The sequence below is a fragment of the Eleutherodactylus coqui genome, chromosome 13 (assembly GCF_035609145.1).
Source record: "Eleutherodactylus coqui strain aEleCoq1 chromosome 13, aEleCoq1.hap1, whole genome shotgun sequence".
NCBI classification, from domain to species: Eukaryota; Metazoa; Chordata; class Amphibia; order Anura; family Eleutherodactylidae; genus Eleutherodactylus; species Eleutherodactylus coqui.
The window spans coordinates 112679911-112751999 of NC_089849.1; the positions used below are offsets into that span (position 1 = coordinate 112679911).

Here is a 72089-nt window from a genome sequence, read left to right on the forward strand (position 1 = left end):
TTTACAGGAAAGTTATAAAATCAGTGAAACAGCATGAGTGCGTTACTGTGGAGACCAGACACACACAATAAACAGCCCACTGTGACCGGCTATACCGACCGGTAGGCCTGAAATCCATCACTTTGCAAAAGCATTATATGCTGTTGAAAGCTCTTTATTCGGAGGCAGCCGCGTGTTGAAGTCTTAAGAAGCATTAACCATTTCAGAGCCATGCCTACAATACTAATATCTTCATAACAAGCTCATATGTGTGTGCATGACAGAGAGATAGCTAAATTAAGTAGATGATAAGTAGATAAATATTGAATTGATGGATGAATGAATGGATGGATAGATAGATAGATAGATAGATAGATAGATAGATATGAGATAGATGGATAGATAGATAGAAAGATAGATGATAGATACGTAGATAGATAGCAAGACAGATAGCTAGATTTTAGATAGGTACTTATATAGATATTAAATACATACATACTGTTTAAGAGACAGATGATAGATATAAGATAAATAAATAGATAGATAGATAGAATGATATATATGAGATGGATAGATATGACATAGATAGATATGTAATATATATTAGATAGATAGATAAATAGATAGATATTGCATATATACTGTATGAGAGATAGATAGCAAGACAGATTGATAGATTTTAGATAGATACTGATATAGATATTAAGTAGATACATAATGTATAAGAGATAGGTAGCTAGACAAATAGCTGGATGATAGATAAATATAGATAGTTAGATATGAGATAGATAGATAACTAGATAGAAGTGAGATAAATATATATGAGATAGATATGCAATATATATGAGATAGATATGCAATATATATTAGATTGATAGATATTACATACATACTGTGTGAGAGATAGATAGCAAGACAAATACCTAGATGATTGATAGATAGATAGATAGATAGATAGATAGATAGATAGATAGATAGATAGATAGATAAATAGATAGACATGAGATAGATATGCAATATTTATTAGATATTACATACATAATTTCTGGGAGATAGATAGCAATATAGATAGATAATAGATACGTAGATAGATAGCTAGACTTTGGATAACTAGATAAATACTGTATGAGAGCTTGATAGCAATAAACTTAGATAGATAGATATAAAATAGGTTTGAAATAGATAGATAGAAATGAAATAGATAAATAGACGGATAGATAGATGATAGATACATAGATAGATAGCAAAACAGATAGCAAGGCTATAGATAACTAGATCTATATATATATTTGATAGATAGACAGATAGATGGATAGATGGATGGATAGATAGATAGATATGTAATATATATTAGATAGATAGATATTGCATATATACTGTATGAGAGATAGATAGCAAGATTGATAGATTTTAGATAGATACTGATATAGATATTAAGTAGATACATAATGTATAAGATAGGTAGTTAGACAGCTGGATGATAGCTAGATGATGGATAAATATAGATATGATATAGATAGTTAGATATGAGATAGATAGATAAATAGATAGATGTAAGATAAATAGATATGAGATAGCAAGATAGATAGATATGAGATAGATAGATAGATAGATAGATAGATAGATAGATAGATAGATAGATAGATATGAGATAGATAGATAGATGTGAGATAGATAGATAGATATGAGATAGATAGATAGATGACAAATAGAGATGAGCGAACACCAAAATGTTCGGGTGTTCGTTATTCGTAACGAACTTCCCGTGATGCTCGAGGGTTCGTTTCGAACAACGAACCCCATTGAAGTCAATGGGCGACCAGAACATTTTTGTATTTCGCCGATGCTCGCTAAGGTTTTCATGTGTGAAAATCTGGGCAATTCAGGAAAGTGATGGGAATGACACAGTGACGGATAGGGCAGGCGAGGGGCTACATGTTGGGCTGCATCTCAAGTTCCCAGGTCCCACTATTAAGCCACAATAGCGGCAAGAGTGGGCCCCCCCCCTTCCCAACAACTTTTACTTCTGAAAAGCCCTCATTAGCATGGCATACCTTTGCTAAGCACCACACTACCTCCAACAAAGCACAATCACTGCCTGCATGACACTCCACTGACACTTCTCCTGGGTTACATGCTGCCCAACCGCCCCCCCTCCCCCCCCACAGCGCACACCAAAGTGTCCCTGGGCAGCCTTCAGCTGCCCTCATGCCACACCACGCTCATGTCTATTTAGAATTGCGTCTGCCATGACGAGGGACCGCAGGCACACACTGCAGAGGTTGGCACGGCTAGGCAGCGACCCTCTTTAAAAGTGGCGGAGCGATAGCCCACAATGCTGTACAGAAGCAATGAGAAATAGAATCCTGTGCCACCGCCATCAGGAGCTGCACACGTGGGCATAGCAATGGGGAACCTATGTGCCACACACTATTCATTCTGTCAAGGTGTCTGCATGCCCCAGTCAGACCGGGCTTTTTAATTCATAGACACAGGCAGGTACAACTCCCTATTGTGAAGTCCCTGTCGACCCACAGCATGGGTGGCTCCCTGGAACCCACCGGCGGTACACAGAAATATCCCATTGCATTGCCCAACACAGCTGAGGTAGTAATGTCGTGCTTAATGCAGGTGGGCTTCGGCCCACACTGCATGCCCCAGTCTGACTGGGGTTCTTTATAAGTGTACAGATGTAGTAAAAACTCCGTGTGCACCTACAGCATGGGTGGGTGCCAGGAAGCCACCGGCGGTACATAGAAATATCCCATTGCATTGCCCAACACAGCTGAGGTAGTAATGTTGTGCTTAACCCTTTCCAATCCAATTTGTATATGGTTTTCCTAGGGGGCTTACTCTTTTTCTGCTGTTATACAACGGCGCTATATGCTGGCTAAAGCCAGTACTGCATGAGCTGACACGTAGGATAGGCTCCGACAGCAGAGAGGCTGGCAATATACAGTAAGAGAACCCCGACGGACGTCTACCAACAACGGAGCTGTACAGCCTTAAACCCTAATGTCTTCACAGGTCACACAGTGGACTGGAAAGGGTTAATGCAGGTGGGTTTCGGCCCACACTGCATGCCCCAGTCAGACTGGGGTTCTTTACAAGTGGACACATGTAGGTTTAACTCCCTGTGGACCCACTGCCTGGGTGGGTGCCAGGAAGCCACCGGCGGTACATAGAAATATCCCATTGCATTGCCCAACACAGCTGAGGTAGTAATGTCGTGCGTAATACAGGTGGGCTTCGGCCCACACTGCATGCCCCAGTCAGACGGGTTCTTTAGAAGTGTACAGATGTATTAAAAACTCAGTGTGCACCTACAGCATGGGTGGCTCCCTGGAACCCACCGGCGGTACACAAAAATATCCCATTGCATTGCCCAACACAGCTGAGGTAGTAATGTCGTGCGTAATACAGGTGGGCTTCGGCCCACACTGCATGCCCCAGTCAGACTGGGGTTCTTTACAAGTGGACACATGTAGGTTTAACTCCCTGTGGACCCACTGCCTGGGTGGGTGCCAGGAAGCCACCGGCGGTACATAGAAATATCCCATTGCATTGCCCAACACAGCTGAGGTAACGTCAGCTGTAATGCAGGTGGGCTAAAAATTAATTTGATTACACTGTAGGCGAGGGCCCACAAAAATTGCTGTATCAACAGTACTAATGTACATCCCAAAAATTGGCCATGGCCAGCCAAGAGGGCAGGTGAAACCCATTAATCGCTTTGGTTAATGTGGCTTAAGTGGTAACTAGGCCTGGAGGCAGCCCAGTGTAACGAAAAATTGGTTCAAGTTAAAGTTCCAACGCTTTTAAGCGCATTGAAACTTATAAAAATTGTTCTGAAAAATTATTTGAGTGAGCCTTGTGGCCCTAAGAAAAATTGCCCGTTCAGCGTGATTACGTGAGGTTTCAGGAGGAGGAGCAGGAGGAGGAGGAGGAGGAATATTAGACACAGATTGATGAAGCAGAAATGTCCCCGTTTTGGATGGTGAGAGAGAACGTAGCTTCCATCCGCGGGTGCAGCCTACGTATTGCTTACATATCGCTGCTGTCCGCTGGTGGAGAACAGAAGTCTGGGGAAATCCAGCCTTTGTTCATCTTGATGAGTGTTAGCCTGTCGGCACTGTCGGTTGACAAGCGGCTACGCTTATCTGTGATGATTCCCCCAGCCGCACTAAACACCCTCTCCGACAACACGCTAGCCGCAGGACAAGCAAGCACCTCAAGGGCATACAGGGCTAGTTCAGGCCACGTGTCCAGCTTCGACACCCAGTAGTTGTAGGGGGCAGAGGCGTCACCAAGGATGGTCGTGCGATCCGCTACGTACTCCCTCACCATCCTTTTGCAGTGCTCCCGCCGACTCAGCCGTGACTGGGGAGCGGTGACACAGTCTTGGTGGGGAGCCATAAAGCTGGCCAGGCCCTTAAAGACTGTTGCACTGCCTGGGATGTACATGCTGCTCGATCTACGCACATCCCCTGCAACATGGCCCTCGGAACTGCGCCTTCTGCCACTAGCGCTGTCGGCTGGGAATTTTACCATCAGCTTGTCCGCAAGGGTCCTGTGGTATAGCAACACTCTCGAACCCCTTTCCTCTTCGGGAATCAGAGTGGGCAGGTTCTCCTTATACCGTGGATCGAGCAGTGTGTACACCCAGTAATCCGTAGTGGCCAGAATGCGTGCAACGCGAGGGTCACGAGAAAGGCATCCTAACATGAAGTCAGCCATGTGTGCCAGGGTACCTGTACGCAACACATGGCTGTCTTCACTAGGAAGATCACTTTCAGGATCCTCCTCCTCCTCCTCCTCCTCCTCAGGCCATACACGCTGAAAGGATGACAGGCAATCAGCCGGTGTACCGTCAGCAGCGGCCCAAGCTGTCTCTTCCCCCTCCTCCTCATCCTCCTCATGCTCCTCCTCCTCCTCCTGTACGCGCTGAGAAATAGACAGGAGGGTGCCCTGACTATCCAGCGGCATACTGTCTTCCCCCGCCCCCGTTTCCGAGCGCAAAGCAGCTGCCTTTATGGTTTGCAGGGAATTTCTCAAGATGCATAGCAGAGGAATGGTGACGCTAATGATTGTAGCATCGCCGCTCACCACCTGGGTAGACTCCTCAAAATTACCAAGGACATGGCAGATGTCTGCCAACCAGGCCCACTCTTCTGAAAGGAATTGAGGAGGCTGACTCCCACTGCGCCGCCCATGTTGGAGTTGGTATTCGACTATAGCTCTACGCTGTTCATAGAGCCTGGCCAACATGTGGAGCGTAGAGTTCCACCGTGTGGGCACGTCGCACAGCAGTCGGTGCACTGGCAGCTTAAAGTGATGTTGCAGGGTGCACAGGGTGGCAGCGTCCGTGTTGGACTTGTGGAAATGTGCGCTGAGCTGGCGCACCTTTCAGAGCAGGTCTGACAAGCATGGGTAGCTTTTCAGAAAGCGCTGAACCACCAAATTAAAGACGTGGGCCAGGCATGGCACGTGCGTGAGGCTGCTGAGCTGCAGAGCCGCCACCAGGTTACGGCCGTTGTCACACACGACCATGCCCGGTTGGAGGCTCAGCAGCGCAAGCCAGCGGTCGGTCTGCTGTGTCAGACCCTGCAGCAGTTCGTGGGCCATGTGCCTCTTCTCTCCTAAGCTGAGTAGTTTCAGCACGGCCTGCTGGCGCTTGCCCACTGCTGTGCTGCCACCCCGCGCGACACCAACTGGTGGCGACGTGCTGCTGCTGACACATCTTGATTGCGAGACAGAGGTTGCGTAGGAGGAGGAGGGTGGTTTAGTGGAGGAAGCATACACCGCCGCAGATACCAGCACCGAGCTGGGGCCCGCAATTCTGGGGGTGGGTAGGACGTGAGCGGTCCCAGGCTCTGACTCGGTCCCAGCTTCCACTAAATTCACCCAATGTGCCGTCAGGGAGATATAGTGGCCCTGCCCGCCTGTGCTTGTCCACGTGTTCGTTGTTAAGTGGACCTTGGCAGTAACCGCGTTGGTGAGGGCGCGTACAATGTTGCAGGAGACGTGGTCGTGCAGGGCTGGGACGGCACATCGGGAAAAGTAGTGGCGACTGGGAACCGAGTAGCGCGGGGCCGCCGCCTTCATCATGTTTTTGAAACGCTTGAGTGTGCGGGTGCGTGGCGGCGTACTTGCGCTTGCGCTCAAACAGTTGCGCTATCGACGGCTGGACGCTGCGCTGAGAGACATTGCTGGATAGGGCCGAGGACAGCGGAGGTGAGGGTGTGGGTGCAGGCCAGGAGACGGTCGTGCCTGTGTCCTGAGAGGGGGGTTGGATCTCAGTGGCAGGTTGGGGCACAGGGGGAGAGTCAGTGGTGCAAACCGGAGGCGGTGAACGGCCTTCGTCCCACCTTGTGGGGTGCTTGGCCATCATATGCCTGCGCATGCTGCTGGTGGTGGCTCCCCGGCTGATCTTGGCGCAACAAACCTTGCATACCACAGTTTGCGGTCGTCTGCACTCTCAGTGAAAAACTGCCACAACTTTGAGCACCTCGGCCTCTGCAGGGTGGCATGGCGCGAGGGGGCGCTTTGGGAAACAGTTGGTGGATTATTCGGTCTGGCCCTGCCTCTACCCCTGGCCACCGCACTGCCTCTTCCAACCTGCCCTGCTGCTGCACTTGCCTCCCCCTCTGAAGACCTGTCCTCAGTAGGCGTAGCAAGCCAGGTGGGGTCAGTCACCTCATCGTCCAGCTGCTCTTCCTACGAATCCTCTGTGCGCTCCTCCCTCGGACTTACTGCCCTTACTACTACCTCACTGATAGACAACTGTGTCTCATCGTCATCGTCCTCCTCACCCACTGAAAGCTCTTGAGACAGTTGCTGGAAGTCCCCAGCCTCATCCCCCGGACCCCGGGAACTTTCCAAAGGTTGGGCATCGGTCACGATAAACTCCTCTGGTGGGAGAGGAACCATTGCTGCCCAATCTGGGCAGGGGCCCGAGAACAGTTCCTGGGAGTCTGCCTGCTCCTCAGAATGTGTCATTTTCTTGGAGTGAGGATACTGGGAGGAAGGAGGAGCAGCATCCAGAGGATTCAGAGTTGCAGCTGTGGACGGCGTAGAAGACTGGGTGGTCGATAGATTGCTGGATGCACTTTCTGCCATCCACGACAGGGCCTGCTCACACTGCTCATTTTCTAATAAAGGTCTACCGCGTGGACCCATTAATTGTGAGATGAATCTGGGGACCCCTGAAACTTGCCTCTCTCCTAATCCCGCAGCAGTCTGCTGCGATACACCTGGATCAGGAGCTCGGCCTGTGCCCCCACCCTGACTTGGGCCCCCGCATCCTCGCCCGCGTCCACGTCCTCTAGACCTACCCCTACCCCTCAGCATGGTGTATTACGAGTAGAGCAGAAACAGAACGCTGTAATTAAATGTGCCGCTTATTGGCCTGTGGTTGGAGGCTGACTTCGCTTACGGAACACACAGCAGAGCCAGGAAACAATTTTGCGCACGCCTGTAGTGAGACGTATGTGCGTATGACTGAGCTAGTGGAATTCACAGCGCAGAAGCAATCAAGTGGCCAAAGGGCACTGGTAGGCCTTAAGTATTTAGCTTCAATTTTTTTAAATGGTGAGCTGAAACACCAGACAGATACTGTATGCAGCGTATATTATGTATACTGTTTCCCTCTGGCGCTATGATGGCGGTGATGTAACGGAGACAGCAGAGCCAGGAGACAATTTTGTGCAAGCCTGCTGTAACGCTTAGCTGCGTATTAATTAGGACTACTACTCCCAGCAGACACGCAGTACACTGAAGACGGTCACAGGCAGCCCAAATATAGTATTTTTCCCGCGCTTTTTGAGCGCTTCAGCCAATCACAATCAGAGCTACCAGCAGGCGGGGATTTTAAATCCCTGCATGCTGATAGCTCAGCAGCGCTACAGAGCCAGGGACAGCGGCAGAAGTCGCCGCTGAGCCCCGGCAGCCGTCAGTGGCTTTTTAGGCAAGGGCTTCATAAGCCCTTCCCTGAAAAGCCATTTTTAAATAGTGTAAAAAAAATTAATAAATAGAATACTCACCTGACGGGGCTCAGCCATGGCTTCTGCCTCTGTCCTCGGCTCTATAGTTCTGAGCTACCAGCATGCTGGTAGCTCTGATTGTGATTGAAGCGCTCAGCCAATCACAATCAGAGCTACCAGCAGGTGGGGATTTTAAATCCCTGGCTGCTGATAGCTGAGATCTACAGAGTCGGTGACAGCCAGGAGAAGACGCGGCTGAGCCCGGCAGCCAAAAGGAGGTGAGTATGTTTTTTTTTTTACCACTTTTCTTTGTTTTTCAGGGAAGGGCTTATATTTAAAGCCCTTCTCTCTAAAACATTTCAGGGGTGCCGGCAGCAGGATCCTCCAGCGCAGCAGGATCCTCCTGCGCAGCTGTCATGTGTGACAGCTAAGGTAGGGAATCCTTTATTTCCTTTGCTGCATATGTCACAGATGTGGCTGGTGCAGCAGGGAATTCTTTTTCCTTGAGGGGATGCAGAAAACATCTGTCGCTCGCATTGACTTCAATGGGGTTCGTTACTCGAAATGAGCTCTCGAGCATTACAAAAAGCTCGGCTCGAGTAACGAGCAACTGAGCATTTTGGTGCTCGCTCATCTCTACCAGGGGTACATTTTAAGCAGCAAATGTTTTTCAGGGAAGGGCTTATATTTAAAGCCCTTCTCTCTAAAACATTTCAGGGGTGCCGGCAGCAGGATCCTCCAGCGCAGCTGTCATGTGTGACAGCTAAGGTAGGGAATCCTTTATTTCCTTTGCTGCATATGTCACAGATGTGGCTGGTGCAGCAGGGAATTCTTTTTCCTTGAGGGGATGCAGAAAACATCTGTCGCACGCAGAAAGTTTTTTAAAATTTATTCATCTTTTTTACACTAAACTTTTAGTTTTTCAGGGAAAGGCTTGTATGTAAAGCGATTTCCCTAAAAAACATTTCAGGGGTGCCGGTAGACTATTGTTTCACATGAAGCCGCCGGCAGCAGCCGTGGCTCCATTGAAAACAAGTCAGGCAGCTACCGAGCATAGGTCACCCTGAAAAATGCTTGGGTCTCCCATTGACTTCAATGGGGTTCGTTACTCGAAACGAGCTCTCGAGCATTACAAAAAGCTCGGCTCGAGTAACGAGCAACTGAGCATTTTGGTGCTCGCTCATCTCTACCAGGGGTACATTTTAAGCAGCAAATGTTTTCAAGTTCATGATTTCTTGTTTTCCACATTTGATAGGGCTCTCTTCCATTGTTTTTTTTTTTAAACAAATTTTTTATTGACATTTTGTATTTTCCACAATCAGAAAACAAACAATAAGATAACGTCTCCAGTGACATGAAAAGTAAAATGACATGAGCACAAAAGAGATCAAATGACAATGCACATCACCCGTTGTTAATTTAGAGACGATCACAACAACAAAGTGACGAGAGCCACTAGGGGAGACATCTCGCCAAACAGGGCGGCCGCCCTGTCCGGGATGCCACCAGAGAACATCAAGATTAACTTCAAACACGGGATAACAGGTACAGTAGGTAACGAAACACAGGGGGAAGGTTAGGGGGGGAAAGGGGGGGGGGAATAGTCTCGTGCTTCATCTGTCTCTGCGTATGGTGAGAATCCGAGTGGAGAAGACTAGAACGGCTAGGGGTGCCGACTACGAATCGTGAGGGCTGAGCCGGAGGGTCTCTATGTAGTAGGCGGGGAGAACATGAATCAAGACTCTGCATGTTGAAAGATGGTCGGGTGTCCCCCCTAAAACGTACGGAGGGTCCTGTTATTTTATCACAGAGCTACTCTGATAGAACGCCACGGGCTCCAGGTTTCCAGGTATTTCTCATGGGAACCCCTGGCGTAGCTAGACAACTCCTCCAGGCTCGAAAGGAGATCAACCTTCTCCCTCCACTTAACCAGGGAAGGGGGGTCCTTTCTACACCAGAGAAGGGGGATGAGAGACTTAGCAACATCTATCAAATGTGCTATTAATTTGTGTTTCTGCGGATGGAAGGTAGCTGACGGCTTCCACAGTAATACCACCTCAGGGGAAAGGACTAACCCTGGAGCAAGTCTGCTCAGCACGCATCCCACACCTTTCCAGAAAGGAGTCAGCACCGGGCACTCCCACCACAGATGTAAATATGAACCAGTTGCGGAGTCACACCTCCAGCAGGAGTTCTGAGATGTAAGTTTGTGGTCCGAGAGCCACTGGGGAGTCCTATACCATCTAGATAGCAACTTATAGTGTGATTCCTGCGAAGTAACGCAGGGGGAGGAGCCAAAAGAGTTTCTGAGTATGACCCTCATGTCGCTCTCCGATAGGGAGATCTTGAGCTCCTTCTCCCAGGAGGTGATGAACACTGGTTTAGAGTTGCGCGGAGGTGAGACAAACTGTTTGCGGATGACAGCCAGTTTCCTCTTGGATACATTCTTGTCGTTAAGGGATTTCTCAAAATTAGTTAGAGGTCTGGTCGACCTATGCACGGACAAGAACTTTTTAATGATATGTATTATGTGTGCTGTCATTAGAAAAGGAAGCTTATGTCCGGGTAATAGTTCCCCCAGAATATCCGAGGGGGGCAAGTGAGCCCTCGTCTGTAAGTCTGATATTTTTTTATCGGACAGAATTTGCCAGCTGCCAGCAGAGCAGGGGTCAAGCTGAAGACCCACTGTCATGTGTACCGCGTTTAAAGGGGTGAGAGGAGAGGGGGTAGGGGCCAGCTCCCCTCCCAACTTAAGCCAGGTCTCCATAGCTCCCTTCAAGAGGGGACTGGCCTTTCCTCATCTCCGTAAGATCTGCTTAGGAAACCATAAATCCTGGAGGAGGGTGGGGCCATAAGCGGCCAGTGCGAGGTCATGCACTAGATGGTCTTTGACAGGATGTACTAGCTCCATCCAATGACTTAGATGGGTTGACAGGTATATGTCTCTTGGGTTAGGCAAGTCTATACCTCCATCTGTCCTTCCCCTCACTAGCATGCTGTGGGCTAATCTCGGTCTTCTACCCCTCCAAACATAGTTCAGGACAATTGAGCGCAAAGACTTGAAAAAAGAATTAGGAATATGGATCGGGAGAAGTCGCATTTTATATAAAAAAATTGGCATAACGTAAGATTGAAGAATGTTTTTTCTCCCAACCATGATAAGAAAGGGAAGTCATATGAATGCAGCAAATCTCTTATCCTAGGCAGGAGAGGAGAAAAATTGGCCGAGAACAGATCTTCTACTTTTTTAGTCAGCCGTATACCCAAGAAATCAATGTCTGCTGTGGCCCATGAGAAAGGTGAATTTGTCTTCAGTGCACGACTGCGGTTAGAAGAGATCGAGACACTCAGGACCTTTGACTTTGAATAATTTATTTTGAAATTAGATAAGGTCCCGAATTCCTCTAAGAGAGTGGTGAGACGCGGCAGACCCTCCTCCGGGTTCGTGACTAGGAAGACAATGTCGTCTGCATAAGCTGCCAGTGAGAGGGTCTTCTGGCCCACTTTTAGACCCCGGATGCCCGAATCTAGTCGGATCCTCTGTAAGAACGGCTCTAGGGCGAGGATAAATAGCGAGGGAGATAGGGGGCATCCCTGACGAGTGCCGTTACTAATATTAAAGGGGGGCAAAAGGATTTCGTTTATTTTAAGTCTGCATATGGAGCGGCGTATAGAGAAAAATGGCGGTAATGAAAGTGGGAGGTATTTTGAATTGGGAGAGAACTGTTTGCATGTATAGCCAATTAACCCGGTCAAAGGCTTTTTCAGCGTCAGAGCCGACCAAAGCCAATGGAATGTTTAATGTTTGTGCGTGTCTTATTGCATGAAGAAGTCTGATACAGTCATCTTTACCTTCCCTGCCCCTGACGAAACCAGCCTGCTCCACGTTTACTAAGGATGGGATATATCTTTCCAATCTTTTTGCGAGAAGTTTAGCCCACATCTTCACGTCAAAGTTAATTAGAGAAATAGGCCTGTAACTTCCGCAAGCTTCAGGATCTTTATTCTCCTTATGTATTAACGTGATGTGCGCTTCTTGCGCTTGTTTGGGCAGTGAGTCTCCCCGGAGTAGGGAGTTAAATAGTTCCGTTAAATGAGGAGTCAGACAGGATTTAAAGGCTTTGTAATACGCGGCCAGTAATCCATCGGGGCCAGGGCTTTTACCCGAAGGGGATGATGTCAGGAGGTCATCCACCTCTTGAGAGGAAACTGGTCTCGTCAGGGCTACCGCTGCATCTTCGTCTAAACAAGGGAGGTCCAGCTCGCTCAAAAAAGCCTGTATCTGAGTGTGTGCTATCTGTCTTTCTTCCGGGGTGTGGGGTTGGCGAATATTATACAATTGGGAGTAGTAGGCTTGGAATTCCGCCGCTATGTCCACAGAGGATGTGACAGTACCTCCCGAGTTGGTCCTTAGTGAACTAATGAAGTTTCTTTTCTGAGCTTTTTTAATAAGAGCAGAGGTCCATTTACTCCCTCTATTGCCCTGTACAAAAACTGTTTTTTGCAAGTATAGATGTTTCTTATTGTACTTTGAATCGAAGTCTCTCTTCAACTCATTCCTAAGGCTAGTTAGTTTATCTAATGAGGCCTTGCATTGAGAGCTTTTTGCGGCTTGTTATAGTTTAGTTATTTGCTGAAGCTTTTCATCTGTCTCTTTTTGTTGCCTTTTTTTAATTCTAGAGCTCAGCGCAATTAATAAGCCCCTTGCGTAGGCCTTGTGAGCTTCCCATGTCATTGGAATTGAAACCTCTTGAGAATTACTTAGTTGGAAGAATTCTTCTAATCGGGACCTAAGATATTGTTTATCCTCCTCTGCGTCCAGGAGCGAGGGGTTTAATTTCCATCTCCATTCACGAGGAGAAGGTGGGATGAGGTCTACGTCGATGTGGAGTGGAGCATGGTCTGAGATTAAGATGGGGTCTATTTTAGCTCCGATGACGGTGTTTAATAGGGACGAGGAAATAAAAATATAGTCGAGGCGTTGGAAGGAGAGGTGTACGTGAGAGTAAAAGGTGAAATCCTTCGTGGACGGGTTGAAATGCCTCCATGCATCTACCAAACCCAACTCCGAGAAACCACGGTACAGTCTTCTAAGTTTAGTCTGAGAGATGTGGGACCTTCCGGTCGATGAGTCGAGAATGGGACTTAAAGTCAAATTTAGATCACCTCCCAGGAGAATTGGGCCCTCTGCGAAATGCTTTAAGATCTCGAGATGTCCCAGCAACCAGGGCACCTGCCCCGCGTTTGGAGCGTACAAATTAGCAATCGTCACTTTTTGATTTAGAAGTTTGCCTCTTAAAAAGAGGACTCTTCCCTCATCATCTGAATGTTGGGCTTCACATGTAAAAGCTACTGAATGATGAAACAGTACAGAGACCCCCCTAGTGGCGGATGTCGGATGCGTGCTGTGGTATGCCTGCGTGAAATGTTTTCCAGGGAGTGATAAACGTCTATTTCCCCTGAAGTGGGTTTCCTGCAGGAATGCAATTTTAGTACCGTACCTTCTCAGCAGCAACGCTATGTGATGCCTTTTGGATGGTGAATTCAGTCCTTTCACATTCCACGTGGTCCATTTCATTGGTTCATTCATGCTAATGTAGATTCTAGCACACCTAACTCTGGAGAGCGTGGAAAAAGAAAAGCGTCAGTCGTAGGCAGATAAAAGACTACTACAACTCCTGTATTCGGATTCGCCTATCTGGGTACCCGAGACTGATGGGTGGAGGGAAAGGGGGAGGAAGAAGAACACCTGGGGAGAGCTGAGGAGGGAGGACCAACTTAACAGAGACAAAAGGGAGGGAGGTAGACTGTAAAAAAACCGTATGAACGAGAGAACTAGGCTATTCTCTCCAGATGGAAAGTACTGCGGGGTCTCACGTCGACTGGATCGTCTGTTCGTGAGATGATGGAGGGGGGGAGGGTAAGATGGGTGTGAGGCGGGTTGGTCGGCCTTTACTCGGATAAAGACCGATCAACTATGGACAGCCTGAACTGCAGGGGTCCGACGGGGTCCTTTAGAGAGGACAACCATGAAGGGGGGTATAAGGTCATGGATCCCATCTCGAGTTAGACGAGAGAGGGATGCAATAATAGCGGAGGAGTCAACTTTAACCTGATAAACATATCATAACATGCTGCGACACTATATAGTAATTATACTAAGCCGTTTCGGTGAGTTCGAGGTCGGTCGGAAGCCGAAAAGCTTGAACGCCGGCTTGAGTCAACACGGACACTTTCTTAACGGCGCATAGCCAGGCCGTATGTGTACAGCCTGTAAAGAAAAAAGGCACACAATAACAACAACATACGGAAGCTTCAAGTGTCCTCGTTGTTGATGGTTTCCTTTGCCTTCTTTCGCTTCCCTCTAGGAGACTTCGCATTGGAGGCTGGTTGCCAAGCATCAGGCGGAGGGAGTTTTGGCAGGTTCGGGAACCCTGGAAGCGGGAGCCAACACGGCAGATCGAGAGGAGGTATATCCAGCAGGGGCCAAGCTTTGTGCAGATCCTCTGGGGTTCTTATAGTGAGCCTGCGCCCCCCTACGGTAATCCCAAGTCCAAAAGGGAACAACCAGGCGTAACGCAAGCCTTTAGCCCTGAGGGCCTCAAGCAACGGTCGCAGGAGTCTCCTCTTGTACAGAGTTGAGGGCGCTAGGTCTTGATAAAACTGCAGTGCGTGCCCTCCAAACTTTAACCCTTTGTGCTCTCTCGCAGAATTTAAAATAGCCAGGGTGTCTTGGTGAGAGAGCATTTTACAAATAATGTCCCTGGGAGGATCATTTGTGGGAGGGGGGGGGGGGTCTAAGAGCCCTGTGAATGTGCTCAATACCCATATGCAGAGCTTTCTCAGGTCCTAGTAGAAGTTCAAAAATTTCAGCTCCTACCTTAAGGAGGGAGTCCGCCTCGTAAGACTCGGGGAGCCCCTTTATGTGTACGTTACATCGCCTATTCCGGTTCTCCAAGTCTTCCTGGGCAATTATGGCGTGGTTCAGGTGCTCGTGTTGTTCCTTCAACACCAGCGTCAGAGCCCGGGCGTGAGATGTGATGGCGGAGGAAGAAACCTCCAAGTCTTCAACCCTGCGCCCCAGATGTTTTACATCATCCTTTATTTCAGATAGGTCTGATATTAGGGGCTTCAGGGCGTTAGCAAGTAGCTGCTTCATAAAACCTTTTGAAATAGGTTCGTTATCCTCCTGTTCTTCAGATGAGGACTCCTCTTCCATTTTTTAAAGGGCTACTCTGATAAAAACACATTTTTCCATCTCTGACCCCCTCACTCGATTGCATGCCACATTTTGGACGCCTCGTCTTCCCTGCAGTATAGCCCCTTATGGCCCTTTTACACCAAATGAGAATATCATAACTCTTGTTTGCCCAAGCGAATGAGTTGCTGACGTCATCACCACCTCATTCGCACTCATTCATCTTGTTTAGACAGGCAAAATATCGCTGGGAATCGTGAACTTCTTGTTCACTTCTCATTCAGTGTTTCACATTCCTATGTGAAATACTGAGTGATCAATGCAATAAGAAGCCAACGAGCTGACAATGATTTTTACTCCGGCTGAAACTGAATGGCGAACAAGGAGTGCATAATTCTTGTTTGCCATTCACTCATTGGTTGACATTTCAGCTGTACAGAATCTTTCACTTTCATTCACTTGAACGATTCTTGGAAAGATAATCATTCACTGTAAGTGCACCTTTATCAGTCAACATCTTGATGTTGAAAGATTTTTGCTTCACTTTCACATCTATCCCATGATTCATCAGCCCATGCATACCATTTCTTTCTGCAGGTGGGGGTACAGTTTAATTATAATTAGCTCCTATAGTTTTTAAAATAAGCTACAGATGAGCTGTGCCTGTGATCTCCTCTATTATAACTGTGTGACAGAAGCTGCGTGATCATCATCAGTAACTGTGATCGGAGTGGCTCTGCGTTAGAAAACAACCACATAACTTCAAAAAGATCTGAGCTGGTCAGAACTGAGGTCACATGTCCATCTAAGGAAAAATAGGCCAGGAGTTTCAGATAAAGAGAAACAACTAACTAACACACTTTATATACTAGTGGGAGGGCTACATAATGAATGAATAATAAAAATCCCTGGAGTGGCCCTTTAATTTAATCTGACTCCTGACTGTCACCTAAAGTTGCATATGACTCTCAAGGTACAAAAGGTTGGGGACCTCTTAGGTAGCTAAGGCAGCTGCTGTAAAGCCCATGAATGCAAAAAATGCATTGTCCTATTCTTCTTCTTCATGGATAGTGTGATCCTATACAAGATTCCCTCTCTACAGGGACTTCCACATTAGCAAACACTATAAATGTATGGAAAAGTAGCGAGAGAACCACAAGGCACTTCATGTCTACAAGAGTTGGGTCAAGGCATGACATCATGACAACAACCAACACCAGGAAGGGGGCCTGGAGCTCTCTAGAGTCATTCTTGTTCATATCTTGTTGGATTTAGTCTGTTCTTCGGTTCCTGTCCTAACTAGTACCCACTACTTGCCTTTAACTAGTCCTTTATCAGATTATCTGTGTTTCAGATTTGTGATATGTTGACTTTACTTCTCGAGATCTTTTTCACTGGAACTACAGACTAAAAATACATATTGGAAAATGTTCTAAAATAATACATAAATACCCAGTACATGTGTATGTTGGATATCCGTACACCATTGTATATCCTAGCGAGTCTCCTAACACGTGTAATGGACAGATTAGCATTAAATCTTTGCAGATGGCACGTCTTCCCTCGTCTCCTCGACAAGCTCGCTGCTGCGTGTTTTCATTTACCATTTTAACTGAAAGAACATCGAATTTCATCGAGAACCCACAGCAAGAAAAAAAAAGTAAATTACAAAACTGCAGGCGTCTGAACGGAGTCTCCCCCTGGACCAGTAAAAGACTGTTATGCAGACAGGAAAGAAAATAAATCATAAAATTAATACCTTAGCTATATAATGCCTATATATACTTCATGTTTCAGCTGTCCCATACCTCAAAGTCCATATTATTCTCCTTATTGCACTACGGCAGTCATAAAGGTCTACCAGGTACAAAGCATATTGAAATGACAAGGAGAGGGAGGATGGATCCCAAAAATGATACCATGGCTCATTTGTATTCGTAAGGCCTTATTCACACAACTGTTGCGACCAGAAATCGCATGAACGAGAAAAAGCCGTGACCAAGTCACGGCTAAATCTTGCGTTTTCTTGCTCATTCATATGGCCAGGGGTGGCGTATATATGTCACAGTCCAGAATTCCTTTGGCCAGGTGAAATCTTTCAAGTGGCTCAACAGAGCCAGCTGACATAGTTTAGCCACTGCTAAACCCCCCTCCCGCGCCCTCCTTTGCCGGTAGCTCCCATAGAAGCCTATGGTAGCTGGCGGCTGATTGGGGCCAAAGGATAGGGCAAGACAAATGTTCTCCAACTGCATAAAAACATCGTCTGGCATATTTGGCCACCAATTTCCTATCTCCACCTGCCACACATTTTTACGCGGCTAAGGGTGCATTCACACGAGTGCGTGCTGGTGCATACATAGGTGCGCACAAAACCAGTGCACCCACGTACGTGCACAAACACACGTGAATGCAGGTCCATGCAGTATTGCTTTCAATGGTGCCACTGCTGCTACCAGCGTGATTTTCATGGAAGAGCTTTAAATATAAGCCCTTCCCTGAAAATCATACCTATCTGGTGTAAAAGTTTTTAAAAAATACATACTTACCTCTCCGCCACTGCCGGAGCTCAGGCGCGTCTAGCCGCTTGGGTCCCGTCACTGTAATGAAGTTCTTTCAGCAGGCGGGGACTTTAAATCCCCGCCAGCTGAAAGGTTTGCGTCTGATTGACTGAGCACTCAGCCATTCATTGAATGAAAGCTGAGCGCTGCCTGTGATTGGTTACAGCGCTCAACCAATCAGACACAGCCCTTTCAGCAGGCGGGGATTTTAAATCCCCGCCTGCTGAAAGAACTTCATTGCAGTGATGGGACCCAAGCAGCTAGACGCGCCTGAGCCCCGGCAGCGGCCGAGAGGTAAGTATATATATTTTTTTTTTTATTTTTTACACAAACCAGGGATGATTTTCAGGGAAGGGCTTATATTTAAAGCCCTTTCCCAAAAATCACTGCAGGGGTGCCGGCAGCACATTGGTTTCAATGGGGCCGCCGGCAGCAGCGGCGACCCCGTTGGAAGCAATGGGAGAACATCGCGATAATCAGCAACAGCTGTCACAGCTGTAACAGCCATGGCAGGGATCGCGGGGAATATTGACATGCACCCCGGACCTATGGTGCATGCATGTCCTATGTTTGGCAGGTATGTGTGTTTGTACACCTGTAAAGCACGGACATGTAAACACACACATTAGCCGCGTAAAATTGCTCGTGTGAATAAGGCCTAAGGAAATTAAAGGAAAACTAATTCTGTAGCTCACGTAAAGTTCTAGTGGAGTTACCCCAACATCCTGTTGACACTCATGGCAATATACACCATATGATAGGCATAAATGTTTTTGTCAAGGTTTGATTTATGCAGTTTCCGAGCTTCTGCAGTGTTTGGTCCTCATACCATGTAGGCTTCATGTCCTTTACCCATATAAACCTTCACTGACCTGCATATAGTATTATACAGGTAATGCACTGCTAGTAAACAAGGATGGAGAAAACTGTCCTTCCTCCAAAGCATGGGAGGAAGAGTGGAAACATAGAATAAGGGCTTATTCACACGGGTCAACGTACGTTTTTCACAGCAATGCAAAGCATTATTTTTTAATAAAAACCGCATTGTCTTATTTCTGTGAAACTTGCGATCCTCCTGCGCAAATGTTTTCTATTGACGTCAATGGAAAACATCACATCACCCTCACATGCACATTGCATGGCATGCAAGTGCAATGTGTTGGTTTTTAAGGTCCCATTCAAAGATAGAACATGCTGTGACCTTTTTTTCTTGCAGCAATGTAAGGAAAGAAAGGATTTCATATTCGTGAGAGTTTTGGGCGCATGACATTGCAGAAAACTCGTGCGAAAATATCACTTGCATGAATTAGCTTCAACTGTGGTAGGGCTGTACAAACCAGCAGCCAGAGAGGTAAGGGGTTATTTAGGGGCGTAACTAAAGGTTCAGGGGCCCTGATGCAAATGTGAGCTGGGGCCCCCCTCTATCTGTATCTGTACCCGTACCCATACCTAAACCATGCTGCACAGAGACATAACTTGAAGCTTCTGGGCCCCAATGCAAAACCTGTAACAGGGCCCCCAAACTATAATGCTTTATTCATAGTACTGGGCTCCCTATATGGAGAAGAGAGGCCTTATGGGACCCTTAAGGCTCCTGGGCCCGGGTGCAACCGCATCCCCTGCACCCTCTATAGTTACGCCCCTGGGGTTATTCACACGAGCGACATTCCCTCAGGGATATTACTCTATCTAGAAGCTATTGTAGATACATCTTACCTGCTGTGGTGTAAATGAAAGTGACAACGGGTGCCCTGGAGAGCCAACAGCAAGACACCCCCAAGAAGGGAACGATTTTACAAGTTGTGGCCGCACACATTTGAAGAGATGAGTACCATAGTGGCTAATATCCATTTTGAAAAAACATTGAGTCAAGCGTGATTAGATACTTTTCATGATTCTTGCCGAATCATTCGCAACATTTTATAGACAAAATCACTCCGATATCTACAAAACATTCACTGTTAAGATCAAGTTTTATTTCAAAGTGTCCAAAGTCACACCACAGAAAGTCCTGATTTATGGAAATTGGCATTTGTTGGATTTAAGCCACTTTGGAAATCACCTCTTCGATGACTCTCTTCTTATCCTTCCTCGATGATTCTTGTCTAGTTTGACTACTGGTAGACTGCACTACCTGCAGCCCGATTAGGTTGCATCGGTGGTCCTGCTCCTCCAGGACGGCACATCCACGCCGGTCGTCATTAACAGGTTTGCTGTGTCTCCCAGTCCAGTCTGAAGAGCATGGAGCAGACGCTAGGTCTCGGGCCATTACACAATACAAGCTTATCAGGACCATAAAATGACATCAACTAACATCAGGACCATTATCTGGTCCTCTGTGTGAGGAGGTATAAGCTGCTAAAACCCTAAAAAAATGACATCTAACTGGCTAATGGTCTCCATGTTTCTTACCAAGCTGTCAAAAACAAACTCTATGAGGGTGGCTTGACGGCTTGACATCCCGTAGTTGGACCTGTGCTCATAACCCAGCACTGTAGAGCTCTATTGGCATTCACTAGAGAACACCAGCAATGGGAGGTCCACATCCACGCGGAAAAACTCTCGAAACCGCGATAGTCCGCAAGCATTTTAAATTAATTTCCACAATGAATCATAGGTCTTCCGCGGTGGAAATCCTCACGCGGAATCCAGATGTGCCATGCGCAGGCATTCTAAAGCGAAATTTACATTGAACAATTCTCATTTGCACGTCTTCGCTGGCTCGTTCACTCTCATGCAGGCTGTTTAGAGAGGCAGATACATCGTTGGCTCGTTCAACGAGCGTCGTTCAGAATCTGTCTGTGTTTCACATAAGCAAATGTGAAAGACTGAAGACCAGAGTTTAAACTGAATGAGAAGTGAATGAACCAACAATGATTTATATGCGGACTGAAACTGAATGAAGAGGGAGAAGCGAATGTTCTCATTCGTTGTTCATTCGTTGGTTCGAGTTTAGACCGATTTAGATTTTCGTTCACTTTCGCTTGTTTGAACAAAAATCATTCTGTCTAAACGCACCCCTACAAATCAATCAATGACCATTGTCAGAGCGAACCTGTGCGCTTTCCAAACACAAAAGGGATGTCTAAGGATCCTATTAGATGAACCGTTTTATCATGTGAACGAGGGAGTGACGTCACCGCTGGCTCGTTTGCTCTCAAGCAGCCTATTTACACAAATACATTGTTGGCTCCTTCCAACGAGAATCGTTCAGCTGCAACACCCCTAGAGGGATGACTTCAGACACTTGACTAATATGCAGAGCTGGAAGGGGTAAGTGTTGACTTGTCACGGCGGCACTTACCAGGCTCTGGTCCCAGAGGGATGACACATAGCCGAGGCCAGAACAGGACAGCAGGGCAGCTTCAACACCCCTAGGATAGGGAATGCCAATAAACGGGTTGATGGGGGTAATAGTAGTTATCACTCGTGACGCCACCATCCCCACACCCCAGTATACTACGCGGCGCAGAATAAGCACAGAGACTTGTGTATAGTACCTTGGGTCCCCAGGAACGGTTAGGGCCCGGTATAACTTTACTTAAAGAATAAACTTTTACAAACAGGTATTTAAGGCAATGCAGGTACAAATGTAGTCAAGAATAAGTCAACTGCAGCACTTCAAGGATAACTCCAAATCCTCTGGCGTCTTTGGAAGCCGTATTATTCGGCGAGGAGAAAAACAATGCAGAGCCCAGCAGGGTCCAGATCACAACCCAACACAGGAATCCAGAAATAAATGTAGACCAGGCAGCGTCAGATGTCTCAAGAGTATCTTTCCAGCGTTCTGTTAATGATATGGTTAAATGACCGATGTGCAGTCAATTTGTGATGATTTGTGTTTACACACCTGCAATGTTTTAGTCATTATGTAGTTTGTATATATGTATGTTATATGGTCTGTACTAACTGAGCTTGATAAAGACCCCAAGAGGGGTCGAAACGTCGCCAGTCTTTTATGGAGGAATAAAGAAAGATACTCTTGAGACATCTGATGCTGTCTGGTCTACATTTATTTAATGCAGGTACAATTGTCTTTAAGTGACAGCAGACTAGAGCTCAAAGGTCAGGGAGGATACGCAGGATGAAACCGGTCCTACAGTCCACATTATCTGTACGACACCGCTTCTGGACTGTGAGCTCTCCAGAGGGGGAAGGGGGGTAGAAGTCGCTCCACTGACACTCCGGCAGACAATTATTGACAGGAAGGCTTATAAACAATAACCCCCTGTGCGGCAGACGCGTGGGTATGATTTAGTCACCTAACTCTGTGCGGTGATCCTAACTATGGATGGCCACACAGGAAAAGCCTGTAGTGTGAACTGGTACCTGTATGGTGGGTTCCTCTATACAGAATTATTTGAATTGCTCTCGCTTTCTAGGATCTTGGGACTCACTCCACTCACATCCACATCTCCGTTGCTGTGGGATATCTTTCCTCTTCCTCCATCTTCATCACAAAGAAGCTGAAGGTGCTTCCATGTGGCTCTGTGTTAGCACTCTCTCAGCAGACAAGATGGAAGACCTCTTCCCGCTCTCAAGCACTGATATTTACACCTTCTTACACACCACATGACAAGACAAACACCTACATGCAGGCAATGATTTTATTACAGTTAACCTCTCAAGCGCCGCAGCTGTGCAACACACACACTAGATATGACATGGCAGCTTTGCACAGTGCATTCACATAGGACAAACACGTATGACATTTATGGAGGGGACCAGGATGATGTCCTGGGCCACTACACAGTCTTTCACATTCGCTGTATAAGTGATGAGAATGACTAAACGAGCGCCGGTTAACCCGAACAATAGGCGAACGAGGTAATGATTTTTATGCTGCATAAACAATAAGCGAACGATTTATTCGTCGTCCTGTCATTGGCTCACGTATAGAGTGAACGATTATATCATTCAATTTCGCTAATTTGAATAATTTCTTTGAGCGATAATCATTCTGTCTAAATTGGGTGGCTTCATGAGAGCTTATGTGCAATTGCGAGCAAATCAGCACAACTTTTTGTGCCCGCAGGGTAATGAGTTGCATCTGCAATAAGTTGTAGATGTGTTATTTTTTTCACGTATTTGCGCAGCATATATATTGCGCATACCGTTGCACATTGAACACAGACTTGTGCACTCCCCCCCCCCCCCCCCATAGACTTCTACGGGGACCTTTGGTGCACAAATGCACACAAAAATTAAGAAGGTACTATTTTTTGTCACGTGCAAAAAAGTAAATGTGAGCGAACCCATTGAAATCAATGGGCTCTATTCTCCCGTGTGAAGCCGCCCTAAGGCAGGAGACCCTCTCATATGGCACTACTTCTGCCCACTATCATTCATGCTGATTAGATAGATAGATCAGATAATGTATTTCCTCAAAAGGGCTACATTGCATTTTGCTTTTTTTGGCAAATCGCATTGCCCTGGACCCAGCACAGCCGATATTTGCTTACATTTTGCCAACCTGCATTATCCAAACGGGTGTTATAAAAAGGAAGCGTCTGAATATTTTACATTTCTGGCTGGATAAAATAACAAAGTATATTTCCAGGAAAGACTTTTTCGACTGTAAAAGACTACAGACAAAAAAAACGAAAAGTTTTAAAAAGTACTTTAAAAACAACTTTAATGAATTTCTGGCCAAACTGTGATTACGATTAACAATCATTTTGTGGATGGCAGGAATGATAAAGTGGTAGGGCTAGTGACATAGCCGGGGTAAATACCCAAAGGCAAAGCCATATGTAAGACTTCTTTCATCTGTGATCAGCTTTTGGTTTATGGACTTTGCTGCACTTTCTGGTGGCTGCAGCTCTTCACAGTCCTAATGTATTCTCTGTCCTGTCTGTATAGCTATACAAGATGCATAGAAATGATATAGAAGTAAGATTTATTTCATTAGCCAGTTATTCCCCCAACTTCCTTACTCTTGTATCTGTGTCCTGGATTAATTAATAATTAAATTAATGCTGAACTCAAGCTAAAAAAAAATCTATATATACATAATAAAGCATCTCCTATTGCTGCCAATAAAAATGCCGTCCACACTTGGGGGTCCCACAACTAGTAGCCGATCACAGGGTATTCCTGGGATAGGAGCACTCTTTCACCAACTTGAAACATTATACTGTATATGCATATGTTCCTGCATTGTCACTTTATACTGTCAACCCCCAACATCCCCCTGTAACTTACCCCATAACTTAATAGGGCATAGGAGATGGGTTTTCTATATTATAGACTACCTTGAGCTGTTTTTAAATTGTCCTCCATAGTCAAAGCCAACATATACGAATTTTTTTTTCAAATTTTCTAATTGATGCTTAGCCTAAAAGATCAGTCCGTAAGGTTGGATTCTGGGTAACTGCCTATTAGAACACTTTGTTCAGCAATCTTAATACAAAGACATAGAAAAAAGTTGCAGATCACATCTTCCTATGTTCCCCGAGCCCCCTCTGCATCGTCCTCATCATCCTGCACCCCCTCTATGATGTCATTAACGGGAGTGAAACCCAGTTTAGGGGGAAAGTATGCATGAATCTTTAACATTAAGTGATTTTATGGATCCTCTAATTTAATCTGTATGTCCAAGTGACAGATTCCATCAGGGGTGTAGCTAAAGGCTCTGGTGCAGAAGTTCAGCTTGCCCTCCTCTCTAGATGCTGACCAGTAGCCAGGGGTGTTTTTAGGGTTTTATATTAAATACATTTGCTTTTCTAGGGGCGTTGATCATGACTACTGTGCAGTTACCTCCAGTGGTCATAGGTGATGTCTCCTCTGACTGGAGTTGCCAACTTTCCTTTTTCTTCTCTAACCAAGCCCAGTCTACCAAGAAGACTTCTTCCAGCCATGAATTAACTTTGCACACTCTCCATTCTTTTGCATTCTGTGCCTCCACAAGTTGATAGTGACCCCTTGTGCACTTAAAATATTAGTGCCCTCCTATGTGCTCCCTCTGAGTAATACTGCCTCTCTTCCCCCTTAAAGTGATAATGCTGCTTTCTTCCCCCACAAATTACAACTGTCCTCTTCTGTGCTCCTACAAATTATTAGTGCTCTTCTCTGTGCTCCTTCAATATGATAGTGCCCACCTCTATGTTCCTCAAAGAAATAGTGTTCCCCCTCTATCCTTCCACCAGTCCACAGACTCCAGAGCTCCGACCAGTTGAGAAGTAAATGCCCCCGTGAGCAACCCAACTCCTCTTTTTGTCTCCTGCTAAATCGGGGGGAGACAGATTACGCACAAAGGTTCTCATTGTAATCAGGCGGCAGTGCCAGTAAAAAGGTAAGTTCTTCTCAGTTGGCTGACCTGCTGACCAGAACATGTGACTGCTGCAGCCAATCACTGGCTATAGAAAGTCACTGCTGTAGTCAGTGATTGGCTACTGCAGTCACAGGTGTTGGTTATCGGCAACCAGGAAGTACAGAGAGGTTGTGGAGCAGTTTGAAGTAATGGAAAAAAACCCTTAAAAAAATACCCCTTCCATGAAGGAATTAAGGAATTTGTGGTAAGGGAAGACACATTGGCAATAAAATAGCCTTCAATTGATATAGCAAAAGCCAGACAGACAGTATGGAAACACACAGAACAAAGTCATACAGAAAGTATGGGATATATAAACTACGAAGATACATTATTCACTAACAAAATATACACAGCATTGTAATGAACATCTGTAGTTTTACCGCTCGGAAAATACTGTACTTCTGTGCTTCATATACATATTTAAAGCTTATGTCTTAGGCCGGGTCCACATCTGTGTTGGAACCTCTGGTCGGAGGTCCTGTCACAGGCCTGGCACAAGATACCAGAAGAAAAAGTGCTGCATGCCGGGCAGCTGAGAGCAAACTGGACAGACCTGATTATAGTTCATAGGATCCATTCCGCGCGGTTTGTTTCCAGACTCGTTCGGCCTGAGGATTCCCCTTTCCCGTTCCCCAACTGGAGCAGGAAAATGGAATCCCTACCACAGATGTGAAGGCTGCCTTAGTTGGTCATTCTAGCACTGTGTGTTTTGATATGTGGTGAGAAAGCAGACGCCCAAGGAAACCAGTGCAAACAACAGGACAACATCTAATATTCATGGTGATGCCGCCATATTTACAATCATAACTAAACTCCTGATAACCACAACTCGAGTTTTACCATTTGTAGGCAGAAAGATGCAAAGGAGTACTTTGCTCAAAGTCAATATGTGCCAGGAGAGACTCTGATAAGTGCATAGAAGGAAAAGACCAGGTTAGATGATAATGGTACCATGGAGCAAACCAGGGAAAAAGTAAAAAAACGAGGAGCCAAAGGAAGTTAGAAGATGAGATGTCAAAAGCAGAGATAAGTACAGAAACAGAAACCATGACCGGAGCAAGAGTCAGGGACAAACACAAATCTAAGTGATCATGGCAAGAAGTAGACACAAGGGACAAAGACACAAGGGAAACACTAGTTTAAGATTTTCATTGTATGACATGAAGAAATGCTGGCTACGGTGGCAATGCAAAAAAGTCGTCCAATACAGATGGAGAGGTGGGGAGAACCCAATAGAGAGGAGTGGGGAGAAGTAACATATTCTGTGTCAAAAAAGAACCATACAGGATTTTCAGGAATTTAACTAACAGATTAGAAAATGGCGAGTCCCTGCTGCGTCAGTGACAGATCTGTAGTGCACTTGAAGATCAAAATGAAGTGCGGGTACTGAGTTATGCAACAAGTTTTTCCTGCTATTTCAGCCCAGCCCGAACCCTTCAGAAACGATATAAAGAATGTATATAAAACTAAATATTCCTACATAGAAAGAGACAGATTACAAAAAAAACCCTGCTCCAAGTTTGTAAATGGGTGATCGGTAGAGAGTACATGTATATAAGAATTACTTAATTGAAGGAGGAGGTCACGGAGACAGGCAAGCCTCCTCAAAAATTGGGTTGGCTTTTAATAATAATAATCTTTATTTATATAGCACCAACTTATTCCGCAGCGCTTATGAGCATGGGAGAAAACAGACAATACAACAATTACATGTTCTATACAATCAGTTTGAAACAAAGGGGGTGGGGGATACAGGAAGTACAAAGGGGGGGGGGATGAAGCATGGGGGAGCACAGGCAGTACAGGAATTATGTGTGGAAATCAGTTATTAGGAGCCAAACGGGGTTGGTAAGGAGGTGCAGGGGTAGAGGTCGGGTGCGATAGGCAGGGTGGACAGTGTGGGGATCCAAACAGAGGGGCAGGGGGAATAGGTCGGGGGATTTGGTATGCTTCCCTGAATAGATGCGTTTTTAAGGCGCGTCTGAAATTTAGTGCATTGGGAATTGTCCGGATGCCTTGGGGTAGAGTGTTCCAGAGGATCGGTGCTGATCTGGTGAAGTCTTGGAGGCAAGCATTTGAAGTTCGTATTAGAGGGGTATTTAGTCTGAGTATGTTAGGAGAGTGAAGGGATGGGTGATGTAGGGACAGGAGGGAGGCGATGTATGGTGGTGCAGCGCCATTGGGAACTTTGTTGGCGAGGGTGAGGAGTTTAAATTTAGTTCTGGAGTGGATGGATAGCCAATGCAGTGACTGGTATAATGCAGAGGTGTCTGAGAAATGACTAGATCACACATTATCCAGGTTTCTTTGGAAAGTAGATTCTCCTTCAGTATTTATTCCACAAGTTTACGACAATTGGTACAGTACAGGAAATGCAATGCGTTTCGGAGGGTTTACTGACAAATGATATATGACATATGGCCTATTCAAGTAAGTACATTTTATATACATATAATCTCTGCCGATCACCCACAGATTTTTTGTAATCTGTCTCTTCCTAAATTGGACTGGACTTTTCCCAGATGCTCTCCCAATCCATGTGGCCCCCTACAGGGATCTAGTGGCAGAGTGGTCAAGACCATGCTATGTATAAGGCGAACTAGGACCAGCTGGAAAAAGACATTTGCCCATCCAGTTCAGCCAGTGACCCCACCCCCCACCCCAATGTTGATCCAGAGGAAGTAATAGAAGCCAATTTTCCTAGTTTAAGTTTAGAGCCGTGTGAAGTTACATGTAGGATAGAATGTCAAAGTTGTGGCTTTTTATCCTGCCACTATCCATAGCATTAGCACTGCATCAAGTCTTTTAATGTCTGGATGTAATATAGTGAGACTGCAGACCGCTGTGTCCCACTTCATACAGAACACAATGTCATAGCTGGAACAATCAACAACAGCCAGTCTTGATGCACTTACTGACCAGTGGTGCTGCCATTGCCCTGTACCTACGACTTACTTTATAGACCTTGTCTTGCTGACATTATTTCAAGAATTTGAAGCCTACTTGGATTGAAGCAGATGAGTAGATAGAACAAATGTCTTTTTTGAAATATATATATATGTTGTTTCATATTGTAACACCAGCGATATGGGCAATTTCCTTAAGAACCTCACTGGCTTCATCTTCATACTCTGTGGATAGTAGTTTAGCTGTCTCTATGTTCTTGATGTTCTCCTCAAGGTTCTCCACTAAACGTATCTGATCCAGGTATCCAGTATTGACCTCCTTTATTTGGTTAGCCATTTCTCCTTGTATCTGATTCACAGAGAACACCAAACCTCCCAGCTTGGTCTGACTACCAATAAGAACCTTGGTGGCCCGACTCAACTCTTTCATGAGTTTCTGGGAGTCCTGCAAATTGGCTGGGATGTCCTCTGTCGCTTCAACCAGTAGAGTAAAGTTGTAGCCTTTCATTTGTACCTGGATATCATAATTGCCTGCAAAAAAAGCATGATATGTAATGTAAGGTCAAAGTGGGAGTAGAATGCATGTAGAGTAGTATGGATATACATGGGAGCAGAATGCATGTAGAGTAGTATGGATATAAGTGGGAGCAGAATGCATGTAGAGTAGTATGGATATAAGTGGGAGCAGAATGCATGTAGAGTAGTATGGATATAAGTGGGAGTAGAATGTATGTAGAGTAGTATGGATATAAGTGGGAGTAGAATGTATGTAGAGAAGAATTGATATAAGTGGGAGCAGAATGCATGTAGAGTAGTATGGATATAAGTGGGAGCAGAATGCATGTAGAGTAGTATGGATATACATGGGAGCAGAATGCATGTAGAGAAGTATGGATATACATGGGAGCAGAATGCATGTAGAGTAGTATGGATATAAGTGGGAGCAGAATGTATGTAGAGAAGTATGGATATAAGTGGGAGTAGAATGCATGTAGAGAAGTATGGATATAAGTTGGAGCAGAATGCATGTAAAGAAGTATGGATATACATGGGAGCAGAATGCATGTAGAGAAGTATGGATATAAGTGGGAGCAGAATGTATGTAGAGTAGTATGGATATAAGTGGGAGTAGAATGTATGTAGAGAAGTATGGATATAAGTGGGAGTAGAATGCATGTAGAGAAGTATGGATATAAGTTGGAGCAGAATGCATGTAAAGAAGTATGGATATACATGGGAGCAGAATGCATGTAGAGAAGTATGGATATAAGTGGGAGCAGAATGTATGTAGAGTAGTATGGATATAAGTGGGAGCAGAATGTATGTAGAGAAGTATGGATATAAGTGGGAGTAGAATGCATGTAGAGTAGTATGGATATAAGTGGGAGCAGAATGTATGTAGAGAAGTATGGATATAAGTGGGAGCAGAATGCATGTAGAGTAGTATGGATATAAGTGGGAGTAGAATGCATGTAGAGTAGTATGGATATAAGTGGGAGTAGAATGTATGTAGAGAAGTATGGATATAAGTGGGAGTAGAATGCATGTAGAGAAGTATGGATATAAGTGGGAGCAGAATGCATGTAGAGTAGTATGGATATAAGTGGGAGCAGAATGCATGTAGAGTAGTATGGACATACGTGGGAGCAGAATGCATGTAGAGTAGTATACCCAGGATATGACTTGCATCCAGAGGTGTAACTTGAAGCTCCTGGGCCCCAATGCAAAACCTGTAACAGGGCCCCCAACTATAATGCTTTATTCATAGTACTGGGCTCCCTATATGGAGAAGAGAGGCCTTATGGGCCCCCTAAGGCTCCTGGGCCCGGGGGCAACCGCACCCTCTATAGTTACGCCCCTGCTTGCAACATTACCGTCTTGTGGATTCCTATTGAGGCCATACCCTTCTAGATAGCGATACATCTTGGCTCTACATACCATTTACACAACAATTATTTTAAAATCCATGATTTTTTCTTTATTTACATATATAATTATAAAATTGATTATAATGGATTTTTTAATCACCCTGTGGAAGATTTCTTTTCCCACCACTGCACATTTCAGAATGTGAACGTTACACCTCATATTGCACCCTGCACATTGGATCGGCTGCAGTGCGATTATATCTTGCGACCTGAAAACAGTGGGGAAATCTGCAGAGTTTAGAATGCAGCACTGGATGTGACTGGAGGAGAAGATATGAAGTAATGCAAAAGGGCTTCAATAGAACAACATATGCGCAAATACGCTTGCTTCAATGGAGCATATTTGCGCACGAACAATGTTTGGAGTTAGCAATACGCAGGCTATTACATGCATGTCTGCGCACAGTACTGTAATTTTTACGCTCGCAATGCCAGGTCACACGCGAGACACTCCCTTCCGGTGGAATAGAATGGCTATTTAAAGCCTAATAATGGCAGCTGTCTTTTTTTCCTGCGTTGTCCGCCGGTCAGACCCTTCCTCTTGATTTTTTTTTACCCAGCCATAGACTTCTATATTAGCTTGCTACATAAAATGCAGAACAACAAAGCAGTTCCTATCTTTGCTCGCACACAGGAATTGCGCAAGAGAAACATGCTCATGAGAATGAACCCATTTAAATCAATGGGTTCGCTTCTTCACGTTTTGCCGGTGCAAACATGTTCGTAAGCCCTAAGGCCGCGCAATATACAAAGAATAGAGCCCATTGATTTCACTGGGTTTGCTCACATGTGCGTAATTTTCCACATACAAAAAAATGCAGCATGTTGCACTTATGCGCACCAAAAGTCCCCATAGATGTCAAAGGGGATGTGCAAATGTGCATAAAATATGCTAGGAGATGCGTGAAACACTGTGCAATTGCGCAGGAAAAAGAACGCATCTGGATCAATCGGTCCGTTTTTTTTACCGCATGCAAATGAACATGTTTATGCAGTGCAGTAAAATACGCTGATGCGCTTGAATAAAGCATTGTTCATTCCACAAAAATGCTGCGCTCGTGCATACGCTTGCATGACGCTGGCATAAGTTAAACGAAGCTACTAGAGATGAGCGAGCATACTCGGTAAGGCGATATACTTGAGAGAGCATCACCTTTTTAGAGTACCTGCTGGCTCGTCCCTGAAGATTCGGGGGGACCGCGGGGGTAAGCGAGGGGGGTTGCGGAGGGGATCGTGAGGGAGAGAGAGAGAAAGGGATCTCTCTCACTCTCCTCCCCGCTCCCCTTCACTGCCCCGCGCCGTCCCCCGCGGCCACCCCGATATCTCCAGCTTCTTCTTGCAGCTTCTAGTTTAGGATGCCACAAGTTTATCACACTGGCAATTATACAGCCATGAATTATAATTGATAGTAGTTCAATATAGAATTACATAATAATAAGAGGAAATAGTGTCATATAGACTTCTGTCGGTGTTATCTTCCTTCCAGCCTCTGTCTTTTCAATCATTCTGTTAATTAATTAGTTGACCAGTGAGAGTTTTCCTCCGTGTATCAGACCCTAACCTAATGGAATTGCCTCATGATCCGCCTGGAACTCTGCGAGCTGCTGGTTTATTTTCTTTAACGCGGGTTTGTTTAAGAGTCGTATGTATTTTGGCCACATGTTTGCCTCTTTCTGTGACTGGCCGGACAGATTTATGGCCAGCGAGGAGGTTTTGATTTGCACACACCACCAAAAAATAAAACCTGTAAACTGGACTGGGTTGAGGAAAGTTTGAGAAAGCCTAAAAAGGCCCCTTAAGTCTCTTACGGAAAAGTTATGATACTGCCATGCTGCCGATTGGATCGAAAAACATACCTTCAAATAGAAGTGTAAACAAATATAGATCTCTTAGAACTAATTATCGAAGAAAAAAAAGAAGAGCAAGAACTTCCTGCTGCGAAAACAAGGTTATTGGCACACATATCGAAATGAAAGCCTCACATCCCAACTGGATGCTTTAGCATTGCCTAGACACTCGTTGACTCTTTCAGGGAGGTAACGTCTTATCCTCGGTTTCCTTCTTATTTAGTAGAAGATGAAGGAAGGAAAAAGTGCAGTATACCGGGTGCCACCGTTGTTGAGGTACATCATGTAAAAGATGGAACCTTCTACGTCTCCAACGAAAAGAATTCATTACATTTTTTGTCGAAAGGCACAAAAGGTACAGATGCAATGCATTTTAGGGCAGACCTAGATCTAGACTTCATGACGTGTAGTAGTTGAAGGAGGCGGCTAGATGTGCCCTAAAAAACAATCTGCACCTTTATTAAAGCAGTACCCTGATCTGAGGACAAAGAATCAAGAAGGAAGTCGCAAGTTTAAGGATATATATATATATAATTTTCTATAATATGTTAGAGTATTTTCATGTAAAAAGCTGTTAAAATGCTGCCAGGATGTGTAGAGAAAGCTGAGTCCTCGTTCAGATGAGCGTGGTTTACATGCTGCTACAGCAGCGTGCAAACCACGCTGCTGAGATGCGGGAATTCTGCAGTGAACAAGCTGCTCCATGCTCCGCGGAGCAGCCTGTTCACATGTCCGTGCTGCGCGCAGAGTGCTGCCATGGCTCCCATAGGAGCCTGTGGTCAGCACCATTGACAGCACCACAGCATGGAGATGACGAGTGAGTCAGCACGCGCTGTCCTATCTTTTTCACCAGTGCAGATTCTGTGTGAGCGCTTCCAGGGCAACCTATTGGTTACTATAGAAGCATGGTATACACGTCTATTGCTGTGTATCCCCATTGAGGATAGGTCAACAGCTCTACCTCATACCCCGTTGATCTTAAACTGCTTGGATGTGTAGGACAGGCTGACCACCAGGGGGGACATTACGATTTGTACGATTCATAGGGGGCCTTGACCCCCCCTTTTTTACAACCCCATGTTCCCTCTGGGGCGGGATAGACTGAGTTTTCTCTGATGACGGGAGGAGGAGGACATGCGGTGTGGCCAGATTGTGTGCTCTGAGGGTCTTCCATCATTTAACGAGCTACAGGCATCTCGGCCACATCAGAAACTGATGTGGATAGAGTATCTCCAGCTGTCTTCATTCTGGAGGACCTATTTTTGTGAGCTAGTTCTCCAGTCCAGCTCCTCTCTAGGATCTACGGAATCATTTTTGGAAGGCTCACACAGGGTCTTCCACAGTACATGAGAGGCTGGGAGAGGGACTTGCAGGACTCATTGGGTGGAGCTTTCAAGTTTGCACACAAACTACCCTTAGCCTCTGTGGCACAAGAGAAAAATTTTAAGCTCCTCTCTAGGTGGTGCAGATGCCCAGAACTGGTTCATCGTGTTTTCCCCTCAGTCTCAAATGTAAGTTAGAGATGTGGGTCCGACCCTGGTACCATGCTAAATATATGGTGGGAATGTCCACTCATTCAACCTTTCTGGGAAAAGGTGTTTGAGTTATATGGGTGGGCATCCCATGACACAGTGGAGGTCACTCCGCAGCTGGCACTGCTTTCTGTCAATCCTGGCCCTTATGCTACAATTAAAAAAGGTCTGTTACACCATTTCCTCATTACGGCCAGGGCTGTAATCCCACGCCAATGGCGGAGTAGTGTCACTCCCTCAAACTCGGTATCTATCCAGGAGCTGACTCAATTGATGTATATGGAGGAGTTGGTTGACGAGGGCTCTGGGGCTGCATGCTCAAATGGACGCACCTGGGTACTTTGGAGTGCATTCTGTGACTCACCCGAGTTCCAAAATATAACGGGATGGTAGAGATATGGGTCCCGGGGGTTTATAAGGAGGCCTGGATTGGGGCCCCCATCTTGGTGACACATAGCGAGGTTTTGATCAGCTATATCCCTGCCGCTACTAGGTTTTTTTTTCTTCTTTTTGGCGAGCTACTACCGCCCCCCTCTTTTTTTTTTCTTTTTTCTCTCTCCTTTTTCTCCTTTCACCCAAGATCTACTAATTCTCTTTTTGGTTAATCTAGATTTTTTTTTATTTTTTCCATTGTATATGGCGGTAGGTGTTTGAAAATTGTGCTATTCTGTGAGCACACAAAATCCTTTTTTTCTAATCTATAAGCTATTATTGTGGTCCTGCGAGACCCGCTATATGATGCTCTTTTTCCTTTGCAAATTTTCAATAAAAACATATTAAACATGAAGAGACCTAAGGAGGCTTGAAAGCTTGCTGCTTAGCACTATTTCTTTTTGTTGTCCATTAGAAAGTATCATATTTACAAAATTATTATTATTATTATAACAACTGCAAATACAGGTAGTCCCCGACTTACGAACAGGTTCCGTTCCAGGAGCCTGTTCGCAAGTCGATTTGTTCGCAAGTCCGAACAAATGGTTGAATGGAGCGGGATCGCTCTGACAGGGGTATTTAAAGTGTTAACCGTTCTGACGAGCGGCGCGGCTCATCGGAACTGCTGCCGCCGGGTGCCCGCTGTAAGAAACAACAACAACGAAGTTTGACCAAAATATAGAAAAATAAAATTCAGCGCTCCAAAGACGTATTCCGATCCTAAAGCAATCGACTGATAACAAGTTTATTTGCAACACGTTTCGTCGCTATACGCAACTTTTTCAAGCAAGATAACATTACACAATATACACCAACATATAGTCCTATGTGAACTCACATGTCTCTACTCCACGGCATTTCACCCAAACGGACAATTACACTTCCGGGTTCGGGAAGCCGTCCGGGAAAAAACGGAGGGACGCAACACTCTCCTTCCTCCGTCTATCCCCGGACGGCTTCCCAAACTCAGAAGTGTAATTGGCTGTCTGGGTGAAACGCCGTGGAGTAGAGACATGTGAGTTCACATAGGACTATATGATGGTGTATATTGTGTGATGTTATCTTCCTTGAAAAAGTCGCATAAAGCGACGAAACGCGTTGCAAATAAACTTGTTATCAGTGGATTGCTTTAGGATCGGAATATTTCTTTGGAGCGCTGAATTTTATTTTGCAATGTAACAGGAGCAGGTCAGGTTCCCAGCCATCAAGACAGCTGAGGACCCTAAGGAGAAGACCGAAATGGTTTACAACCGCTTCTGTCTTCTTGTTCTCCAGTGTACATAATGCTCTTGTGCTTCAAAATACACACGTCCATGAGTCTCTCGGGGTTGTGAACATTCTCTTTCAATTTAAGGGAAACTATCAGTTGGTCATGTACCTTAGGACGTATATAAAATATCCAAAACAACTTACCTAGTGGCCACAAGGACTCAGCATAAACATTCCACCAAAGTGCCAGTAAGAGGACCAGAAAATGATGAAAATATTGTCTGTAAGTCTTCACTGAAATATTCAAGGCATTGGGGAAATATGTCACTGGCCAAGAGGGATCATAGAGAAGAGCTAAAATATAGTGGTGATTGGGGAGTTGTTCAGTTGGTGCAACTACAACCACTAACTCAGCTATGTGAGTACTCCATATACTGGTCTAAAGATTGCTGTCCAAGGTAAAGGTTACTTTACAGCCATGCAGCTGTATACTTATACTATCAGCATATCTAGTACACTTTAGAGTGCTCGAAATGTTTAATCTGTACTTTTCACCCAGTGAACATATATTTTCACTTACTGTACTTTTCCTTTATCTCCTCCATACAACTGGTGAGGCCGGCAGAACGGTTGACCTCATTAAGTTCGGATAAGCACTTTTTCATAGTCATGTAATTTTCCACCTGGTTGTTGTAGAGCTCAGCAATCTCACCAAATTTGTTATCATATTCCTTGATGTTTACATTCTTCACAATGAGCGTCTTTCCTTTCTCCAGCACTATAATTACCGGAAAAAATGTAATGTGAGCTTCATAGTCATCGAGAACTAAGGTACAGCAGCAAATCACAACGGTAGAAATGGCTTTTTGGGCATTCTGGCGAATGCTCTCATTGACCACTGATACATGACGTGGAGGAGCCACCTGCAGGTCCCCCAGTACTAATATGGCTGGCTTCTATGATAAATAAGCCTCTGCCTAAGATTCAGTGGTGTAAGAAGAAAAGGCTGGGTTGCATAGCAAAGTTTCTACTCCAACCCCCCCCCCCCCGTCCCCTACCCGCTTTTTACGCTGTTCTCCGCACAGTTTAAATAACATATTAACTTTATGCTACAGGTTGCTTTAATTGTGGTGATATATGTTGATTAGAGATGAGCGAACGCGTTCGTCCGAGCTTGATATTCGTGCGAATATTAGGGTGTTCGGGATGTTCGTTATTCGTAACGAACACCATGCGGTGTTCTGGTTACTTTCACTTCCTTCCCTGAGACGTTAGCGCGCTTTTCTGGCCAATTGAAAGACAGGGAAGGCATTACAACTTCCCCCTGCAACGTTTAAGCCCTATACCACCCCCCTGCTGTGAGTGGCTGGCGAGATCAGGTGTTCGCCTAATATAAAAGTCGGCCCCTCCCGCGGCTCGCCTCAGATGCGGTGTGAGTTAGATGAGGGACAGTGCTGTTTATACCGGAGCTGCTGTAGGGAAAGAATTGGTAGTTAGTGTAGGCTTCAAGACCCCCCAAAGGTCCTTATTAGGGCCACTGATAGCTGTGTGTTGGCTGCTGTTAGCAGTGGGATTTTTTTTTTTCTCAAAATCGCCTCTGCAGACCGTTGCACCTGGCATTAGGGACAGAAGTGCTGCATAGGCAGGGAGAGTGTTAGGAGTGAGTGTAGCCTTCAAGAACCTCAACGGTCCTTTCTAGGGCCATATTTATCCGTGTGCAGTACTGTCCAGGCTGCTGTTGGCTGTGCTGCATTTTTTTTGGGCTTCTCAAAATCGCCTCTGCAGAGCATTCCACCCTCCATTGATACTGCAGGGAAAGAATTGTATAGGCAGGGCCACAACACCGTTATTATTCATAGAATATACGCAGTGCTGCCTGTTGGTGGGAAAAAACTGAAAACAAATCTATTTGTCCAGCCTGTGTCCGTCCTTACGGGCGGTGGAGACGTGTGAGCTGCGTGAAGAACAGTGCTAAATCATACGCACCCAGCTACGCTTTACTGCTGGCTTCGCCATTTGCTTTCCTTAATTGGGAAAAAAAATACCTGCTCTGCCAGAGTTATAATAACTCTGCTACCCTCACGTTCTGTGACACATAAGCAGGGACACAGCACAGTTATTAAACTTCTCATGTTCATAGAATATACGCAGTGCTGCCTTTTGGTGGGAAAAAACTGAAAACAAATCTATTTGTCCAGCCTCTGTCCGTCCTTACGGGCGGTGGAGACGTGTGAGCTGCGTGAAGAACAGTGCTAAATCATACGCACCCAGCTACGCTTTACTGCTGGCTTCGCCATTTGCTTTCCTTAATTGGGAAAAAAAATACCTGCTCTGCCAGAGTTATAATAACTCTGCTACCCTCACGTTCTGTGACACATAAGCAGGGACACAGCACAGTTATTAAACTTAGATAATTCATTCACTAGAGGCAGTGGGGCCTTTCGTTTTCCAAAAAGGGCAAAAATTATATTTGGCCTGCAGTCTTGCGCCAATTTATTTCCTGCCTGTGAAATCAAATCACTGGTAATACAGCATGCTGAGGGGTAGGGGTAGGCCTAGAGGACGTGGACGCGGCCGAGGACGCGGAGGGCCAAGTCAGGGTGTGGGCACAGGCCAAGCTCCTGATCCAGGTGTGTCGCAGCCGACTGCTGCGCGATTAGGAGAGAGGCACGTTTCTGGCGTCCCCACATTCATCGCCCAATTAATGGGTCCACGCGGGAGACGGTTATTAGAAAATGAGCAGTGTGAGCAGGTCCTGTCCTGGATGGCAGAAAGTGCTTCGAGCAACCTATCGTCTACCCGCAGTTCTGCGCCGTTCACTGCTGCCAATCCGAATCCTCTGTCTGCTGCTCCTCCTTCCTCCCAGCCTCCTCACTCCACTACAATGACACCTGCTCAGGAGCGGGAACACTCCCAGGAACTGTTCTCGGGCCCCTGCTTAGATTGGGCAGCAGCGGTTCCTCTCCCACCAGAGGAGTTTATCGTCACTGATGCCCAACCATTCGAAAGTTCCCGGGGTCCGGGGGAAGAGGCTGGGGACTTCCGCCAACTGTCTCAACAACTTTCTGTGGGTGAGGAGGACGATGACGATCAGACACAGTTGTCTTGCAGTGAGGTAGTAGTAAGGGCAGTAAGTCCCAGGGAGCAGCGCACAGAGGATTCGGAGGAAGAGCAGCAGGACGATGAGGTGACTGACCCCACCTGGTGTGCAACGCTTACTCAGGAGGACAGGTCTTCAGAGGGGGAGTCAAGGGCATCAGCAGGGCAGGTTGCAAGAGGCAGTGCAGTGGCCAGGGGTAGAGGCAGGGCCAGACCGAATAATCCACCAAGTGTTTCCCAAAGCGCCCCCTCGCGCCATGCCACCCTGCGGAGGCCGAGGTGCTCTAAGGTCTGGCAGTTTTTCACAGAGACGCCTGACGACCGACGAACAGTGGTGTGCAACCTTTGTCGCGCAAAGCTCAGCCGGGGAGCCAACACCAACAGCCTCACCACCACCACCATGCGCAGACATATGATGGCCAAGCACCCCGCAAGGTGGGACAAAGGCCGTTCACCGCCTCCGGTTTGCACCCCTGCCTCTCCCCCTGTGCCCCAACCTGCCACTGAGATGCAACCCCTCTCTCAGGACACAGGCACTACCGCCTCATGGCCTGCACCCACACCCTCATCTCCGCTGTCCTCGGCCCCATCCAGCAGTGTAGTTCAGCGCACCGTTCAGCCGTCGCTTGCGCAAGTGTTCGAGCGCAAGCGCAAGTACGCCGCCACGCACCCGCACGCTCAAACGTTAACCGTCCGCATCGCAAAATTCATCAGCCTTGAGATGCTGCCGTATAGGGTTGTGGAAACGGAGTCCTTCAAAAGTATCATGGAGGCGGCGGCCCCGCGCTACTCAGTTCCCAGTCGCCACTACTTTTCCCGATGTGCCGTCCCAGCCCTGCACGACCACGTCTCCCGCAACATTGTGCGCGCCCTCACCAACGCGGTTACTGCCACGGTCCACTTAACTACGGACACGTGGACAAGCACAGGCGGGCAGGGCCACTACATCTCCCTGACGGCACATTGGGTGAATTTAGTGGAGGCTGGGACAGAGTCAGAGCCTGGGACCGCTCACGTCCTACCCACCCCCAGAATTGCGGGCCCCAGCTCGGTGCTGGTATCTGCGGAGGTGTATGCTTCCTCCACTAAAGCACCCTCCTCCTCCTCCTCCTCCTCTGTCTCACAATCAAGATGTGTTAGCAGCAGCATGTCGCCAGCAGTCGGTGTCGCGCGGTGTGGCAGCACAGCGGTGGGCAAGCGTCAGCAGGCCGTGCTGAAACTACTCAGCTTAGGCGATAAGAGGCACACGGCCCACGAACTGCTGCAGGGTCTGACACAGCAGACCGACCGCTGGCTTGCGCCGCTGAGCCTCCAACCGGGCATGGTCGTGTGTGACAACGGCCGTAACCTGGTGGCGGCTCTGCAGCTCGGCAGCCTCACGCACGTGCCATGCCTGGCCCACGTCTTTAATTTGGTGGTTCAGCGCTTTCTGAAAAGCTACCCACGCTTGTCAGACCTGCTCGTAAAGGCGCGCCGGCTCTGCGCACATTTCCGCAAGTCCCACACGGACGCTGCCACCCTGCACACCCTGCAACATCACTTTAAGCTGCCAGTGCACCGACTGCTGTGCGACGTGCCCACACGGTGGAACTCTACGCTCCACATGTTGGCCAGGCTCTATGAACAACGGAGAGCTATAGTCGAATACCAACTCCAACATGGGCGGCGCAGTGGGAGTCAGCCTCCTCAATTCCTTTCAGAAGAGTGGGCCTGGTTGGCAGACATCTGCCATGTCCTTGGTAATTTTGAGGAGTCTACCCAGGTGGTGAGCGGCGATGCTACAATCATTAGCGTCACCATTCCTCTGCTATGCATCTTGAGAAATTCCCTGCAAACCATAAAGGCAGCTGCTTTGCGCTCGGAAACGGGGGCGGGGGAAGACAGTATGCCGCTGGATAGTCAGGGCACCCTCCTGTCTATTTCTCAGCGCGTACAGGAGGAGGAGGAGGAGCATGAGGAGGATGAGGAGGAGGGGGAAGAGACAGCTTGGGCCGCTGCTGACGGTACACCGGCTGATTGCCTGTCATCCTTTCAGCGTGTATGGCCTGAGGAGGAGGAGGAGGAGGAGGAGGATCCTGAAAGTGATCTTCCTAGTGAGGACAGCCATGTGTTGCGTACTGGTACCCTGGCACACATGGCTGACTTCATGTTAGGATGCCTTTCTCGTGACCCTCGCGTTGCACGCATTCTGGCCACGACGGATTACTGGGTGTACACACTGCTCGATCCACGGTATAAGGAGAACCTGCCCACTCTGATTCCCGAAGAGGAAAGGGGTTCGAGAGTGTTGCTATACCACAGGACCCTTGCGGACAAGCTGATGGTAAAATTCCCAGCCGACAGCGCTAGTGGCAGAAGGCGCAGTACCGAGGGCAAGGTAGCAGGGGATGTGCGTAGATCGAGCAGCATGTACATCCCAGGCAGTGCAACAGTCTTTAAGGGCCTGGCCAGCTTTATGGCTCCCCACCAAGACTGTGTCACCGCTCCCCAGTCACGGCTGAGTCGGCGGGAGCACTGTAAAAGGATGGTGAGGGAGTACGTAGCGGATCGCACGACCATCCTTGGTGACGCCTCTGCCCCCTACAACTACTGGGTGTCGAAGCTGGACACGTGGCCTGAACTCGCGCTGTATGCCCTGGAGGTGCTTGCTTGTCCTGCGGCTAGCGTCTTGTCGGAAAGGGTGTTTAGTGCGGCTGGGGGAATCATCACAGATAAGCGTAGCCGCTTGTCAACCGACAGTGCCGACAGGCTAACACTCATCAAGATGAACAAAGGCTGGATTTCCCCAGACTTCTGTTCTCCACCAGCGGACAGCAGCGATACGTAAGCAATACGTAGGCTGCACCCGCGGATGGAAGCTACGTTCTCTCTCACCATCCAAAACGGGGACATTTCTGCTTCATCAATCTGTGTCTAATATTCCTCCTCCTCCTCCTCCTGCTCATCCTCCTGAAACCTCACGTAATCACGCTGAACGGGCAATTTTTCTTAGGGCCACAAGGCTCACTCAAATAATTTTTCAGAACAATTTTTAAAAGTTTCAATGCGCTTAAAAGCGTTGGAACTTTAACTTGAACCAATTTTTCGTTACACTGGGCTGCCTCCAGGCCTAGTTACCACTTAAGCCACATTAACCAAAGCGATTAATGTGTTTCACCTGCCCTCTTGGCTGGCCATGGCCAATTTTTGGGATGTACATTAGTACTGTTGATACGAAACCCACCTGCATTAACCCTTTCCAGTCCACTGTGTGACCTGTGAAGACATTAGGGTTTAAGGCTGTACAGCTCCGTTGTTGGTAGACGTCCGTCGGGGTTCTCTTACTGTATATTGCCAGCCTCTCTGCTGTCGGAGCCTATCCTACGTGTCAGCTCATGCAGTACTGGCTTTAGCCAGCATATAGCGCCGTTGTATAACGGCAGAAAAAGAGTAAGCCCCCTAGGAAAACCATATACAAATTGGATTGGAAAGGGTTAAGCACAACATTACTACCTCAGCTGTGTTGGGCAATGCAATGGGATATTTCTATGTACCGCCGGTGGCTTCCTGGCACCCACCCATGCTGTAGGTGCACACGGAGTTTTTACTACATCTGTACACTTATAAAGAACCCCAGTCAGACTGGGGCATGCAGTGTGGGCCGAAGCCCACCTGCATTAAGCACGACATTACTACCTCAGCTGTGTTGGGCAATGCAATGGGATATTTCTGTGTACCACCGGTGGGTTCCAGGGAGCCACCCATGCTGTGGGTCGACAGGGACTTCACAATAGGGAGTTGTACCTGCCTGTGTCTATGAATTAAAAAGCCCGGTCTGACTGGGGCATGCAGACACCTTGACAGAATGAATAGTGTGTGGCACATAGGTTCCCCATTGCTATGCCCACGTGTGCAGCTCCTGATGGCGGTGGCACAGGATTATATTTCTCATTGCTTCTGTACAGCATTGTGGGCTATCGCTCCGCCACTTTTAAAGAGGGTCGCTGCCTAGCCGTGCCAACCTCTGCAGTGTGTGCCTGCGGTCCCTCGTCATGGCAGACGCAATTCTAAATAGACATGAGCGTGGTGTGGCATGAGGGCAGCTGAAGGCTGCCCAGGGACACTTTGGTGTGCGCTGTGGGGGGGAGGGGGGGCGGTTGGTCAGCATGTAACCCAGGAGAAGTGTCAGTGGAGTGTCATGCAGGCAGTGATTGTGCTTTGTTGGAGGTAGTGTGGTGCTTAGCAAAGGTATGCCATGCTAATGAGCGCTTTTCAGAAGTAAAAGTTGTTGGGAGGGGGGGGGCCACTCTTGCCGCTATTGTGGCTTAATAGTGGGACCTGTGAACTTAGGATGCAGCCCAACATGTAGCCCCTCGCCTGCCCTATCCGTCACTGTGTCATTCCCATCACTTTCCTGAATTGCCCAGATTTTCACACATGAAAACCTTAGCGAGCATCGGCGAAATACAAAAATGTTCTGGTCGCCCATTGACTTCAATGGGGTTCGTTGTTCGAAACGAACCCTCGAGCATCACGGGAAGTTCGTTACGAATAATGAACACCCGAACATTTTGGTGTTCGCTCATCTCTAATGTTGATAGATAGATTTTTTTCCATTGGAGTCTTATTTTTTCCTCATCAGTATAGAGTTCGAGCAGCAGTAGACTGGACTTTGTTCTCCCCTCCTGCCCTCCACTTTACCCTCCCGCTCTCCCTTGCACCATCACATCCTCCATGTTTTGTTCTTTTGCTTCATTGGAGCTGCTGCAGTCCACCCCTTGCTGCTCTGTGCTTGGGGGCACTTGTAACGCTGTTGCTTTGGGTCCTGTGCAAAAACGGGTATTGTAGCCAAGGAAAAAGAGAAACTGGCTAGCGTGAGATCCTTGCTGGTCTGCCCCAGTGACCCTGCTGCCAGGGTCGTGAATTACATCAAGAAGCAGGCTTTTCTGCTGCAGCTCCTCCCCCTGTTCTCCTCTGGCCTGACCGTTCCTTCCGAAGTCGGGTCTCACTAGCTTCTTCTCCTATATATGTCCTTAGGCTGGCCAGAGTTAGGACAAAGGTCGTGGCACTGACTAGTGCAGAGGTCAGATTTTTATGTGGTTGGGCCCCCAATGGTGCCAGTTGCAGCTACTATGACTTCTATGGCAGTAGTCCCGCCGCTGCTAGAATTCATAGAGTCCATGAAAGGTCCTTCATTTTTTAGTATTCAAGGACTCATAAATCTAATCTTTCAGACACCCTAATAAATATTATTTGCAAGAGTTATGCTCCCTAGACAGCACCCCAATAGGTTTATTAGGCACTGCTACTGTTGCCTAACACTGCCAGATGTTAATATATCCACTCCTAGTGGATATCCATCAAGGTCACTTAGGCGGTATCTTGTCACCACCGGAAGTTAGGGCTTTGACTGGGCTTGCATGGATGAACGCCCCTGTTACGCTCCCGATTGACTGAATTCCTGAAGGTCCTAGCAGCGTGTGTGTTGATTTTTGGCTAGGCTGGAGGGTTAGGGGTTAGTTTTCCTGTTAGGCTTAAATTATGAGCTCTGAATGCTTCCATGTTACACCTGTGATATTAAAGCAGTTAGAGCTAATAATATAAGCCTAACAGGAAAACTAACCCCTAACCCTCCAGCCTAGCTAAAAATCAATAGACACTCTGTAGCAATCACTGTCCCCAGAGCAGCCGTCCCCCTTCCATCTCTCCTGCTTAACTGCTAGCAGCCACCTCCGCTCACAGTGTTATTGTGGTGACGCTGGAGGAATCCCCCTGCAGTGAGGCAGTGCCTCTGCTCCCTCACTGCTCTGTGCGGCGACTTCTTAGCAACCGGTGTGCCGGCTCTCTGCTCTCTCTCACCCGCCAGGCTGTATGCCGCTGACAGGTGGGTGCCCTGCTCCCCCAGTGTTCCACTCTGCCTGTGTCTCTCCTGCCGCCGCTGCCTTTGGCTCTCCTGCTGCCGCTGCCTGTGGCTTTCCTACCGCCGCTCCCAGTCTTGCCACTGTCCTCCCCGATTGACTGCTGTGTCAGAACGGCACTTGGGGGATTAAACACGCCCCCAGCCAATCAGAAGCTGGTGGCGTTACTAAATTTGAAGAGTGCTGCATTATGTTGCCACCCCTAACTTCCGGTGGTGACAAGATACAATAGTACCCACTTAGGCTTTGTTCACATCTGCTTGTTCAGAGCCTCTGATGTAGATCCAGAACGAAGTCCTTGGCAAAAAAAATGCAGCATGCTATGCTCTTTTGTCTAGTAAAATGCTGCCATAGTGGAAAACCAGCGGACCCCATTATATCTTGATGTTATTTGTATAGCACCAACTTATTCAGCAGCATTTTCAGGTAATTTATGTATTACCCCCACCAAGCTGGGTACTCATTTTACCTACTTTGGAAGGATGGAAGGCTGAGTCAACCTTGAGCCGGCTACCTGAACCATGCGGGGATTGAACTCGCAACCCTGAGGTCATGAGCGAGAGCTTAGGACTGCAGTTCTGCTGCCTTAACACTATAGTCTGTGGGGTCCATCAGGTCCTGTTCATGACTATCATGTTCTGGATCTGGGACTTCCATTATTTTTCTTTGTTCTGCTCCTATAACAGAGTAGAACAATGGAAGTAACTCAGCCTTACTTTATGCAGAACCAGAAGTTGTACTCTTTCTGCATGATACAGTCCCCAGCATCGGTGCGAAGAAACTGAGGTCAATGTTTTTCTAACTCCAAGGCTTAGTTGAGGAGGGTTCGGGAATCCGGCAGGACGCTGTCTTGCTATGCAGATTGTTTCTGTAACAAATAGCCAACTGTGAAAGAGTTGCCTGCTCAACATAAAGAGAATATTTGAAGATTTTCTCCTTCACATCCAGCCTAATAAGAACGCTGAGTAAACCATTGTAATCCCATAGTAGCTACAAAAGGTGATACATGAATTGGAAGCTCTTCTACTGGTAAGATCTTAGTTGGTCGTTAGGACTATGATGAAAAGCAGTATCAGTGCTGCTTACCCTTCACTTGCTTTGGGACATGGGCAGCTTTAGAGAAAGGTTCAGTCTGCAAAAGAAATAAGGATGACATGATTAAAGGTTAACAGAAGTCAGTGAAGTGTAGAACAATGTCCCCTACCTCATCACCGTTATCAGGCTTTATAGAGATGGAACGGGTTGTCATAGGAGAATTACATTTGTTGGCTTGTTTCAGGAATAAATACAGTATTTTCCCAAAAGACAAAATAATCAATGTCAGTTAAAAGCGGTTTTCCATGGAAATATTATTGATGGCCTATCTTCAGGATAGATCATCAATAGTTTATCAGCTAGAGACCGCCACTTGGGACCCCGACCAATCAGTTGATCAGGAGCCTGCTGTCAGCACTGCTGCACACAGGGGAATGGAGCGGAAGCTGCTGCTCCGACTCCTGTGTAGTGGCTGGCGCTTGTAACTGCAGGCACAGTTCTCATAATGGGAGCTGCCGCTGCACTTACTAGTGCCGGCCACTACACAGGGGTTGGAGCAGCGGCTTCCGTTCCATACCTCTGTGTCCTGAGCGGCACACCTCAACTGATCAACTATTAATGACCTAACCTGAGCTTTCATTTCTTATAGTGCCGAGATAAAATGAAAGCTGCTCCGTGATTGGTTGCTAAGGGCAACAAAGACATATTTTCTTCTAGACAGTTTTCATAAGATCGTGGTGCCGGGATAATTCTGCATTATTTTCTCTTGTATCAATGTACCATGAAGAATAATCTACAAACTATCTGAGATACAAGCAAGTGATGTGGCTTAGTTCTTTATCCTGCACAGATTTTAGCTCCAATCATGGCCATTTAACTGTTTAGAGGCCACGGTTAATCCCAACTAAGCCAATAGCCAAAGTGGGGTCTTCCCTGCAGCGTCCTATCAGCACCCAAGCAATGCCATCACAAGTTGCTGATGAGTTCGCATGGCAACCCGAAGCCTAGAGAAGACTCTGAGGGCCGCTGTACATGGATGCCCTGTAAGAGGGATGTGCAAGACTAGAAAAAACAGTGCCCGCTAACGGCATACATCATCTTGTACTCTGTGATCGCTCTCTGCCTCTGGCTTAGCCTCTGCAATATATGAAACGTGGAATTCCACGTGCTACAGATAAGGCGGTTGGGTGATTGGACTTTCGCTGCACCTGTGGCATATGAGAGGGCACTGGGTGTGAATGCCGAAAGTATGAGCATAGTTTTCTGGCCTTTTCCAGCAGTGGGTGTAAACCTGGGTAATTGTTTAGGAAGCGCTGCACTGCCAGACTCATCACATGGGCCTGGCAAGGTATGTGGGTGAGATTTCCAAGACGAAGGGTTGCCAGCAGTTGGCTCCTTTGTCACACACGACCCTGCCTGGCTTCAGATTTTGTTGGGTCAGCCTGGGCCTGCAGAACAGTCAACAGCTCTTCAGCCGTGTGGCTGCCCTTCCCTAGACACATGAGTTTTAGGAAAGCATGTTGGCATTTTCCACATGCAGCGCAGTATGGAGGCCGGGTTTTATTACATACGGATATCTATGGCAATGTGGAGGGTGTTCAAAAGTGGCATGAAGAGCTGGAGAAGAGAAGGAGGAAGGGGCTAAGGAGGACACAGACATGAATGAATGTCCCGTAAGTTTGAAGGTAAAGCGTTGACCACCATTTTCGGCTTCATGCCCCACCTGCAGGACATTGACCCAGTGTGCTGTTTAGCATATGTAATGCCCCTAGCCATGCTTGCTGGATTACCTGTCCATGGTCAGGTGTGCCGTGCCACTGACAGCGTTCTGCAACGCCAGGGACATGTTATCACTTGCATGGTGGTGCAGGGCAGGGACAGCATTTTGAGCAAAAAATGGTGACTGGGCATCTGGTATTATAGAGCAGCACAGAGCATCATGTTGCAGAAGTAATCTGTATCCACTAGCATGCAGGACAGCATTTCCATAGCAAGCAGCTGTGAAATGCTTGCCTTCAGGCTCTGGGCTTATGGATCTTTAGGGTGTTTTGTTTTATTTAAGCTCCTGTAGCTGGGGGATGGAGGACTGGCTGCTGACATGGGACAATGCTGGAATATGGGGTAGACGTCAATGTTGGTGAAGATGGTGGTGATGGCGGCTCAGCGTCTGCTGTCCACTTCCCACTCGCGGCTCTGAAGCCTGCAGCCTGATCGTCCATTGTGGAGGAGAGGCCTGAAGTAGACGTGCTACTGTCCCTACACAATACTGCCTGTCTGTGCTTAGAGGTTACTGCATGACCAGGGAGGGAGAAAGAGGATGAGGCAGCTACAGCAGTGGAAAAGGGAGCAGGATGAGGCTGACTCTCTGCCATCTGGCCCAGGTGGGCTCTCCAAGGCAGCGGGTGATTGGAGTTCATGTAGATGTTCATACACATTGTGTTGAGGTTGTTTACGTTTTTGCTATTTTAAATGTTTACTGCAGATCTTACAGATGGCCACCCAGACTGCACAAGTCCTGTGAGCAGACCTAGCTGTGGGCCTGATGTTGGTGCTGCCATGACTAGAAGTGGCTGAGGGTGACGGTACAGCCTTTATGTTTGTCTGAGACATCTTACTCCTTGTCTTAGCATGGTGCTGCCACCCAACATCCGCTTCTTCCTCCTCCCCCTGCGATCTGCTATGATGACTCTCCCTGCCTCTCCATGTCAGATTGAGTACTTCATCCACTTCCACCTTCTCTTCCTCTTTATCGTCCTTCTCCTGAGTAGCCTCTATGCTACAGCGAGCTTCGGGAGCTGCACCTCCATTTCCACATCCCCCTGAGTACACATTGCCTGTGAAGGGCTGACTATGCACACTGACACACCCTCTTCCTCTTCGGAGGAGGAGAAAAATGGTTGCTGCCTCTGTCTTGGTTTTCTCTCTCTGGCTATTTGCACTGCCCAGTTGACATCCATGACACTGGATGATCAAACAGCACCTGAGACTGATCTATGCGGCACGGGTTGAAGTAGGGGGTGGATAATAATGGCCGACTGGAGCAGACTGACAGCTTTGTGCCTTTAACTGGGAAGAAGAGGAAGTGGCGGTAGTGAAGGCATGCTGTGTTATCCACTCTACGACTTGTTCTGCATGCTGCAGATGTAATGCAAAAACCACTTCTAAGGAATGGAAGCAAGCTTGCCTCGCCTCTGGCAGAACATGGAGCTGTTGGTTCAGTGGGAGCCGCTTGAAGTGCCAACTACAGCCCTACCCCTTGCTTTCTTCATGTTTCCTTTTATTATTTAGTTGGTTTTTTCTTGTTTACTTTTGAGTATAGTTTTATGAAACTTTTCAGCTAACTATGCAGATTGCAAAAAACCACATGTAGCAGCGTAAAGCCTCCTAATAAAACGTAGTTGCCAGAACCCGTTTTGAACAACGTCTGAGGCCACTGACACACACTATGTGTATTTACTGTTTCCCTGTTTGGGATTCTCCTTGGTTTATATTTACCAAAAACAACTGAAAACTAACTGGGCTGCAATCCCTGGGCGGCAAGATATGTGAGGACAGAAGGCCACAGAGAATAGCTTGTATGCAGCACAATTTAATTCCCCAAACCCCACTTCTAGCTGCATGAGGCCTGCAAATAATTTATAGTGGCTGAACTCCTGACTTTGAACAACAGCTGAGGCCACAAACAGAGAAGTGCAATATTCCACACACTAAGACATAGTTTGTCTGTCTGCTTTGCTGCTATATATAAAGTGACCACAGCAGAGATATATCCTCTGCAAACTATCTCTCCCAATGCACAACCCACATTTTGTATAGACACACAGAGCATCTTTCTTGGGTCCCTCCCATACAACCTTGTTTAACTTCTCTGCTGGTATGCAAGCTTTCACACCTGCAGCAATATATCCACTGCAGATTATCTCCCCTAAATACAGACCACATTTTACGTTCTGTGTTCAACTATATAATGGTTGCTGGTTACACTGTGCCTATGTTATATAGGGCTAGGACATGTGATGTAATCAGGTCCTGTGATATCCAATGAAGCTGCTGCCCATACGCAAGTTGGAGGACACATTTGGTGACATCATCAAGCTGCCCTGGCTGCTGATTAGCTGACCTCTGTAGGAGGCATTTTGGAAAATTTGCATTTTCCACAATTCTCACCAAAAATTGGGTCAAACTTACCCAATTCAGTGAACATTGGGGTGATTTTTCTATGCGACCCACCAAGACGGGTAACACTAAACACCAGGCCTCAGTTCATGAATGTGAATCAGACTAAAAACAACTATGTGACTCTGAATCCCAACCCATTTTTTTCCTTACAGCTGTATATATCAAGAGAAGTGGTCAAAAGCTTCTGAAGTATAAACTTTGGCACAAACACCATTAATTCTTGTACAGCTGATTTTTATCGTACAAAAGTTAGAACTTATTTGGCAACTTTTGGTATTTTTAAGTTAGCTTTTGAAATGTTTCTAAAAGTGGGTGGGGCCAGGCAAAGGGGGTGTGGCTTCATAGGTCTGTCAGATTTATTATAATTTATGCCAGAAACTAGTCCAAATTATCGCTGCATCGTTCACCAGCTCCTAGCGGGAGTAGACTTCAGTCTTGTGCATGGAGGTGCCACCAAGATAGTGAGAGGCGTCTCTTGATACATGTGTTGCACTTATATCACCACGCTGGTCTTAGTAAATATGGCCCATATTTTTCTATGTATTTAGACAAGAAAACTCACATTCATAAATAAGTTCTAATAGATTTTTTATTCCAATGTTCGTTTCAGCCACATAATTGCTTCCTCTTGTGCTCAGGTTGATGATTTAAAGGGTTCAGCGACTTTTACCTTACAGTCACTGGACAGATTTCCATAAGAGGAACTTCACATTGTTTGCACAGTTGGGCTTGGACCTGTCTGCTCCTGTAGTCATATGACACAGAATACCATCTGATTGTCGTCATGATGTCTTTGCTACCTGCTTCCACTCTGCAAGCCATAGATGTTATAACGCATCACCCAATGCAGTCTAGAGAAATGAGAGGCCTGCAATATATTATTATGTGTTGTGCTGCGATCCCTTGTCTCTACCACTGTTATTGCTGCCCTGTAATTACTCCTCTAATACCCAGTTGTATGTTTATTACTATGCTAAACTATATTAAGCTGTGGTTAAGGAAGCCAAAAAAGTTTATAAAATACTCATATTTAGCCCCATTTATGTAATTACATATGGAATATCTATGTCAAATATCCTCTAGACAAAAGAAATGCATTTGTTTTATCTCTGAGGCATGTAGAGAGTATATGGGTGTCATAGCAAAAATCAAAGTGGGGCTCCCCTTTTGTTTTTGGTACAGATATCACATAATGCCTATGGCCAATGCATGCTAATTGGCTCCTAATTCTTTTTCGTCCCTAAAAGGGTAGTATGCCTTGGAGAAGCCATCAGTAGTAGATTAGTGGGATCCTGTTGATCAGCTGTTTGTCAGGTTGATTTGTTTGTGTACTGAACTGATTTCTGCAGGACTGCTTCCTGCAGTGGCCCGGCTTGGTCTTATAGGCAAATTTCCTAATCACTTCAATTGAAACTTGACCTCCAATACCAACCTGGCTACTGTAGAGAAAATGGAACTATCTGCTTCCTGCAGATCTCAGCTCCATTCATGAACGCACCAGCCCGGTGAACAACTGAATAGCAAACCTCCGCTGGTCTAATATTGATGGCCTATCTTACGGATAAGCTAGCAATAATTTACAACTGAACAACCCTTTAAAGGTCATTGTGACCCTCTGAACTTTCCTACCATACTGTTTGCTAATGTAGCATTGCCAGTAGCGCTCTTAGGGAAAATCTGGTGGGGCATGTGACCTGGGTGCAGCATGCCAGGGGGTTCCAACAAAGTAGTTTACTTTGGCCAGGTTCTTTGGATAAATGATTTGCAAACTGTTGAATCTTTGCCCCTGTTGAAGTATAGCCTAGTTTCAACTCTAACAATGACCCTTGAGAAAAAGGGCCACACTTCTTCATGGACTGCCTGATTAGTATGTACACCCATGTTTGAGAGTCTTTGTCTGTCAGTCCCCTGGCATAGGAATCTTGTTAAATTGAAACCCATCTCGCTAAGTCGCTGCACTGTTTCAGGCTGATGCCATTGTCTGATGCATGTACTACCTAAACAACCAGGGCACAGCTCTATAGTGGAAATACGTTCACTAAGGGATCTTTGACACGGGCGTATTTTTGAGCACAAAATTTGCATGCGCAATATGCAGAGAATAGAATCCACTGATTTGTATGGGTTCGTTCACATTTGCTATTTACTGCGGGCAGCTTTCGCGCATGAGAAAAGAAATACAGAGCATGCTTTGTGCGCAAATGAGCATGCAATACGCAAGGGTTTGGCCAATAAAAAGTGAAAAAAAAGACCACATCTGTATCTCATTAGGCTAAATAGCCTTTTAAATCATGGTGGAGGGGGAGTGTTGTGCGCCCATATCAACAGGCCCCGTGTGCGCAAACAAGTACAGCACAATGTGCGCACATGCGTGCAAAAGTGCCTTGTTCACGCCAAAAATGCTTTGTTGTGCGGTGTGCGCATTTACGCATACACCCGTGTGAAGGAGCCCTTATCGTTCAGATCAAATAGCATTCGCTCAGTCTTTCTCATTCGCTTAGGGCTTCTGCAGATGAGCAATTTTACTTGAGCAAAATCGCTTGTGCAGAACACAAAGAGTAGAACACATTCTGGGATTTTGTGCCTAATTTTCGTCTGCGTGAAAATATACGCGACATGCTCTATTTTTGTGCCCATTTCTGCACCTAAAACACCAAAGGAGTCTATGCGGGTGCGCAAATGTGCCCCCGATCCGCATGAAATTGTGCATTGAATTTCATGATTTTGCAGGTACATCGATAACACTGGGGACTCATTAGGCTGCACAGTCTGCTCTATCACACTGCGGATGCATCCGGTGCCAAGGTGAACGGTCCTGGCAGCACATGACATTGTTCCTTCGATCGATCAATCAAAATATCATTTGGTGTAAATGGACCCAGCTGGACAGAAGGTGCGCCGGCCCTTTAAGTGACACACAGTATACAAAGTATTCTTACCTCCGATACTATTTCCTGTAACATTACGCACCTCCATACTTGTGTCCCTCCCAGAGATCATTTCACAAGAGCTGATATAGTTAACATGAAATACAATGACAACCGTAACACAAGGAAGGTGACACCATTACATATATCGCTCAGTTATATAAGTGCCAGCTGCTGATAACAGTCATATTATACTCTATATACATGTAAATGTCCCTGAAGGCTCTCAGAGCCAGAGATATAGGGTATAAAACAGAGATCAAAGCCGGAAGCCATTGATATTGTGGTCTTTCGGTCATCCCATTGAAGAGCAGTCAGCCTCTCCCCCAGCTGAGATGACTGATAACAGGGAACAATAGTCTGCATTCAATATATCTAAGTAAAGATTTCTCGTTCTGCATGCATTTATACTGAACGATTCGTTCAGATTCTCGTTGGATCTGGGAATGCCAATGTTAATCATTCTGTGTAAAAGCAGCTTTACAGAGACTTCAGGTTTACTGTCTCTTTAAGGCCTGCGTCCTCGTGATCAATTAGGTGGTATACAGTATTAGCAATAAGTTTGTTCCTACCTCATCGTCATTACTTGCTTGTAAGCAGCAGCAGAAGGCGGACATACTTCACCCCTGGTAAGGCTGCATGAGGAGAGGCACTTTATTGGAAAAAGTCACTCTGACGGCGATCACAAGACAGTACAAAGGGAAACAAGCGAGTGACGTGACCACAGAAAGGAGTTTAACCAGTTCTGTGTCACAACTGCCTTTTGCTTTCCTCTTTAATCGAGCAAGATTATTCTCAAACTATTTTACCTAGTGGTGGATTAAGTGTACTGCAGGTACTACTTGCCCCCCTCCATTGAGAACGCCTTAAAAAAAGGCAGAATTACTGTTTACAAATGTAATAGTTATTAAGTGTTCATAAGTGCCTCCTTAATAATAATAGTGCCCTCTGAATAGTAAAAGTGGTCTTAACTGCCCCCAAGTTGTAATTGTGCCCTCCGACTTGTAATAGTGCCCGAAGTGCCTCCTTAATAGTAATAGTGCCTTCAAAATATTAAGTGTCCATAAGTGCCTCCTTAATAATACTAGTGGCTTCTTAATAGTAATGGTGGTCCTAACTGCTATCTTAGTATTAATTTGCCCTCCGGCTAGCAATAGTGCCCCAAGTGCCTCCTTAATAAGAATAAAAAAAAGTAAAGAACAAAAAAACATATTGCAATAGGATTCCCCATAGGAGGTGTGATCAGCCTGGTGCCACCGATGTCTGTCTATAAATTAGTATGTTTATAAATCTGTCCTTCTCTTTATGTATGCCATGCTTGATAAAGGCAGCTGTTAGCCCCGAAATGCGTCACATCAGTGTCACTATCTTGTTGGAGTAAAGTCACATGCCCTCATCCTGTGGACTCTTCTTAGAAAGATGTGCCTCACTCACGAAAAGAGGGTGGGGGTATTTGCTTCTTGGTCTTATATACCCCTTCCTCCATCAATGTAAGTCACTAATGCCCTTATATACTTTGTACCAACCCTTATAAGCGCAGTATTTTCTTGTTCTTTACTATTTTTAGCTTAGACCAATATTCTTTTTTCTATTTTTGGCTTATCTGCTGCTCTCCAACCCCATTGGATGTCCCACGGGACATAAGGAACTGTCGGTTTATCTTTCATCTACTAGGACTATAGATGCCCGTGGGCAGGTTTCCCTTCCTGCATTACCTCTCCGCTTGTGCCAGGGAAGTTTTGTCCCGCCCCGTGTTTATCCATTCCACCTGTCTGAGGCGCTTTCCTGTTCACACCTGATCATTAATAATATTAGTGCCCTCTTAATAGTATTGGTGGTCCTAACTGCCCCCTTAGTAGTGATTGTGCCTCCTGACTAGTGCCCCTAGTGCCTCCTTAAGGCCTCATTCACACAAGCGTTTTTATGTGGCTATTTCGCCACAATGAAATGTCGTCCGATAATCGCAACCATTTGAATTCTTCATTAATTCCCATGGGCGATTTTCGGGCGAGTGAAATAGTCAAAACATCAAATCGCCAACCATTTTGGGTCGACAATTTTAAACGCTGCGTCAAAAGATAAGTCTTGATCTATCTTTTGATGAAAAATGCTGGTGGCTCCCATAGACTCCTATGGGAGCTGAAAAAAAAGGAGGGGGAGGAAGCTTACCTGCTTCCAGTGCTCGAAAACTATTTAAGCATGAGAAGTCTTTACAAGGATTTCTGCCGACTGACGGAATTCCGCGCTGCAGCGCTATTTTCACGTGTAATGGCCGTGTGAATGGACGAGAAAACACTAATAAACTAAATTGCGGTTATTCTTCACTGATGTGATTTTCGGCTGCGATGCGGCCAGTGTAAAGTCGCATCGCCCATGTGAATGAGACCTAATAGTAATAGTGCCATCAAAATAGTAAAACTGCCCCGTCAGTAGTAATAGTGCCCCCTCAATAACTATGATGACTTCTTAATAGTAGTTATGCTCCCAAGTGCCCCCTTAGTAGTAATTGTGTTAGTTAATATTAGTAGCTGTGGCTTATACAATAGAAACAAAATGAATAAAACTATATTGACCTATCCATGACTGGCACCGAGTCCTCTTCTGGCATGGGTGGCACAATGGAATGAAGTTATCAGGCTGTTTGTGCCGAGATGCTGAAGGTCCCAGCCTCAGTCTCTATGCCCTTGTATGCCTCAGGGTTGCCTGGCATCTCAACTTTATGCCACTGAGGAAAGCAGCCAAAGTAGAAGCCAGGACACCCGGCGGCCCTAAACATCTGCTAGGAGCCTGAACTGGGGAATCATTTGCCTCCCTACCCCCAGTCCAGCTTGCTACCCAATGATGTCATAGTTTCTCCATTGCGCAAGCAATGTCGGTGGCTTCAGACAGTGGACTAGAGCTTTGTGCTTTAGGATAATGGGTCTGCCCAATGGATGATTATTAATAGGGGCAGTTTGGGTGACAATGGGCCCCCTTGGAGCTTCAGGGAGCCTATAGGAGAGCCCTTGCACATGACTTTGAAAAGAATCAGATTTTTGCCCGGCATGTGGACTTCAGTGGTGGACACTGCGGGAAACAGAAAGCAGGTAAGTGTGAAAAATACATTCCCCGGCTCCCTGTCAACTACCCTAACAGCAACAGAAGTTAGTTCATGGTGCTTTAGACAGGTGACAGCTTCCCTTTAGCAAGATACCGGAGCGAGGAGGGTAAGTATGTAGTTTGGTCTGGGGACCAAATATTGTTTTTTTTTTTTTGCCTGATCTAGGGTCAAAATGAAGTTAAGGGTCTGGTCTGTGGTCACAAATTAATATAGGTGTCTGGGGTCTCAATATATTTAGGGTGTCTGGTTTGGGGTTTGAATATATTTAGAGAGTGTGGTCTAAGGTCTGAATTAAGTTACGAGTCTGGGGTCTAATATTAATATAAGGGGTCTGAAATTACCTTAGGGGTCTGATCTCTGGGTTTGATTTTAACATAGGGGCCTCATTAAACCTTGAACTTTTTATCAACCACAATCCCTTGAAAAGTCCACTCCTATTTTGTAAATATTTTTAAACATTATTCTTTTTTTGGCTCTTTTTAGGGGATTTAACCATGTGACTGCATGATCGCTCCTATAATATACTGGAATCATTCTGTATTGCAGTATATTATGCCCCAGGCTGGCATAGCAACCCTCCGTTTAACTACTTGCATGCCATATTTGCTAATGAAAGCGGCACCTAAGGGATTAAACGAGCAGAATTAGAGTTATCTTTAATATAGGCCACAGCAAGTCAATATCAGCTGTATGCTACATCTGTCACCCAATGCTGATCTAGCGGGCTCAGCTCCTGAGCAAGTGAGATCGTAGTGCCACAAATGTACGGTAACTCATGAGGAAGACTCAACATTTACAACGCAGGGTTAAAAATCTCTAGCATGTCTTTAATTCAAATTAATAAAACTTACTAACTTCATCAAACTTCATTCACATGTTCTGTACTGACAATTTAAAGATACAGAATCCACAGCACAAACCTATGGTACTTCTGCCGCGTCTGACCGGCACGGTTGCCAGTTTGATTTTGATTTTTTTTTCTGGTAAGCTTGTTTTAAACCAACAAATTGGAAAACACGACGGAATCATAAAGTTTATGTTGACAACTCAGAATAGTAACATGAGCACATTAGTAGTATTTACTGCGGACTGTAAAACTCTGTTAATTACAATCACAATAAATCTCACCATTTCCAAAAAAATCGCAGACATCAACTTTTATTACCAACAAGAAAAGTTTAAAGGACTTCCAGGAATTTCCATACAGTTGGTTACTCTATGGAACATTCACTAATCTTGCACTAGGAATGCCAACACCACTGGTTACAGTACACGTTCCTAGTTAATGCTGTCTTCCAGTATGAGAGCGTTGTCCATTGTCCACAGATCACTCTTGTGGGGAACCAGATGGGGTTAACCAGACAGTAATCATCTGGTAGGTGGGTGGAAGGCTGCTGATAATTTTGCACATTTTGTGATGGTTTTGGACATCTGCCAGACTTTGCACGCATATGTAGAAAAAAAAAAATAAGACTGGCAGACGTAGGTTAAACAATACGGTCTTTACAGTGTTGTAAAATGTTCCGCTGCGGTTAGTACTGTGGCTATGCATGAGTCTGCAAAAAGCCGTGTTCCAGATAGATGTAACTTGGAATCGAGAAGCCTCCTACATAGTAGTGAAAGTCACTAATAGTTGTTATACGTTTGCAACAGCATGTTAGTATGGACTTGGAAAAGGTGGCAACTGGCTACAATACTGCAGACAAAAGACACTCATTGTCAAAAAATATCGCTCCCCTGGAAGTTGTGGAACGGAATGAAACTTCCTCTGTGTGATTGTAACGTCGATATAAGGAAGTGATTACAGTATCAGGGCAAAATGAGAATTTATTATAAGAAACTGAACACTCAAAGTAATGTTCTAGTACTCTGTTGTACAGTCTATAGCTTGGATACAAGATGTGATACGGGTGGGCATGGAGGCTCTAGTACCCTGTTGTACCACCTCTAGCTTGGATACCAGATTGATACAGGTGGACATGGAGGCTCTAGTACCCTGTTGAGCTGCCTCTAGTTTGGATCTAAGATGTGATATGGGTGACATGGAGACTCTAGTACCCTGGTATACCACTTCTAGCTTGGATATAAGATGTCATATCGGCGGGCATGGAGGCTCTAGTACCCCGTTGCACCTCTTCTAGCTTGGATGCAAGATATGATATGGGTGGGCATAGAGGCTCTAGTTCCCAGTTGTACCACCTCTAGCTTGGATATAAAATGTGATACGGGTGAGCATGGAGGCTCTAGTACCTTGCTGTACCGCCTCTAGCTTGGATACAAGATGCAATACGGGTGGGCATGGAGACTCTAGTACCCTGTTGCACTGCCTTTAGCTTGGATGCAAGATGTGATATAAGGTGGGGAGCATGGAGGCTCTAGCACCCTGTCAAGCCACGTCTAGCTTGGATACAAGATGTGATATGGGTGAGCATGAAGGCTCTAGTACCCTATTGGGCTGCCTTTAGCTTGGATGCAAGATGTGCTACACCCAGGCATGAATGCTTTAGTACCCCGTTGGGCCGCCTCTAGCTTGGATACATGATGTGATATGGGTGGGCATGAAGGCATACAAGTTCTGTATGGTATACTGTGGCAAATCGCTCTACATTTGCTGTAACTGAGCCTCTAGATCATGCACACTTGAAGGCTGTCAAAGTTTGCATCCAAGATGGTCCCATAAATGTTCTATTGGCAATAAATCTGGTGATCGCGCAGACCACAGAAGGGTGGTAATGTTGTTAGTGCTTTCTGTGACCCACTTGTGTGCAGCTGAGCATTATCCTGCTGCCTCTTGGAAGCCGACGTGAGAGAAACACATGTGGCTGCAGGATGTCTTGAACATACCTGGAAATGGTTTCAACAGACATGGGGGTGTAACAATGGCGCCCTCTGTCTCTGCATGGCAGACAATGAAACAATTTGAGCTGCTTGTACTTGTCGGACAATTAGATGCTCCTCTCTACTGGTGGTCTGTAGGAGGGTCCTGAGCCCGGTCACCTTGTGTGCCCTCACACATTCACTGGTCCCAGAACCTCCTAACAGTCTGGTCAGACTCTCCTCTTTACTGGTGGTCTGCAGGGGGCATCCTGAGCTCGGTCACCTCATGTGCCCCCATCCACTGGTCCCAACACCTTCTAACAGTCTGGTCAGACTCTCCTCTCCACTGGTGGTCTGTATGGGGCATCCTGAGCACAGTCACCTTGTGTGCCCTCATACATCCACTGGTCCCAACACCTCCTAACAGTCTGTTCAAATGCTCCTCTCTACTGGTGGCCTGTCGGGGTCCTGAGCCTGGTCAACTTTTGTGCCCTCATGTACCCACTGGTCCCAACACCTCCTAACAGTCTGGTCAGACGCTCCTCTCTACTAGTGGTCTGTAGGGGGTGCTCTGAGCCCGGTCACCTTGTGTGCCCCCATCCACTGGTCCCAACCCCTCCTAACAGTCTGTTCAGATGCTCCTCTCTACTGGTGGTCTGTTGGGGTGTGTCCTGAGCCAGGTCACCTTGTGTATCCTCACACATCCACTGGCCCCAACTCCTCCTAAGAGTCTGGACAAAACGTCCCGGTGGGGGACAATTCATCGATACGACCATCCAGCTTCTCCCATGCCAATAATGCGCCCATGTCAGACTGGTAACGAGGTGAAATCTCTTCTCTGAATCATAGAGGCGTCTAGTGGTCAACAAGCTCTACACAAGTGGAAGAAGAGGCCACTACACACAGGGAGCCTCCGAGAGCCTCTTATAGGCCAAGGGAGGAACCACTGTTAATCACCACAACTCTCAGCATTTACATATCTGCCTGAGATGGAACCGCAAGACGGGGTCTGCAGCAAAACAACAGCTCCTTCTAGGGGTCGGGAATATTTTTTTCTTACGAAGAGTGTAATTGGATTAATTGGAAACAAGCAAAACAATGCAATAGAATAATGTTTTGCAGGGAAGAATCATAAGGAAGAACTACTGAAATACTGTAGCAATAATCAATATTGTTATCTGCTCTGCAGATGAGGGGACTCCTCAAGCGCCATTTTCAAAGATAATGGAACTTTGTCCTAGATGCCACAGGACCTAGAGTTGTGTATCTAAGATCATTATTATAAGCAGCCTGTTGTGTCATTATAGTGAAGAAATATGAGAAATCCTGTGCACACCATACAGCTGTAAGCTATGTAGTTTTTAAGATATGCTGTCATTTTTTTTAAACCTCACAGTTTTGATATAAAATTGTCTTACATTTTCCCCATTAAATTCATTGGGAAAAACTGTAGCATTAAGGTTTGTTTCTATAGATGAGCGAGCACCAAAATGCTCGGGTGCTCGTTACTCGAGTCAAACTTTCCGCGATGCTCGAGGGTTCGTTTCGAGTAACGAACCCCATTGAAGTCAATGGGCGACTTGAGCATTTTTGTATATGACCGATTCGCCGCATAGGTCAGAACTTGTGAAACTCTGGAAAACCTCAGAGAGTCATGGAAACACCACAGAAACGGATAGGGCAGGGCAAAGGCAGCATGCATGGCTGCATCTCAGGCTCCCAGGTCCCACTATTAAGCCAAAATGGGGGCAAGAGTCTGCCCCCCACCCCCCCCTAACAATTTTAACTTCGGACAAACCCTCATTAGCAAGGCACATCTTAGCTAAGCACCACACTACCTGCAACCAAGGACAATCACTGCCTGTGGGTCACACCGCTGCCTCCTCTCCTGGGTTACATGCTGTCCAACCCCCCGCCCCCCCCCCCCCCGCGCGCGCACGATCCTGCCTCCACAGCGCACACAAAAGTTTCCCTGCGCAGCGTTCAGCTGCCCTCATGCCACACGCTCGCTTCATAGCCACATCACCCTCATGTCTATTTATAAGCGCGTACTGGATGAGGAGGAACCGGAAGCACACACTGCAGTGGGTTGGCAGGGCCAGGCAGCGACCCTCTTTGAAAGTGTGGGCGACATCCCACAATGCTGTTGAGAACTGATGATAAATTGACGTACGATCATCATTCCAATCCCGTGCCACCTCAGTCACAAAATTGTCAGGAGCCGCAAACGTGGGCATAAAGGGGACTCAGGTGCCAGCCCAGCACTTCTACACATCTCCACAATGCAGCAATACTCTGTGTAGGAAGCACGTGAGAGGGCCCAGGGGCAGGCTCGGTCCCAGCCTCCATCTTGTGTGACCCAAGGTGCCACGGGTTGCATTGCAATGGGAAATTTCATGTGTCCCCACACAATTCATTCTGTGAAGGTCTTAGATAGATCAACACTGCTATGGAAAGTCTTTGAGTTCCTTGGGTCTATGCTCTTGGTGCACAAAAATGGTATTACACAAGAAGAAATCAGAGCGCCCAAACATGGCAGACTTTCACCCCGCCAAGGACCTCGGCCCACATTTCCACCCTAGTCAGTCAGTGTATTTGTGTCAGCCTGGTAAAACACCGCTCTGGGAAGTCTTTGTGCACTCACAGCATAGGCGAACCAAAGGAACCCAAGGAAAGTATTAAACATGAAGCAATTACAGTGCCCAAACATGGTAAACTTTCACCCTGCTAAGGGCCTCGGCCTACATTTCTGCCCTAGTCAGTCAGTGGGTTTGTGTCAGACAGGTAAAACACCGCAATGGGAAGTCTTTGTGCACCCGCAGCATAGGCGAGCCCCAGGAACTTAAAGATGGTATTACGCACAAAGAAATCACAGCGCCCCAAAATGGCAAAGTTTCACCCCGCCAAGGACCTCGGCCCACACCCTCAGCAATCATGGGCATGAAGCGGACTTCGGTGCTAGTATAGTTGTGAACGTCTCATTTAATTATTTGCGGTTGCTTTCACTGCTACAAAGACTGGATTAACCAGGAACAAGTTTTACAGGCCCAACCTGGTGCAGTTGCATTTTTCCCAGGACATAGGCCTCTGCCCACACCCACGGCAATCACGGGCATGAAGCGGACTCCGATGCTAGTACAGCTGTGAACATCTCATGAATGCAGTAACGCTCTTCTTGTTTGGCCCAAACCAGTGCCGCGGATAACTGTCGTAACACGAGAGAAAATACATGTTGCCCAGTGCTGATCCCATGACCTCAAGCTGGAGGAGGAGGTGGCATTACAAGGCAAAGAAACCATGACCAGGACCCGCTATAGTCTATGTGGGAAGTACGTGAGTGGGCCCAGAGTCAGGATCTGTCCCAGCCTCCACCATGTGTGACCCAAGGTTCCCTGAGTTACATAGCAATGGGAAATGCATGTGTCCCCACACAGATAGCTCAACACTGCAAGGGGAATTCTTTAAGTTCCTTGGGCTCGCCTATGTTGTCAGTGCACAAAGATGGTATAACACAGGAAGAAATCAGAGTGCCCAACCATTGGAGAGTTTCACAACGCCAACGACCTTGGACTCGGCCCACATTTCTGCCCTAGTCAGTCAGTGTATTTGTGCCACATAGGTAAAACACTGCGATGGGAAGACTTAGTGCACCCATAGTATAGATAGATGCCTGTTACATTCCTGTAGCAAAGGTATGAACAGACCCCAGTAACATTTCTTTAGTAAAAGTATAGGCGGACCCCAGTAACATTTCTGTAGCAGAAGTATGGGCAAACAAACACCAGTAACATTTCAGTAGCAAACGTATAGGCGGACCCCAGTAATATTTCTGTAGCAGAAGTATAGGCAGACCCCTGTTACATTTCTGTAGCAGAAGTATAGGCAGACCCCAGTAACATTTCTGTAGCAAAGGTATAGGCAGACCCCTGTAACATTTCTGTAGTAAACGTATAGACAGACCCCTGTAACATTTCTGTAGCAGAAGTATAGGCAGACCCCAGTAACATTTCTGTAATAAAAGTATAGGCAGATCCCAGTAACATTTCTGTAGTAAAAGTATAGGCAGACCCCTGTAACATTTCTGTAGTAAAAGTATAGTCAGACCCCAGTAAAATGTCTATAGCAAGAGTATAGCTGAACCCCTGAAACATTCGTGTACCATGAGTGTAGGCGAAGTCCGTAAAAATTAGTTAGATAACAGTATAGACGAGGGCCAGAAAAATTAGTGTACCAAGAGTACAAGTGTACCCCTGAAAAATTGCTCAACCGAGAGGGCAGGTGAAACCCACAAGTATTTTTTAAAGATACAGCTCACTGTTGCTTAATTTGAAACAGAGCCTGGAGGCAGCCCTGTTAAAAAAAATTGGTTTATGTTAAAGTATCAATACTTTTGAAACTGAAAAATTGTAAAAAAAATTGTAAGCAGAGCCTTTTGGGCCGCAGAAGAATTGGTAGTTCAGCATGAAGACATGTTTCAGGAGGAGGAGGAGTAGGAGGACCAATATCCGAGAGAGACTGACAAAGCTAATTCCCCCTTTTTTTCCGGTGATAGAGAATGCTTTTTTCTCCGCTTGCAGCGAAAATAATCTTTCGGTTCCGCTGCTCTCCGCCAGTGGAGAAGAGAATTCTGGGGAAATCCAGCCTTTGTTCATCTTTATGAGTGTAAGCATGTCGGCACTGGCAGTTGACGGGTGGGTACGCTTATCCGTGATGATTCCCCCAGCTGCACTAAACACCCTCTCTGACAAGACACTAGCCGCAGGGCAAGCCAGCACCTCCAGGGCGTACAGCGCAAGTTCGTGCCACATGTCCAGCTTTGACACCCAATAGTTGCATGGAACAGAGGCATCACGGAGGATGGTGGTATGATCGGCTACATACTCACTCACCATCTTTTTACAGCGCTCCCTCCCACTCAGCCTTGACTGGGGAGTGGTGACACAGTCTTGCTGGGGAGCCATAAAGCTAGCAAAGGCCTTGGAGAGTGTTCCCCTGCCTGCGCTGAACATGCTGCCTGATCTCTGCGCCTCCCCTGCTGCTTCGCCCTCGGAACTGCGCCTTCTGCCACTAGCACTGTCAGATGGAAAGTTGAGCATCACTTTGTCCACCAGGGCCTTGTGGTATTGCATCACTCTCGTACCCCTTTCCTATTGGGGAATGAAAGTGGAAAGGTTCTCCTTATACCGTGGGACGAGAAGGGTGTACACCCAGTAATCTGTGTTGGCCAGAATGCGTCTAATGCGAGGGTCACAAGAAAGGCAGCCTAACATGAAGTCAGCCATGTGTGCCAGGGTACCAGTACGCAACACATCGCTGTCCTCACTAGGAAGATGACTTTTAGGATCCTTCTCCTCCTCCTCTTCAGCCCATACCCGCTGAACAGATGAGAGGCAAGCAGCATGGGTACCCTCTGCAGTGTGCCTAGCTATCTCTTCCCCCTCATCCGCCTCCTCCTCCTGCTGCTCCTCCCACTTCTCCTCCTCCTCCAAAACCCGTTGAGATATAGACATGAGGGTGGTCTGGCTATCAAGCGACATACTGTCACGCCCTGTCTCCTGTTCCAACCGCAAAGCGTCAGCCTTTATGCTTTGCAGCTAACTTTTCAGCAGGCATAGCAGTGGGAGGGTAACGCTAAGGATTGCAGCATCACCGCTTACCATCTAGGTAGACTGAGAAAAACATTCACACCTTTAAATACCTAGCCCTCTGCACGGAGGCTTGGCGCGAGGGGGTTCTTTGGGAAACAGTTGGGGGATTCTTTGCTCTGGCCCTGCCTCTACCCCTGGCCACTCCACTGCCTCTTCCAACCTGTTCTGCTGCTGCACTTGCCTCCCCCTCTGAAGCCCTGTCCTCAGTAGGCTTAGCAAACCAGGTGGGGTCAGTCACCTCATCGTCCAGCTGCTCTTCCTCCGAATCCTCTGTGTGCTCCTCCCTCAGACTTACTGCCCTTACTACTACCTCTCTAACAGACAACTGTGTCTCATCATCATCATCCTCCTCACCCACTGAAAACTCTTGAGACAGTTGCCGGAAGTCCCCAGCCTCATCACCCGGACTCCAGGAACTTTCCAAAGGTTGGGCATGGGTCACGACAGACTACTCAGGTGAGAGAGGAACCAGTTTTTCCCACTCATGGCAGGGAGCCGAGAACAGTTCCTGGGAGTCTGCCTGCTCAGAATATGTCATTTTCATGGAGGGAGGAGGCTGGGAGGAAGGAGGAGCAGAAGCCAGAGGATTCAGAGTTGCAGTCCCTAAGCCAGGAGTAGTGGATTGCGTAGAAGACTGGGTGGTTGATACATTGCTGGATGCGTTTTCTGCCATCCATGACAGGACCTTCTCACACTGCTCTGTTTGTAATAAAGGTCTACCACACGGACCCATAAATTGTGATATGAAGCTGGGGACCCCAGAAACTTGCCTCTCTCCTAATCCCGCAGCAGCCGGCTGTGATTCACCTGGACCAAGAACTCGGCCTGTGTCTTCACCCTCACTTGGACCTCCGCGTCCTCGCCCGCGTCCACGTCCTCGACCCTTACCCCTACTCCTCATCATTCCTAATCATCGGATTAAGAATAGAGCAGGGCCCAAATAAATTACCCCACTGTACAGCACTGACAACTGGGCCTTAATTCACCGCACACAGAGACTTGTAGATAGCGGAGGCTCTATGCTGTGACTTGAAAAAGGAACCCGCTGTCTTGCGCTGATACCTTGGGGTAATTTACCGCTTACAGAGACTTGTAGATAATAGAGGCTGTGTGGAGTGGGAGAAGACTGTAAAGCCAGTGGATAGTGCTGGTATCTGTGGTGATCCTAACCCCACCAATGGAAATGGTATTGTGGGACGCTCTGCACAGCGGCTGAGCTGAAATACTTAGCAGTGGCCCCGGTAATATTACAGTACTGTTTAGGGGTGAGACCGCTGTCTAATGCACTGCAGACAGAGTACAGTATAAATGAGGTAGTTCACAGCAGGCTAGGAATTATTTGAGTGCACTTTCACGATGAGAGCGTTATTGTACGACACTGTCGCCCAATGAAGGAGCTTTGCGGCTTTTGCACGGAGGATACGGACTGTATAGTGCATAGAACTTTCCCTCTAGAAGTGGCTGTGGCCCCAACACGTTGCGTCTAATTCACTGCAAACAGAGAACGGTATAAATAAGTTTGTTCGCAGCAGGCTAGGAATTATTTGCGTGCACTTTCACGGTGAGAGCGTTATTGTACGGCACTCCAGCCAGAAAAAAAAATTATGAAAGGCTGCAAACAGGCCTAGCTGTGTAATACAAAAATGAAAGCACTACTACTCCCAGCAGGCACCAAGTAAAATGCACACGGTGAGATGTAGCCCTAAGGAGGACCATTGGGGTTCTTGTAGACAGGATCCTACACTACCACTTTCCCTATCTCAGCAGCCCATCCCCTATACTCTGTATAACAGACTGCAGCCTGAGAACGCTATAGCTGTAATGGCCTGCACAGCCCGAGATAAAAAAAATAAAATTGTGCACTGCTGCTCCCAGCCAGCCACAACAGTAATGCACATGGTCAGATGTAGCCCTAAGAAGTACCGTTGGGGTTCTTGCAGACAGGATCCTACACTAACACTTTCCCTATAGCAGCAGCAGCACTTTCCCTAATCTCTGCCAGCATGTGTCTGAGGCGAGCCGCGGGCGGGACCGCTTTAAGTACTTGGCAGTCACTTGATCTCTCCAGCCACTCATTGCAGGGGGGTGGGATAGGGCTGGATGAAGTGGTAAGGCCTTCCCCGCATGGCTATTGGCTAGAAAATGGCGCTAAATATGCAGGGAATGAAGTGGAATTGACTCGAGTACCGCGTGGTGCTCGTCTCGAGTAACAAGCATCTCGAACACCCTAATACTCGAACGAGCATCAAGCTCAGACCAGTGTACTCGCTCATCTCTATTAGTTTCACATGAGCGTATTACGGGTCCATTTATGTGCATGTAATATGGATGAGTGCCCCAGTCTGACTGCGGGTCTACTAATCCAAATTCAAAGCATCATAGATTCTTCTGATATTCTGAGCTCGGATCAGTAGGCCCACAGTCAGGCAGGTACACTCGTTCCTATCATGAATGCATAAATGTGCTCATAATACCTTTGTGTGAAGATTGTTTATAAGCCATCTGAAAACTAAAAGTGATTGGGTCCCCATTGCAGAATTTCAAGGAAAAAACTGTTAAATCACATTTATTTTTGGGCACACTACATTCCTATAAAATAAAGTATCCTAATGTCTCTATAGATTCATGTGGACAGCTATATTACAGCTGTTTTATACAGGGCCATGATAGGGCTGCCATAAAGGCGCAGAAGGCCTCTACTCCATTTTTTTTGTAGGATCATAGAATGGTAGAGTTGAAAGGGACCTCCAGGGTCATTGGGTCCAACCCCCTGCTCGGTGCAGGATCACCAAATCATCCCAGACAGACATTAGTCCAGCCTTTTTTTGAACACTTCCATTGAAGGAGAACTCCCCACCTCCCGTGGTAACCTGTTCCACTCATTGATCCCCCTCACTGTCTAATATCTAATCTGTGTCTCCTCTCTTTCAGTTTCATCCCATTGCTTCTAGTCTTTCCTTGTGCAGATGAGAATAGGGCTGATCCCTCTGCAGTGTGACAGCCCTTAAGATATTTGTAGACCGCTATTAAGTCTCCTCTCAGCCTTCTTTTTTGCAAGGTAAATATTCCCAGATCCTTTAACCGTTCCTCATAGGACATGATTTGTAGACCGCTCACCATCTTGGTAACTCTTCTCTGAATTTGCTCCAGTTTGTCTCTGTCTTTTTTAAAGTGGGGTGCCCAGAACTGGACATAGTATTCCAGATGAGGTCTGACTAAGGAAGAGTAGAGGGAGATAATGACCTCACATGATCTAGACTGTGTGCTTCTCTAGATCATTTATAAAAATGTCTAACAACACTGGGCCCAGCACAGAGCCTTGTGGTACCCTACTTGACAGTTACATATATAACCCAAAGAAAAACAAATGGTGGCACGCTACAGCAGACTTTGTACGTGTTGAGGTATTCTCCACAGTCTCTATGGCAGTGCTCCATACTAAGAACCTTTACATCCACTGCTGTACAGGCTCTGCACGTAGGGCTCTTTCATGTGCAGGGGCTTATGCCCTAATGTTATCTGTGAAGCATCTCACATGAGGTTCCCAACATTGGTTAGATTGAAACTATGTGAACTAATCATGACTGACAGCATCTGGCTAGAAATCTCCATACCATCAGACAAGCAAGTCTGTCAGAAAATCACATCCACATTCAATGCAGGAGGTCCCACATGCATATCCCGCAGGTCAGTGCAGCGTTCTTTAGTTTCCATGGGATATGGGAACAGAAGACCCACCAGAGTGCTTGTGTTAACACCACAACATTGGACACAGTGCCTCACCTGGGCTCATCAGGTTCCTAACTGGACCCTACAGGACTGGCAACATGTTGCGTGGTCCAATGAGTCATGGTACCAATTGTTTTGGAGTTTTAGTAGGGTTCTTGTGTGGCACAAACCCCATGAATCCATGGATTCCAGCTGTCAACAAAGCACAATGCAGGTTGGTGGTGGTTCTATACTAGTGTGGGGTGATTCTCATGGCATGCGTTGGGTCCACTGCTCTGCCTAAACACATCATTTACTACCTCTCAGTGCTTGGTGACCATTTGCAGGCCTTCAGAGACTTCATGTACCCCCACAAAGGCATGATATTCCAGCAGGATAATGCACTATGCCATCAAGCCCAAGTTGTCAACAATTGACTTGAGGAGCATAGTGGAGAGGTCCTACGAATGGTGTGGCCTGCATGCTTGCCTGACATGAGCCCAATCAAGCATTTATGGGATGTGGTAGAGAGGTCTATTCGCACCCAAGATCCTACTAAATACCAAGGAGCTGTGAGTGGCTATCCAGTCGGTATGGCTCAGCATCCCTCCAGTTGTCTTCTGTCCACTTGTAGAAAAAAATGGAGTTGCTGGCCAGTTGCTTCACTAGGCTAGAGGGGGTCCTACATGATATTTGTTCCTGTCCCATGCCTTTTGGCGTGTCATTATATAATACAGGGTTATTACAAATGATCTTCCTTATTTGAACCCCTCATAAGTCCCTATATTGAAATTCAATGGAAACAGAAACTCAATTTTTTTTTATTTAGCAAAATTGTCAAACAGTAAGAATGACCTTTTTGCCCATAGCAACCAATCACAGTGCAGCCTTCATTTCTCAAGCTGCTGAGGAAAAATGGAAACTACGCTGTGATTGGTTGTTATGGACAACAAGGACAGAATTACTGTTAGACAGTTTTGCTAAATGATGCCACAAAAGATTTATGTAGTCATCGCTAGGGAGATATGAAACAAAATGTATGCCAATGAAGACATGAAAGCGTTCTGTGTCCTTGATTTTCACGTCTACCAGTTTGTCATTGGTATGCAACTACATTTTCACAACTGATCGTTTCTTGATGGTTAGGTTTCCTGCGGAGCTCCAGTTTGATTGTCTCCTACATGACTGGTCCCGAGGACAAGGGTGACCCATCCACGATTTCCATATGAATTGGTATGGGCGTAAGTCTGGTTGCAATGTTTTTGTCAAGAGCGAATCTTAAGTCCATGAAGTTTCTTCCTGCTCCTGAATCCAATGTTCCTGAGCACTGCGTCCTCTGATTTCCCATTACGATCTCTATTGGGAGGACAACATAGTGAAGCTGGGGAAGGGTTTTAACACCGTCTTGAACTACCGGTGCAAAGGTGTGCTTGGTGGCATTCCCTTCTTTCGTGATGGCTGGATTGGTCGTGGTCTTAACGTTGGCTAGGTTGAGAGTCCTTTTGAACTAGTTTGAGCAGTTTAGGGCATAATGTCCCGAGATTCCACAATAGAGGTACAGATTTTCGGCACAATGCTTTTTTTTATCAGTGGTGGAGAGGGGTTTGTGGATAACATCAAACAGTCCTCAGCTGCGGGCTCAACATGGATTAACTGAAAGAGTAAAGGGTGTTGGTGTTCAAACCCCACAGTCTCTCTTTCTGATGTTCTGAAAATCTCTGGTCAATTCGGATGCACCACTGAATGAACTCTTCCAGGTTATCAGTGGTCTTCACTCTAGCAAGTTCATCCTTTGCCCACTCAGATAAGCCCCGATGGAATTATCTCTGTTGTGCAGCTGGATTCCATATGGTATGATTTGCCCAGCATCGAAACTCCACTGTATACTCTGCAACATTCTGTTGCTCTTGTCGTATATTATGTAACCTCCCTTCGGCCGTGGCACAGCAGTTCAGATCATCAAAGATTTGACCCATAGCAGTCGTGAAGGCTTCAAAGCTATCAAGAAGATTATTGTTGATCTCTACATATGGTAAGGCCCAGGCAAGCTCCTCTTCAGTAAAGAGTTTGATGATAGGAATACTTTTTTTCAGTCACTGGTAAACAAGGCGTGCTGCATCTGAAAATAGATTTAATATGGATGTAGGAAACCTCGTTATTGGCAAGGATCTCCCACAAATTTCTCTGGCAGTGGCATGCATAGGTCTGGTGCTGAATTGCACATCTCCAGGAGTTGCCTCTGTAATTTCTCGATCTCTCATTACATACTAGCAATCTTTTGCTGGTAGGACGCACAAAATTCCTGAAGATTCGTAATCTGTTTTCTCAGAGTGGCCACTATGGGCACCATATTTGGGCATGATTATTTTGTAACTGTTTCAGGCACAGGGTTGAAGCCTCAGGTGTAATAGCCGTAAGTCTGGAGAGTAGTCAGGGATAAGCCAGGAGTCAGCAGGGAGAAGTCTCGGTTTGCATTACAGATGGATGAGGCAGGTAACGTGTTTAGAAGTGAAGGAAAAAGTCGGTATCAAGAGGTCTTGTAGCAATATCAAAGGAGGATGCAGAAGTTCAGCTTGATCAATGAATACTGTGGAGCAGAATAATCACTCGCTGGTGCAGTGGCAGGGTCAGGCTTTTATAATGAGCCCAATCAGGAGCAAAGGCGGGGTCAGGATCAGGAGGCAGGAACTAGATAACTGGAATCATAGAACAAGGCTGAGAGTCATGTAAGGGAACTGTCCAAAGGCTGGATGGCTCAGTAGTAAGAACTACCGACTGGAGCACAGGAGGTCCCCCATTCGATTTCTTTCATCCACCTTTCAAGCACAGTTACCAAACATAATGCAGAATCTGGGGGAGGGAAAACCCACTTGTCTACATGTAGCACATGCGTGACTCCCCCAAGGTGAATGTGTTTTGCACAGCAGGGTACTAGAGCCTCCATACCTACCTGCATCACATCTTGTGTCCAAGCTAGAGGTGGTACAATAGGGTACTAGAGCCTCCATGCCTGCCCATATCACATCTTGTATCCAAGCTAGAGGCCGTACAACAGGGTACTAGAGCCTCCATGCCCACCCGTATCACATCTTGCATCCAAGCTAGAGGCAGTATAACAGGGTACTAGAGCCTCCATGCCTGCCTGTATCACATCTTGCATCTAAGCTAGAGAAGGTACAACAGGATACTAGAGCCTCCATGCCTGCCTGTATCACATCTTGTATCCAAGCTAGAGGCAGTACAATAGGGTAATAGAGTCTCCATGCCTGCCCGTCTCACATCCTGTATCCAAGCTAGAGGTGGTACAATAGGGTACAATAGCCTCCATGCATGGCTGTATCACATCCTATATGCAAGCTACACGTGGTACAACAGGGTACTAAAGCCTCAATGCCTGCCGTATCACATCTTGTAACCAAGCTAAAGGTGGTACAACAGGGTACTAGAGCCTCCATGCCTGCCCGTATCACATCTTATACCCAAGCTAGAGGTGGTACAGCAGAGTATTAGAGCCTCTATGCCCGCCTGAATCACATCTTACATCCAAGCTAGAGGCAGTACAACAGGGTACTAGAGCCTCCATGCCCCCCGTATCACATTTTGTATTGAAGCTAGAGGTGGTACAACAGGGTACTAGAGCCTCTATGCCCCCCGTATTACATCTTGTATCCAAGCTAGAGGTGGTACAGCAGGGTACTAGAGCCTCCATACCCACCTGTATCAAATCTTGTGTCCAAGCTAGAGGTGGTACAACAGGGTACTAGAGCCTCCATGCCCACCCGTATCACATCTTGTATTTAAGCTAGAGGCAGTATAACAGGTTACTAGAGCCTCCATGCCTGCCCATATCACATCTTGTATCTAAGCTATAGAAGGTACAACAGGATACTAGAGCCTCCATGCCTGCCCGTATCACATCTTGTATCCACGCTAGAGGCGGTACAACAGGGTACTAGAGCCTCCATGCTCATCCGTATCACATCTTGTATCCAAGCTAGAGGTGGTACAACAGGGTACTAGAGCCTCCATGCCCATCCTTATCACATCTTGTATCCAAGCTAGAGGCAGTACAACAGGGTACTAGAGTATTACTTTGAGTGTTCAGTTTTCTGCAATAAATTCTCCTTTTTGCTCTGATATTGTAATCAGTTACTTATACCAACGTTACAATCAAACTGAGAAAGTTTCCTTTGATTCCGATAACTTCTAGCGGAGGGGTGGTTTTTACACTGAGTGTCTATATGTAACTAGTTAGGTACCTAGTTTGCTTCAATCACAAGAAGTACTAAAGAAACAGAATAACAACAGTAATGACCATAACTCTCCATGTGTTGTGTACGTCTGGCAGTCTTCAGTCTGTGTAACCGTTACTTGTGACCAGCTTCTTGTAAAGTGAAGGTCTCGCTGCAGAGGGAGGTATTGGTCCTCCGGAGGTGTGTGCGAGCCCAATCAGTCCGGTGAATGAGAGCCATATGCCTTGGGCTCTGTGGTTTCAGTGCACACCACAAACACCCATGCGAGCTGTCATTTCCCTCACACCCCGTGCCCAGGCTGAGCAATCACAGGCTCTTGTGTGACAAAATGTGGGGTGATTAATCAGGTGGCTCGGCAATCAAGATACATATTCTCTAATTTGTTTAGAATAGATAAAAGCGTTTATTCATTACATTGGTATGGCAACCGTGAAAACTGCAGGCACAGCGAGAGATGGATGATGACCAGGTGACCTCCCTTTTATTAACTCTGAGAGTCCAATAAAGCAGGACTGAATAAAGTCGATATACTATAATGTA

The 72089-nt window shown here is 46.5% G+C and overlaps 1 protein-coding gene across 1 annotated transcript; it reads right to left on the reverse strand.

Annotated features, from left to right (window-relative positions):
- Nucleotides 1-23335: 23335 nt before the first annotated feature.
- Nucleotides 23336-52786, reverse strand: LOC136588273 (uncharacterized). Its single transcript, XM_066587368.1, has 4 exons — nucleotides 52596-52786; nucleotides 44969-45014; nucleotides 35467-35664; nucleotides 23336-28469 (listed from the first exon to the last, which is right to left on the reverse strand). Exons 1-4 carry the CDS (start codon nucleotides 52638-52640, stop codon nucleotides 28099-28101), a joined length of 660 nt encoding a protein of 219 aa, XP_066443465.1. The 5' UTR covers nucleotides 52641-52786; the 3' UTR covers nucleotides 23336-28098.
- Nucleotides 52787-72089: the final 19303 nt, after the last annotated feature.

What these genes read in the sequence shown, in the direction of transcription:
- LOC136588273 (XM_066587368.1), bottom strand. Translation starts at nt 52,640, where the DNA reads ATGTCCGCCTTCTGCTGCTGCTTACAAGCAAGTAATGACGATGAG. An exon ending in AAGCAAGTAATGACGATGAG is followed by an intron (nt 45,015 to 52,595) that starts GTAGGAACAAAC and finishes TTTCTTTTGCAG; the next exon opens with ACTGAACCTTTCTCTAAAGC. An exon ending in GGAGATAAAGGAAAAGTACA is followed by an intron (nt 28,470 to 35,466) that starts GTAAGTGAAAAT and finishes CTTTTTTTGCAG; the next exon opens with GCAATTATGATATCCAGGTA.